This window comes from Dendropsophus ebraccatus, chromosome 1 (assembly GCF_027789765.1).
Source record: "Dendropsophus ebraccatus isolate aDenEbr1 chromosome 1, aDenEbr1.pat, whole genome shotgun sequence".
Classification (NCBI taxonomy): domain Eukaryota; kingdom Metazoa; phylum Chordata; class Amphibia; order Anura; family Hylidae; genus Dendropsophus; species Dendropsophus ebraccatus.
This window is the reverse complement of record NC_091454.1, coordinates 209,716,314-209,787,506: the sequence shown is the minus strand read 5'-3', so window position 1 is coordinate 209,787,506 and position 71,193 is coordinate 209,716,314. Positions and strand designations below refer to the sequence as shown.

Sequence of the window (71,193 nt, the reverse complement as noted above, 5' to 3'; positions counted from 1 at the left end):
ATGTCCTGCAAGAAGTGTTGTTGTTTTATTTACATTCAGACACAGAGCTCTCTGCTGCCACCTCTGTCCATGTCGGGAACTGTCCTGATCAGGAGAGGTTTTCTGGTTCAATGTTTTTATTAGGTTTTTTAAGAACAAATTACAAAAGAGAAAATCTATAAGCACTGACTTTAGTGCCAACAGTATAGTTAACGTTTAGAAACAACAGGAATAACATTCGGTATATTATATAGATATAAAATTGTGGTAACGGTTTTCTATGGGGATTTGCTACTGCTCTGGACAGTTCCTGACATGGACAGAGGTGCCAGCAGAGAGCACTGTTTGTGAATGTAAATAAAACAACATTTCTTGCAGGACATAAAGAAGCTGATAAGTATGGGAGATTTTTTAAATAGAAGTAAATTACAAATCTATATAACTTTCTGACACCAGTTGATTTGAAAGAAAAAAAAATCGCTGTACAACCCCTTTAAATGGTATTTATTCACCTGTCGGTGGTTTTAATGTTGTGGCTGATTGGTATGTGAGTACTCCGATCATTACATTATCTTACCTTTTACCCTAAAGTCGGTCATTTCTCTTAAAGTAAGCAGCTGTTTACTGGATGCACTGCCTGTTGAAAAAAGTGAAATTATTAAATGGAGGTAATGGTAAGTTATACATACATATACATACATAAAGATCTTATTACTAGTGGCTTAGCTACCATGCAGGCAGACCACGCAACTGCTACAGGGCCCCCCTTCTGGCGAAATGGGGTCTGCCTCCATGATAGCTACGGCTCACAGCTCCCACTGCCGGTTTCTCTTGTGGAAGCACTGCACCTCCAGCCCCATATAGGATTCATTGGGGCCCCCGTATAGTTTCTTGCTATAGAGCCCCATGAATGCTAGCTACGCCCCTGCTTATTACCATACTTTATTATTAGATTTATTACCATAGGGAATACCATAGTAATGACATTTAATAACAGCAAGAAAAACATTACCTTCAGAGAATACAATAATAAAGAGGGTGAGGATGAGAATGAACAATAAGGCCAGCAGCCCAAAGGGAATCCATTCAGTTCTGTGTGTGTAAGAATACATTGTCTTTTTGCCTGTAATGAGAAGACACTGTAATATAATGTATACCACTTTTTACCAATATACTGTGACTTAAAGGGGTATTCCCCTCAAGAGCTAAAAAAAAAAAAAAATGCCCCCTAGCTGGTCTTACTCGTCAAGTCCCCCTGAGTATTTTGAGCCATCTCCCGTCGTTCTAGCTGCTTTTGTTTCATAGTTACAAGTTTTTTAAAAAGCCGATCTATATCCAACATGGCGCTGGCCAGAAAACTACATCTCCCATCATGCAATGCTTATGCCTGATTGGTCCATGATGTAGCAGGCAGCGGCATAGCAGAGTTGAGGAAGCAACATAGCAGAGTTGAGGCAGTGACATAGCAGAGTTGAGGCAGCGACATTGCACAGTGTGGGGGGCCACAGGTGAGCTTAGGGGTGGGGGGGGCACACAGTGTTGGAGGGAGACATTGATCAGCAGCAGCTGTCACTGTCTCAGTGTCCTCCTTCACTGTGGCCTGTGGAGCAGTGTGACGCAAGACTCTTAAAGAGGCACTGATCGTGAGAACGAACCAGGAGAAGTCTGACCATAGTAGCGGTCCTCTCCCGACTCTGTGTCACGTGATAAGACTGCCTCATAATGAGAGTCCATGGGGCACAGAGCCATGTCCATGGGGCACTGATACAGAGTGAGGAGCGGACTGCGCGGCAACACGGCCCTCTCCCCACTCGTTCTACTTAGAGTATGTACTCAAATGTAGGGCAGTACTCTACTTGTAGTAAATGTAGATGGTGTTAAAGTATACGTAGCACATGTAGAACTCAGTACAGTACATGATACACTAAAATGGAGGGATAGAGATCATGTAGTACAGGTATAGAGCAGTAAAGTACATGTAGTACTAATATTACAGTACATAACTTACTGTACATGCAGAGAATAGTACAGTTCATGCAGTACCAGAAGATAGCAGTATAATAGTTGTAGTACAGATTCTTTCAATGCAGAAGAGGTAGATGGCAGAACAGTATACCTAGCACAGGTAGAGAACAGTTCATATAACACTTCTATTTTGCAGTGAGGCACTAAGGGGGAGATTTATCAAACATGGTGTAAAGTGAAACTGGCTCAGTTGCCCCTAGCAACCAATCAAATTCCACTTTTCATTCCTCACAGATCCTTTGGGAAATGAAAAGTGGAATCTGATTGGCTGCTAGGGGCAACTGAGCCAGCTCTACTTTACACCAGTTTGATAAATCTCCCCCTAAAAGTCAGTGAAATGTCCATGTGACTAGCTAAGGGCCCGTTCACACTGAGCTTGACCTCAGAAGACTACAGTACTATGTCAGCCCATTATCACCTACGATACCTATGCAAGTAAGCGGAAGAACATAAAAAGCTAATAAAATATAAACCAGCACATACCTAAAATGCTAAATATAGAGGTGGTAAAAGAACTTACCTGCTTGTCTTTCATCATAATCATCCAGTCTCTCATGCTCGATGCCGCTCTCTGAGTCCATGTTCGGGAATTGAATGATGACAATAATCAAATAGCTTTTTAAACAAATTTGCTGAATCAGGAAGGAAGTGCCTGGGCTGTAAACATGTTTTTCTTATAGCTGTAGCCAATGGTGACATGTCTAATAATCATACATCTTGTGACTCTTTCTCTTGAATTCTCTGGAATTGGTGCTGGTTGTAAATGATTCCTCCACTGTGTGTGGGTGGTTGGTCCCACGTGTGCACAATATAGGAAATGCATTTGCTCATAACCAGCATCCACCTACATTACCCCGATTATTAGGTTAAAAGGACACACTGGGGAGATGAAACTGCATACACCGAAAATTTGGTATTACTTGAGGTAACATTTTTTACATGATTCTACAACACATTTTCAGTATTGTCTAACCCCTTAAAATCCGGCGAAAATTTTTATTAAAGTGTTGTATTGCCCCCCAAAAGTTATACAAATCACCAATGTACACTTATTACGGGAAATGCTTATAACGTGCTTTTTTATCCAGGAAGTGACATCACCATGTTATCCAGGAAGTGACATCACCATGTTATCCAGGAAGTGAAGCCTTGATGCAGTAGTAAGTGCAGGGAAAAAAGCACTTTATAAGCATTTCCCGTAATATGTGTATATTGGTGATTTGTATAACTTTTGCGGGGCAATACAATAATTTAATAAAAATTTTCGCCGGACCTCTCCTTTAAGGACAAAGCCAATTTTTTGATTTTTTGCACTTTTTCTTTTTTCCACTTTGGGGTGGCTTGACACAATGGAATCCGCACGGATAAGTTGCGGTGGATTCCGTCACTTGTACCCACTTGCAAAGGTGCGCATCTCCGCCTGTGCCATAGACACCATTCTATGGCTGGGCCAATTCCGCCGAAAGAATTGACATGTCAGTTCTTTCGGCGGACGGCGTAATCGGCCCAGCCATAGAATGGTGTCTTTGGCACAGGCGGAGATGCACGCTGCCACGAGCAGGTACGAGCGACAGAATCCGCCAGAACTTCTCCACGTGGATTCCGTTGTGTCAACCCACCCTTATGTTTAAAAGGCCATAGCACTTGCATTTTTTCACCAACAGACCCACGAGTCCTTATTTTTGCGACGCCAATTGTACTTTGCAATGACAGACTTAATTGTCCCATGAAATATGCAGCAAAACCGGCAAAAAAAATAAGTTGCAGGGCTCCAGACTAAAAAATTTACCTAGGAGCCATTGGCTCCTAATCTGAAAAATTTAGGCGCCAAATAGAATATTTGGTCGCCAACATTTTAAAACATGTAAAATTAATGTTATGTTAAATGGGACTTACTGTGTGCAGAGGCCACGGCAGCATCCTCCTCCTTTAGATTCTTTCTTTTCTTAGTTTGAAAACGTTCAACATGGAAACTTGCAACTTGACAACCATATACCCCCCTGCTGCCGGTGTGTTCCCTCAGCCAGCTGCCATCTTACCGGCAATGATCTACTATATATATATATATATATATATATATATATATATATATATATAGCCCCCGGCAGCCGATGACATATAGCCCCTGTGGCAATGTATATGGGAAGTGGTACTGTGCAGTGTATACATACACACACACTGAGGGAAGTGGTACTGTGCAGTGTATATACATACAGACACTGAGGGAAGTGGTACTGTGCAGTGTATATACATACAGACACTGAGGGAAGTGGTACTGTGCAGTCTATACATACAGACACTGAGGGAAGTGGTACTGTGACTATACATACAGACACTGAGGGAAGTGGTACTGTGCAGTCTATATATACAGACACTGAGGGAAGAGGTACTGTGACTATACATATAGACACTGAGGGAAGTGGTACTGTGCAGTGTATATGCATACAGACACTGAGGGAAGTGGTACTGTGCAGTGTATATACATACAGACACTGAGGGAAGTGGTACTGTGCAGTCTATACATACAGACACTGAGGGAAGTGGTACTGTGCAGTCTATACATACACACTGAGGGAAGTGGTACTGTGCAGTCTATATATACACACACTGAGGGAAGTGGTACTGTGCAGTCTATACATACACACTGAGGGAAGTGGTACTGTGCAGTCTATATATACACACACTGAGGGAAGTGGTACTGTGCAGTCTATACATACCCCCCCCCCCCGCACCCCACACGCACTGACTACCGCACCTGGCCGCCATCACAACAGACACACTACCAATCCCCTGCCCAGGCCGCGGTCCCCCCACACACATTACTGGCCGGCCGCCACCCCTGCCGTCCCTCCGGTTGTACTCACCCACTATCTAAGCTTGGTGCCGCTGGGGTGAACTTGAAGAACCGCGGCGACGGCTGAGGAGAGGCGGGAGAGAAGCGCTGGAGGAGTGTGGCGCCTCTGCGGCCGTCCGTCCAATGAATGACTGACGTGCTGGATGACGTCACTGGAGAAGCGTGTCCCCGCACACGTCATCCAGCACGTCCGTCATTCATTGGACGGACGGCTGCAGAGGCGCCACGTGATTCGGCGCAGTGTGCGGAAGGCGGAAGTCCTTAAAGAGACAGCGCGCCGCCGGGGCCAGTCGCAAATGGCGCCCAGATTAATAAATCTGTGCGCCATTTGCAAGATGTCAGTCGTATTGGCGACCATTTTGGTCGCCATCTGGAGCCCTGAGTTGTGCTGTGAAATTGGAAAAAAAAACATTTAATTTGTTTTCATTTCAGGGATTTTCGTGTTTATGCTGTTCGCCCAATGGTAAAACTGACATGTTCTCTATGTTCCTCACATCAGTAGGATTACAACGATATGTAACTTGTAAAACTTTTATTTTATTTGATGGCTTTTAAAAATTTTAAACCTTAAATAAAAAAACTGTTTAAAATCGCTCTCCAGACTTGGACTGGAGAGTCTTATGATGCCTCAGACTTTCATACAGCGGGAATCACTGTTATAACTCTGGGACATTTGTAAACTATATAGTCTAATGCTGCGTTTACACGAAGCGATAATTCACCCAATCGACCGTTTAACGATTTTGGAGCAACAATTTGGTTTTTATAACGATCAGCGATTAGACGAATAAATACCTGTTCACACTCCCTCTGTGTCCTCCTCTGGTGTCGCTGGTGACCCCCACTGACTGCATAGTCTCTACTTCCGAGAACAACTCATCTCTAAAGTGACAACCCGCTTAACCAATCACTGACCGCGGGGCTGTCCCATCTCAGTCAATGTTTGGCTGAGTAGGCTGCCACTCCCAAGATGAGTTTGAAGTAGTGGTTCTGTCATGGGGGGGGGACCGGCAACACCCGAGGAGGACACGGAGGGAGCGCGGACAGGAAAGAATAACATGTTAGTTTTATGTGCACTAATATTTAAAAAAAGGCCAAATTCCGGACAACCAATTTAAGGAAAATGGCTGCCCTCCTTAATCATTCCTGCTCTGTACTTCCCCTCCAAATATATATAATACGTAGGAATTGTAGCATGATGACAGAATGACTGTGTGCTACTGTACACAGCAGACAAGCTGATCATCACCCTGCCAAGCCCATAGACTTATACTGGAGCCATTGGGCTGATATCACTGCAAGTCAGGAAGTGAAATGCACTTACATGCTCCTTCTCCTGATTATTGGTCTCTCAGCAGCGACATGTCAAAAGGTTTTCAAAATAACAGTGGTCATTTAAGAAAAGAAGGAAAGTTCCGGGAAAGAACACTTTATTCAACCATTTCTTTATTTTATAGAAATATAGAACATAGGGAAGGCCCCTTATGGTTTATGTATAATATAAACATGAAAGACATGCAGGGAAAGACCAGAGGTATAATTCTTCCTCATCTATAAAGTTAGATCTTTTTGATTCTAGATACAAGCTCAAAGATTCTTTTCACAAATCCCATAAGCATTGTCATAAGGACAGTGAACATCATTCCACTCTCCAAAGCTCCACAAGTGAACACAATCTTCACCTTCGTCATGATCATTTGGCTCCCCTTTTTTCCACTTTCTGTGAAAAAAAAATTTGAGCATTATACCATTAAATCCTGTAGGAATGCTACACATACCGCTGTAATATGATTTGCAATGGAACATGCCAGAATATTTACTTGCTATTTTACTTACTTGTAAGATGTTTCATAATCGGTTCCATCAACCCATGTCCAGCTTCCTTCTTCATCCATATCATGGAGTCCAATCCAATAACGTTTGGATGTGGAAGCATCAGAAAAAGTCCTAAGGAAGATCTGAAAAGGAAAGAACAGCCTAGAACAAAGTAAAGGCCCGGCCCAGACCATCAACTTGTAAGGCCAACCATAGAAGAAGAAAAAAATCTGAGTATTTAAAGCATTTTTTTTTAATTACAAATTTCTTCAGACTGTTGTTATGTAAAAGGCACCGAAAGCAAATAGACTGCAATGGTCACCTGCTGGTCTCCTGTATCACCCGTCAAAGTCCTGCTCGGAAATGTCTGCACAGCCAATCAGTGATTGAAGTGGGACACCTCTGCAGTCACTGATTGGCTGAGTGGGTAGTTCCTGTGAGACTGTAATTAAACAGGAACTGGGAGATATAGGAGACCAGCAGGCGACCATGAGCAGCTGTGGGGGGCACCAGCACAGGTAAGTATAAGTATAACTTTATTATCATGTTCTTACTACCCCCTACCCTCCATGGTTTTTAAGTTTGCCTGAACTACCCCTTCAATATGATTGCCAGTCGATAAGATGGTCCATTATCTCACCTGCTCCCTCTCACTGGTGATTACAGCTAGGTCTGCCCCTTTCTTGAGACAAGAACTCCTGGTTTTCATCCAAGAAGCTTTAAATACAGTAAGGGAGTAACAACTGTCATCAAACTGCTTCCATCCGGCCTCGCAAGTCTTCTCTGTAATCAAGATAAAACAAGATTTACTTGCTGGAGGATTTTGTGCTGCTCTGGTGATCTGTGCAAATAGAGGGGATCCTTGGTTTAGTATCCTAATGTCTTGAGCAAGGTAGAACTTGGCTAGAAAGAGCATCTGTCATTCAAAGCTGCCTGGACCTTAAAGGGAATCTGTCACTAGGTTTATGCTGTCTGAAATGAGAGCAGCATAAACTAGTGACAGAAATGCTGACCAGGTCAGTGTACTACTTACATCATTCTGTTTAGTGGTTCTCCTAATATGCAGCAGAATAGGATTCTTGCCACACCTCAACCCCGCCCTACAGCTGCTGATTGACAGTTGGCTGCCTATACACAGCATGGACAGATAACTGCCAATCAGCAGCTGGTGGGTGGAGTTTTCCGCTTCTCATGAATATCCCGGACTACTGGGCTCGCACACATAATGGAGAGGACTACTTATTGTCCATGTTATTCAGGGGGATATCCCTGGATCATCTGCACACAACAATGTAAGTGATTTATCATTCTGTTCAGCTTCTCCTGATCAGGAATATAGCAATCCAGTTGTTCACTTTAGTTTTTGTGGGGCAATCAGATTATTGTCATTGATTCTTCTCTAACAAGTAGGGATTCTGTTTTTTTGAGGGGACTTGGCACGTCTCTGTTCATTACACAGTCAGACCAATGATTTCCACGCAACAGGTAATTCCCTGCTGATATACATGTAGGGGGACCTTGCACATGATAAGGACCTTTGCACATTATGCAAAACACCTGGTAGTATTTGATAAATAGATCCTGTAGATATGGATCAATAATGGTACAGAAACATAAGTTCAGAATCGCGTTTAGGAGGTCAAAAAAGTTGAAATGTTCTGAATCTTTCTAATATATTTATAGTTCAAGATCTCTGCCTGTTGTGGTTTCATTGGACCCATGTGTAGACAATGGAGTTTTAAAACTTTTGTATCAATGGGAAGTAGGGTGTCTAAGGTTTGGCTTAAAGCCTGAGTTATGTAGGTTGGAGATTGTCTTACAGAGTAGCCATTTGTAGTAAGAGACTGCATTTTGGTTTAATTTCACTTACTCTTTAATGACACATGTAGCTGTTCCATGTCCAAGGAAAGGTTATGTACTGTAGGGGAAAATGCTGTGGTTAGGATTTCATTGATAAGATTTATTGATGAAAGTGCCTTGCAGTAATTGAAGATTAATGGGGAAACAGTTGTGGTGTAACTAGATGGCGATACATCCACTTGATGCTAGGACCCAAGGTTTCCCAGCAGAACATTGCCCAGAGCACCACACTGTGTATGTAGTCTTGTCTTCTTCCTATAATGCATCTTGGTGCCACATTCCCCATTAAGGTGAGGAATAGACAAGGAATTTCAAATGGAATACACACTTAATTTTACACATTCCGCTTTAAATTCCGCCCCTAAAATATGTAAAGTGCAATGTCGCATTGTATTCAATGTCAAAAACAAAAAAACTGAAAAAAGGGGAGCGAACTCATATCTTAGTCCAACCTTACTCATAAATCAGTGTGTGGACTCTCCCCTCCACTAAGTGAGTACAAACTATGATACATTGCCACACTGATTTATGAGTAAGGTTGGACTAAGATATGAGTTCACTCCTCATTTTTTCAGTTTTTTATCTTTGACGTACAATACCGGAGCAGTTGATTTTTCTATGATTACGGGCGTTGTGCTGATAGTGAGTGGTGAAGTATCGCCACTCACCAATTGTAAGTAGTTGTTTTTTAAAAAAAAGGTTTTTTAGTTTTTGTTCACCTTATCACAAGGACAATACCTCTCCCAGAGTACTTTTTTCTGGATTTTGTCACATTGTATTCAATGGGATTTCCGTTCTGTTGTTCACTCACATTACTTAACCTCTTAAGGACATAGGACGTACCGGTACGTCCTATGTCCTCACTTGCACTTCAAAGCGGGGCCGCGCGGCGGCCCCGCTTTGAAGTGCCGCGGTCCCGGGTGCCGCGTGTAGCCCGGGACCGCTGCTATTAGCGGGCACGGTCCGATCGCCGTGCCCGCTAATTAGCTAATCGGAGGCAGCTGTCAAACTTGACAGCTGCCTCCGATTACCGGAGGCAACGTTTCCCTGGTGTCTAGTGGGGGAGATCGCTCCTCCGGGACCTTGTCCCGGAGGAGCGATCTCCGTTACTGATGCCGGCCGGGGACGCGTCCAAGATGGCGCCGTCCTCGGCTCGGCACTCGTTTGTTTCCGGCTGCAGCAGCCGAAAGCAAACGAGTGCCGATCTCATGGATCTCTGCAGCATATCTATGCTGCAGAGATCTCAATGAGAGATCACAGTGTATATACTAGAAGTCCCCCAGGGGGGCTTCTAGTATATGTGTAAAAAAAAAAAAAAAAGTGTTGTTAATAGTAAAAAGCCCCCTCCCCTAATAAAAGTCTGAATCACCCCCCTTTTCCCAGGTTTTAAATAAAAGTAAACAAATAAATAAATAAATAAACATGTTTGCTATCGCCGCGTGCGTAATCGCCCGAACTATTAATTAATCACATTCCTGATCTCGTACGGTAAACGGCGTCAGCGCAAAAAAATCCCAAAGTGCAAAATTGCGCATTTTTGGTCGCATCAAATCCAGAAAAAATTTAATAAAAAGCGATCAAAAAGACGTATATGGGCAATCAAGGTACCGATAAAAAGATCACACCATGGCGCAAAAAATGACACCTCGCACAGCCCCATAGACCAAAGGATAAAAGCGCTATAAGCCTGGGAATGGAGCGATTTTAAGGAACGTATATTGGTTAACAACGGTTTGAATTTTTTACAGGCCATCAGATACAATATAAGTTATACATGTTATATATCGTTTTAATCGTAACGACTTGAGGAACATGCATAACAAGTCCGTTTTACCCCAGGGTGAATGGCGTAAAAACACATTTCCCCCAAATAAAAGAAATGCGTTTTTTTTTTCAATTTCACCACACTTTGAATTTTTTTCTGGTTTCGCAGTGTACTTTATGCAAAAATTCAGCCTGTAATTGCAAAGTACAATTAGTGACGCAAAAAATAAGGGCTCATGTGGGTTTCTAGGTGGAAAAATGCAAGTGCTATGGCCTTTTAAACACAAGGAGGAAAAACCGAAAACGTAAAAACGAAAATGGGCCATGTCCTTAAAGGGTTAAAGCGTAACTGTCATTTCAGGGTCATTTTTCTGAAAACATTAAATATCTATAGTACAAGCGATTTTAAGAAACTTTGTAATAGGTTTTATAAACCAAAAGAGTTTCCTTCTGTACTGAAAAAGCAATCTCCCGGCCTCCCCCCTCACTTCAAAAGAAGCAGGATTTCTGTCTCCATTATGTGGCTATGGAGAGGGGAGGGACTGTTAGGAGTGACTGAGCACGGATCAGTCCAGCACAGCACAACACCCTGCAATCTTCTCTTAGTTCATAGATAAGCACTGACCTTTCTGACACCTGAATTTAGCATTTTAGGTGCTCAGAGAGTCTACAAACAGCTGACCTTCATGTCACCTCTTCCTGCTCCCTCAGACCCTCCCCCCTTCATAGGCTTACAATGGAGAGAGCAGAACCCGTCTTCACTGGCTTCTCTGTAATGAAGACGTGTTTGCCTGATAATGCACAGATAAGAAGTCAGGGGGGGAGGCTGGGAGATTGCTTCTTGAGTGCAGAAGGAGGCTTTTTTGGCTGTTGAAACCTATTACAGAGTTTCTTAAAATCGCTTATACTACTGATTTCTGCAATAAAAAAAAACATGACAGTTACGCTTGGGTATGCTTTCCACCCAAAGAATCGACATGTCAATTCTCTGGGCGGATTCTGCTAGAGAAATCCCATAGAAGTCATTGGGGCTTTGAATTTCTACTTTCCGCTCGCATTGAGCTCAAATTCTGCCAGAGCTGAAGAAGAGGAAATTTCAAGCAGAAAATTTTCTTCTTCAATTTCTTGCCTATTCTTCGTCTATTCCTCAGTGTGAACATACTCTAAGTGACACATATAACAGGGATGTCTAAATGATATAAAATAAAAAGCGTTTCAGTGGTATACGCTGGCCTGCATAGGAATCTGACTTCACTATGGCCATGCAGCCCCATATACAGCAACTTACGATGCAGTCTGTGATCTTAAATCTTTCATAGCTAACCGGAGCTTTTCAGCATTTTGCTCTACAGTAGCTCTTTCGTGGGATCAGACCACATGGGCACTTTACTTGTGTCGTAGAGCCTTGGAGAGCTATGGCACTGTCACCAGTATCTTTGTTAACCTGTTATACTTCCTTGGACCACTTCTGTTAGGCACTAACCAGTGCACACTGGGAACACCCCCACAAGACCCGCCATTTTGGACATATTCTGGCCCATTTAGCTAGCCATTCCAATTTAGCTAGATCCTTATACATGCCTATTTTCCTGTTGCTAATACGTTAACCCCAAGAATGGACTGTTCCCCTGCTGTCTTATATATCCCACGCCTTGAACGTCACAAGATAATGAATGCTATACAGTCTTGTATTATTGTTATGGAGGTGTGTATATACTCTGTTCATCACATTATCTTACCTTTTGCCCTGAAGTCATTCATCTCTTTTAAAGTAACCAACTGTTTGTTGCGTTCACTGGCTGTTAAAAAAAAGTGTAATACTCAATTTAGTAGATTACGTACACACATATAAAAGACCGTATTACTTTATTACCTGTTTTATTATCATGTGGAAATTCTCTAAAACTATCCACTCTGTTGAACCCTTTATTCCTCATATCAAAGAAATTTTATGCAGTTTGGATAAAGCATTTGGTAATCTATAATATAGCACAATAAGGATAGCAAATCCTATTGTATGGATCAAAGTCTTCTGTAGGATGCTTGGGGGGGCAGCCATGGTGTTGGCACTATCCTATTTGTTATTTTGTGTGTGACTCTCAAAAAGTGGAACATAAATGTTAATCCTTTCCCGCAAATTCACATTCATGTACATCTGGGGTTGCCGCTGTTGAGTGCAACCCGATGTACATGAAGGTGAGATCATCAAGTGATGAGAGGTCCCGGCATCCAGCGAGGGACCTCTTCTTACTCTGCCTGCACAGCAATCGTTGCTGTTCAGGTGGACCAATCAGAATGAAGATGACAGGACAGGTCTCCTGGCCCTGATTCCCTCCTATGTTTTTGTGGGAGGAGACAGGAGTCAGGAGACAACAGCAGAGCTGTCACATTACAGTAAACACAACAAATATATTTAGTCTTTCTTGCCCTGATCGTTGATCTGTAGCTGTATCTAATTGTCGCCCCTGACTCCTGTTACTTTATCTAATAGTCTCCCTGTCCTCTGATGCTTTTTCTAACAGTCATTCCTGTCTCCTGTCCCTGTAACTTATAAAGTCTTCGGTCCCTTCTTGCTGTATCTATTGCTCTACTCTTAGTTTGTCTGTTTGTCAATGCTGTTAGTGTACGTGATCGTAGATCCTGTTACTGTACTTGATTGATGCCGCTATTGCTGTACGTCAAATTTGAAAAATTTGCTACAAAACTTTTAAACCCTAAAAAGTAAATGGATCTTTACCAAATAATACAGCGACCAAATAATAATGAAACACTGCTATCTATCTTTATGCAAGTTGAAATTTTTTGGTTGTTTGAATATTGGCATACTACCATAGTTGGGTGTATATATCACTATACAGCAACATAAATAATGTGTACACCAAGCTGTATGCTTGTCATGTAAAGCATTAGCATAATCTCACTCACAAAATAGGCAGAAGGAAATGGGAGCAGCAAGGGAATAAAATGGTGAAGATGGAAATGACCCATTAACAATGCCCTCAATAGTCACATTATGACTTTTAAAAGAAACAAGAAAAACCTTATTACCTCCAGAGAATACAGTAATGAAGAGGGCCAGGATGAGAACAAACAATAGGGCCAGTAGCCCAAAGGGAATCCATTCAGTTCTCTGTGTGTAAGGGTAAAACCCCCTGCTGCCTGTAATAAGAAGACACTGGTGTAATGCATACAGATATTTACCAGTATAATGTGGCTTGAATTAAAGGGGTAGTGCGGCGCTAAAAAATTATTCACAGAATAACACACATTACAAAGTTATACAACTTTATAATGTATGTTATGTCTGTGAATAGCCCCCTTCCCCGTGTCCCCCCACCCGTGTACATTACCTGATCCGTGTCGAGGGCCGTCTGCCATTTTGTGCCAAACGTCATCTTCAGACGGACGGCCGAGTCGCTGCCGCCCGTCCCCCCTCCGCCGCGTCACAACTGTGCTCAGCCACGATTGGCTGAGAACAGTTATGCTCAGCCAATCGCGGCTGAGCATCGGATTACGCTGCAGAGGGCGGCTGGCATTCGGAACAGACGGAGCTGTTCGCCGGCCGGCCGAAGAAGACGTCACTGAATGAAGATCGGAGACGACTGTCGGCACGTGACAGGTGAGTATAGCGCACCACACTCCACACTTCCGGGTACATGGGTGGGGGTGGTGGGACACGGGGAAGGGGGCCATTCACAGACATAACACACATTACAAAGTTGTATAACTTTAACTGTAATGTGTGTTATTCTGTGAATAATTCTTTACCGCCGCACTACCCCTTTAACCCCTTAAGGACAGAGCCAATTTCGATTTTTGCGTTTTAGTTTTTTCCTCCTTGTGCTTAAAAGGCCATAGCACTTGCATTTTTCCACCTAGAGACCCACATGAGCCCTTATTTTTTGCGTCACTAATTGTACTTTGCATAAAGTACACTGCGAAACCAGAAAAAAATTCAAAGTGTGGTGAAATTGAAAAAAAAAAAGCATTTTGTTTATTTGGGGGAAACGTGTTTTTACGCCATTTGCCCTGGGGTAAAACTGACTTGTTATATATGTTCCTCAAGTCGTTACGATTAAAACGATATGTAACATGTATAACTTATATTGTATCTGATGGCCTGTAAAAAATTTAAACCATTGTCAACAAATATACGTCACTTAAAATCGCTCCATTCCCAGGCTTATAGCGCTTTTATCCTTTGGTCTATGGGGCTGTGTGAGGTGCCATTTTTTGCGCAATGATGTGTTCTTTCTATCGGTACCTTGATTGCGCATATATGACTTTTTGATCGCTTTTTATTACAATGCGCAATTTTGCACTTTGGGATTTTTTTGCGCTGACGCCATTTACCTTGCGAGATCAGGAATGTGATTAATTAATAGTTCGAGCGATTACGCACGCGGCGATAGCAAACATGTTTGTTTATTTATTTATTTATTTACTTTCATTTATAACCTGGGAAAAGGGGGATGATTCAGACTTTTATTAGGGGAGGGGGATTTTTACTGTTAACAACATTTTTTTTTTTAACTTTTACACTTATACTAGAAGCCCCCCTGGGGGACTTCTAGTATAAGTGCTTTGATCTCTCATAGAGATCTCTGCAGCATAGATATGCTGCAGAGATCCATGAGATAGGCACTCGTTTACTTCCGGCTGCTGCAGCCGGAAGTAAACGAGTGCCGAGACGGGGACGGCGCCATCTTGGAGCGGTCCCCGACCGGCTTCAGAAACGGAGATCGCTCCTCCGGGATAACATCCCGGGGGAGCGATCGCCGCCACTAGACACCAGGGAACAGCTGAATCCGGTAATCGGATGCAGCTGTCATGTTTGACAGCTGCATCTGATTACTGTATTAGCGGGCACGGCGATCGGACCGTGCCCGCTAATACCTACGGTCCCGGGCTACAAGCGGCACCCGGGACCGCCGCCGTTCAGAGCGGGGTCGCCGCGCGGCCCCGCTCTGAACGTCCTTACCGGCATCAGGGCGTTAAGTATACTCCCGATGTCGTTAAGGGGTTAATAGTCATTGAATGCATAGCCATACATTTATTTATACTGCAGTTCTTCTCAATAGCCTTAAAGAGGTACCAAGGGCAAAGGTGAAAAATCCAGAAGGGTTGGTGGGAACACAATGAAGAAATTGTACTTACCCATCCCCATTGCCCTGCAGTGCAGCGCCACCAGTTCTCTGTCAGCATCCGGTCTCCTGAATCTCCCAAGTTCGTCCCAAGTTCTCCCCACAATAACTACCCGTTCATCCACTACAGCAGTGTCCCACCTCACTGATTTTCCTTAGCAGGAAATTCTGAGCAGGGCCACTGCAATAGCATGGGGGTGGGTAAGTATGACCTCTTTATTATATTCCCACCATCCCTTGACCCCCCCCCCTGAATTTTCCACCTTTGTTCAGAGTCCCTATTAAGGCCCTATTACATCAAGCGATTATCAGCCATATTTGTCCGATTATCGGCTGTTACGGCCGATAATCGCTTGTTGTAATAGCTCCTGTTAAAAGATAACGATCAGCCGACATGCACAATGTCAGCTGATCCTTGCCTTTCAACATGGTGAAAAAAACTAAAACAATAGCCGTCACTCTGCGCCGTCACCTGCTTGCAGTCGGAACATGTAATAGTGCTGGCAGCAAGCAGGGAACGAGGAACAAGCGATCACTGATCTGACAGGTTGGTGCTCGCTTGCTCCTCCAGATTGGCCAATGTAATAGGGGCTTTTGGGTCCTTTCAAACACAAAGATTTCTCGGCCGTGGGGGTGCAAACAAGCACTGATCAGTAAAATTGGTGGTTCATTTGCAGTGCCTCTGCATGGCTCGAGAAGTAAGCAGATGGGCTTCATGAATGATCCTTGTATTACTCATGCAACCCTGGAAACTAAAAGCACTGATATGTATATATTGGGTTCTGGAATATGTATATATCTGTGCTGTCCAGTACCTGGCTCCCCGGTCCACATGCCAGCTGTATCTTCAGGCCCTGCCTCCTCTGACTGTCAATCATTCCAGAGGACGCGGGGCCTAAAGTTATAGCGTTGGCCGGAGGACCAGAGAACCAGATGCCAGATCACAAGCAGCGTGGCTGGTAAGTACAGACTGCTGCTTGTGATCTTGAAACTGACAGAACAGATACATTTATTTTCCTCGGCCGCACAAACCCCTGTTTACACAGGGAGATGTGCAGCCGATAAACATACATCTTTGAGCAGGTACAAAAGATGCGATCAGCCAATAATCTGTTCCTAGCAATGCTCCTGGCCGATAATTGGCCTGTGTAAAAGGACCATTAAAGTAGTAGTACAGGAACTAAGTTTTGCAAGAAGAGGTGCCCCCTATATATCTTGGTGGTTATACATGTCTGTTGTGGTTATACTTGCAGATCTGTCATCTGCATTAGGCATTGGGTTCCTCCACATATAGTAATACGGTACACGTGGGACAGGGAGATGGTGCATGTAGTGTGGATATAGAGAAGTTCAGTTTATACAGTAGAGGTAGATGACAATACAGTACGCATCGGTATAGAGGGGTGCAGATCATACAACATTGTACTGTTTTTAGTGCACCATTTTAAGAATGTTGTGACCACAGATTAAGGGTCCTATTACATGGAGCGATTTTAAATGATTAACGACTAACGATAAACGATTGCAAACGAGATTGTTTATCGTTAACCTAAAATCGTTCACCATATTACACAGAACGATGGTCGTTACTTACGATCATTTCTATGATCGTTATTGCGATCGTTACTGTGATCGTTTAAGGCCTTATTACACCATAAGATGTCTGACAGATTATTTTACAGATTTTTTTCAGCCAAAGCCAGGAATGGATTTGAAAAGAGGAGAAATCTCAGTGTTATCTTCACGACCTGTTCTCTGTTTATAATCTGTTCCTGACTTATGATCGTTCTTGCGGTCGTCTTGTCGTCGCTATTGCGTTCGTCACTACTGCGAACGACTGAATGACGTCTTATTCAATGCGAATGATTTGCGAACGAGCAACGATAAAAATTGGTCCAGGTCTTATTAAACGATCAACGATTTCTCGTTTGGTCGTTAGTCGTTAACTGCTATTTAAATGAATGATTATTGTTTAGATTCCAACAATGTAACGATAATCTGAACGATAATTGTCCGGTGGAATAGGGCCCTTACTCCTTCTGATCCCAACAAAACAATGAACAAATTGCAATTACACTGAACGATTAGTGAACAGATGCGGAACTTGAGCGAACGAATGTAGAATTACAGCGAACAATTTGCGAACCATTAGCGAACGATTAACGATAATTTTAGGTTCAGATCTAAATCAAGGACATACAAACGATTTTTTGAACGTTGCCTGCAATTACACAGAACGATTATCAGTTAAATTCAAACGATATAACGATTTTTCGCACGATAATTGTCCCGTGTAATTGGGCCCTAACTTTCCTGTCCTATAATACCAGTTTCTGAATACTTTCTAAATTAATTCCCTACAATTTTACAAAAAGGCAATGAAATATCTAAAGCACTAAATACATAAAATCCGAAATATAAACGTACTGAAATGAATGTTACCTGTCTGCCTTTCCCCATCGTAAAATCTCTGATGATTGATGCTGCTCTCCATATTGAGGGATCGTATTAGGATCGGATCATACGGTTATAGCGTTGGATCTGCTGAATCAGGGAGGAAGTGCCTGGGATAAAAACATGTTTGTTCTATAACTGCAGCCAATGGGTGAAATATATTTGAGTGTCCGGTAACTGTATTATACTGCCTTCATAGTACTGGCGCTACAAGTGTGCACAACAGAAGAAATTAACTTGCATCCAGCACCTATCTACATATTATGGATTTTTAGACTACATTTTTTTGTAGGAGTAACTAGACAGAGGTCAGGTTCAAACATAAGAATGCCTGGAGGTGGTGTAGAATATGACACCATTAAAGGGGTTACCCAGAATTAGAGAAAAAATATCTGCTTTCTTTCAGAAACAGTGCCACTCTTATTTTCTAAACACACAAAAACACAGAAGAATGCAACAGCTCACCGCAACAGCAAGATACAGACCCACCATAGACATGAAAATAATTAAAAGCAGCCCCCCCAACTGCCCAAAAAATTCCCACAAAAATAATGAGTCTCTTGGTTACTATTTGCAAACAGCGTAAACTGCCTCACCACGATAAGGTGGACTCATATCGAGGCAGACCCTACACTGTATGTACACTATGGCCTCTCCATGGCGTATAATACGCCTATGCTCTGGGCATGCAAGATCTGTCTAATACCTGCAAAATAATTGCATCACCTGGGTGAGACAGGTGGAGTGCACGACCAAATAGAGGCAGCCTCTTATTTTCTGTTTGTGTGTGGTATTGCAGCTCAGTTCTATTATAGTGAATGGAGCTGAGCTGTCATACCACAAATAACCTAAGAACAGGTGTGGCATTGTTCTTGGAAGAACACACTATGTTTTCCTAACCAGGGGCAGACACAGACTGCATAGACCCCTGTGCAAAAAAATGTGCCTAGGCCCCCCATAACCACACCATGCCCCCCACACTCCTCTCATACCCAGCCGCATATAAAACTATGCAAATCTATCTTTAATACAATGGAACAAGGTGCTGCACTTTTACCTATGGAATTCTGTATTTATTTAGTCATAGATCAACATCAACAGTACTAACCAGTGGCGGATTAAATGTACTCTGGGCCCCGGGCTGTCCACCCAACCTGGCCCCCCCCCCAGTCAATTCGCCCACATTATAATCTGCTACTGCGTCCCCCCCCCACACACACACACTGTCCCCAATAAACACTGCCTGCCTCCCCTCCCTGCTGGCCCCAATAAACATAATGTTTGGTCCCTTGCTGCTACCCCCAGTAAGCATTGCCCACCCCACCTCCACTGCCCCCAATAAACATATCGCCACCTCACCTGGTCCCCTGATGTTGCCCCCCCCAAGGTCACAGCAGCACAGAGGATGTCAGGAGAGGAGGGTGCTGATCTGTAGGGGAGGTCCCAGCAGCACAGAGGATGTCAGGAGAGGAGGGTGCTAATCCTATAGGAGATAGTCCCCCTTTATAGATGGTCTCCCTCTTTCCCCCTCTATAGATGGTCCCCCCTCTTTCCCCCTCTTATAGATGGTCCCCCTCTTTCCCCCCTTATAGATGGTCACCCTCTTTCACCCCTTATAGATGGTCCCCCTCTATCCCCCCTTATAGATGGTCCCCCTCTTTCCCCCCTTATAGATGGTCCCCCTCTTCCCCCCTTATAGTTGTTCCCCCTCTTTCCCCCTCTATAGATGGTTCCCCTCTTTCCCCCTCTATAGATGGTCCCCCTCTTTCCCCCCTTATAGATGGTCCCCCTCTTTCCCTCTTTATAGCTGGTCCCCCTCTTTCCCCCTCTATAGATGGTCCCCCTCTTTCCCCCCTTATAGATGGTCCCCCTCTTCCCTCTCCCCCCTTATAGCTGGTCCTCTTTCCCCCCCTTATAGCTGTTCCCCCTCTTTCCCCCCTCATAGCTGGTCCTCCTTTCCCCCCTTATAGCTGGTCCCCCTCTTCCCTCTCCCCCCTTATAGCTGGTCCCCCTCTTCCCTCTCCCCCCTTATAGCTGGTCCTCCTTTCCTCCCTTATAGATGGTCCCCCTCTTTCCCCCCTTATAGATGGTCCTCCTCTTTCCCCCCTTATAGCTGGTCCTCCTTTCCCCCCTTATAGCTGGTCCCCCTCTTCCCTCTCCCCCCTTATAGCTGGTCCCCCTCTTCCCTCTCCCCCCTTATAGCTGGTCCTCCTTTCCCCCCTTATAGATGGTCCCCCTCTTTCCCCCCTTATAGCTGGTCCTCCTTCCCCCCCTTATAGCTGGTCCCCCTCTTCCCTCTCCCCCCTTATAGCTGGTCCCCCTCTTCCCTCTCCCCCCTTATAGATGGTCCCCCTCTTTCCCCCCTTATAGATGGTCCCCCTCTTTCCCCCCTTATAGATGGTCCCCCTCTTTCCCCCATTATAGATGGTCCCCCTCTTTCCCCCTTTATAGATGGTCCCCCTCTTTCCCCCCTTTATAGATGGTCCCCCTCTTTCCCCCCTTATAGATGGTCCCCCTCTTTCCCCCTTTATAGATGGTCCCCCTGGGGCGTGGCTTGATGGCCGACTGAGCAGCAGCGTGTTAGAGGAGCTCCGTACTTCCCTGGCAATTTTACCCTGATATCTCACCCTGAATGCCACTAATCGACCACTGAACTGTCTCTGTCTTCTCCTATGACCCCACGGAGCGGGTGGTTGGTGTCGGATCCGGTGTGGGCCCCCTGAAGCCCGACGTGGCGCCTCCCTGACGGCCTGTGAGCCCTGCTTCCCTGCCTGTGGTCTGTCCCGGGGAGAGGCTCCTCTCCGCCTGTGCCGCTGCGCGGCACCCGATCTGCCTGGTCTGTGGCCCTCCTGCTGACTGGGGCCCCCGCTCCTGTCCAGGGACTGTTCCCGGTCCCCGGTGAGTTCCCCCTTGGAGTGGGGCGTGTGGCGCGGCTGTCGGGAGGACGGTTGGAAGACGCCCTTCCCGCCCTGACTTACCGGAGCGGCTCTAGTCCTGGCCAGGGTGCGGGCGGACGTGCTGGGGTGAGCGGTCGGGGCCCGTCCGGACTGTTGCTCGGCCTCCGGGCTGCCTGGATCCCCCTCGGTGCTGTGTCGGTGCCTGGCTGGTGCGCGCGCTTTCTCCGGCGCCATCTTGGACACGTGATTCTTCTGTGCAGCGGCACCATCCGGAATCCTGTCACCCCTCCGGCCGGCACCTGAGAAGAGGTACTGTGTTGGGAGGGAGCCTGTCACCTGCCGATCTTCCCTCCTGCCCTGGCACCGGCTCTGTCCTGTACCCTGCAGTGGCGGTCTCCCCTGCCGTCCCGGCTGCCCATCCATTTATGCCACAGGAGTGTGGGGGTGGTGTTGAGGCCCGGTGTGTGCCCTGATCCGGTGGGCCCTATGGTCTGACATTGAGGGCCCCCCCCCCCATAAGCTAGTGCATCTGTGCCCCATGGACTGTGTCTCCCTCTGCGGATGCCTGTCTCTCTCTCTCCCCTCCATAAGGTCTTCCTACAGGACTGTGTGGAACTGTGCTGCTGAGACTCCAGGCTTTTACATATCTGTGTTGCCCTCTGTGTGCTGTCTGCCCTGATATCCGGAGTACCCCCCCCCCCCCTTTTTGTTCCTGTCGGTGGGCACCATGGCGGGCTCTAAGGGAGGCCCCAAAAAGAAATCTAAGGGGCCCGCTCCTGCACATGCCAAAGTTGTGTCTGATGAGGAATCTGGCTCTGAGGGGCAGGAGGGGGAGATGGCCCTGCACGCTCCTACCTTTGACAAGGTTCACACTCAGGCCGCCCAAAAGTTGGAAAAGTTTGCACGTTTACCTGGCGGAGATGACGTTCCTTCACCCTTGTCTGTCTTTGAGGGGTCCATGAGTCCTCCCCGCTTGCACTCTCCTGAGAGGTCACAATATTCAGCATCCACTATCGACCAGAAGCTGTCGGAAGTCCTGGCCGCCATCACTACCTGTCAAACTATGATGGTGTCTAAGGTGGATGAGTTGCGACAAGACTTCGTTATCCTACGGCATGAGACACAAAAGCTGAGGGAGCGTGCGACCGAGGTGGAGAGGAGAGTTTCTGATGTGGAGGACACTGTCCGCCCCATTCCGGACCAGCTCACAGAGATGCGCAGGCAAATAAAGGCCGTCAATGAACGGGCAGACGACTTTGAAAATCGCCTGAGACACAACAATGTCCGCATTATTGGGCTTCCTGAAAAAACTGAGGGCCAAGACCCTGTTCGTTTTGTTGAAACGTGGCTGAAAGATATACTGCCGGAGGACACGTTCTCTGACTATTTTACCGTTGAAAGGGCACACAGGGTCCCGGCTAGAGCTCCTCCTCCCGGGGCTCCTCCTCGCCCGTTTCTGGCCCGTTTTCTTCATTTCCGAGACAGGGATGCTGTGCTCCGGGCGGTTCGCATAAAAGGAGAAGTCAAGGTGGACAATTCCAGAGTGTCTTTCTATCCGGATTTCTCGGTGGACCTACGCAAAACGCGCACTCAGTTCACGGAGGTCAGGGTGAAATTGCGGGCGAAAGGATACAAATATGCCATGCTTTACCCGGCCAGACTGCGGGTCATTGATGGCGGTACCACAAGATTCTTCACGTCGCCGGCTGAGGCGTTGCTATGGGCTGAGGCTGCCCCGCCTGTTCCCCCGGGGGCTGCTGATCGGGCGGCTGACTGAGCACATCCAGTTCTGTGGCACTGCATCCAATAGTTGCCTGTCTCTTGACAGTCTTCAGAGACAACATCAATAATGTGTTGTTATCCGTTACAACTTTCATGTCCTGTGTGATGGTTTTGACATGGCACTCCTTGCCAGGGAATGTTATTGGAGTCTTATATTGTTCAAAAAAGTTACTAATTTTTCTTTTCTCCCTTTTACGGTGTGTTGTACTGTAAATGTGTAACTACTGTTAGCTTTAGGTTTAGTTAGGGCAGAGACTTCGCCCCCAGGGGGTTTAGTAGTTCAGGGTCTAGGTCTGCACAAGTTCTAGTGTTAGACAGGGTGTTATTTCTATTAGTTCTATAGATTTCTGTTAGTTTTATAGATTAGTACTTCGCTAGTCTATTTTAACGTGGTTGAAGATGTTTTCTGTTTTGTTTATGTGTTTGTTGTGTGATTGTGTGATTGTATGGTGGGCCTTTCTCCCTCCCTGTGGGCACTGTTTTCGTGGACTTTATGGTTTCTATACCCGTATAGTATCTCTTGCTTTCCTTTGTTATGGCCACACTAAAAATTTTTAGTTGGAATGTGAGGGGGCTCAACTCCAAACATAAACGTGCCTTATGCTTTGATTTTATTAAGAAACATGCTCCCCACATAGTGTGTCTTTCTGAGACTCATCTTACAGGCCAGAAGGTCCTAGCCCTCAAGAAAGCCTGGATAGCTAGTGGTTATCATGCTACCTACTCCACATATGCCAGGGGGGTCTCTGTCCTGCTAACTAAGGCCTTGCCTCTCAATGTCACCCAAGTGGCCTGTGATCATTTTGGCCGCTATGTCATTATTCACTGTAGATATAACTCTCTGTCCTTTACTCTTGTTAGTGTCTATCTTCCCCCTCCCTTCTCTGTTTCGTTACTTGAGCACATCTCAGGGAAGCTGGCCTCCTTTCCTCCAGATCCAGTCATATACATAGGCGACTTTAATGCTGTTCTTCATCCTCACTTGGATAGGTCCAGTGGGGTGGATGCGGCATCCTCGCATTTCTTGTCTTGGAGTTCGGCCCTCAACCTTACTGACGTTTGGCGCTGGAAACACCCGGTGGACACCAGGTATTCATTTTATTCCTCAGTGCATAAATCTTTTTCTAGAATAGATCTCGCTCTGGTATCCCCTGATCTGTTGCCGTTTATCCACTCTATTGAATATACTGCTCGGGGGATCTCAGACCACTCTGCTGTCGTTCTCTCTGTGCGCTTGAAATCTCACCCTTCCATGATAGTGTGGCGGATGCACCCTGGTTGGTTGGGCTCCCCTGATGTGCAGGACGCACTGCGTTCTGCGCACACCAGTTATTGGGAGCACAATTCTGATTACCCCGATCCTCTGATACGCTGGGATGCATATAAAGCTACCGTCCGGGGTGCCTTCGTCACCAGTGTTAAAAGCCTACGGGCGCGATGTCGGGAGAGAGAGGAGACGTTGAGCATGGAAATGTTGCAGGCAGAGGCGCGTCTTGCTTCTGACCCTTCGGATGATAATTATAGAGTGTGGGCTAAAAAGCAGAGAGCTCTGGTGGTGGTTCAAAAGGAGCGGGCAGACAGGAAACTGCTAGCCAGAGAAGCTTCTATATTTGAGTTCGGGGACAAAAATGGCAGGCTACTGGCCTACCTAGCCAGGAATGAGCGGCCTCTTACATCCATCCCGTTAGTGCTGGACCCCAGTGGGAATGAGGTCACTAATCCTATAGACGTTAATGCAGTTTTCTTCGACTTCTATAAGGATTTATACTCTTCTAATTACACGCTGACACCTCAGGACATTGAAGGGTTTCTCGCAGACCTCCCCCTAACACCTCTCACCGATTCCCAGGCAGGGCTCTTGGACTCTCCCATCATAGTGGAAGAGATAGTGGAAGCTATTAAAGCAATGCCACCGGGTAAGACCCCTGGGCTGGACGGGCTCGTAGGAGACTGGTACCAGCTCAACGGGGAGCTGTTGGCCCCTCGGCTACTCTCCCTATTTCAGGGTGCCCTTGACTCTGGTACACTCTCGGATTCCCTTAGGGAGGCCCTCATTGTCCTTTTATTAAAACCGGGTAAAGATGCCAGGATGCCTGACTCATACCGTCCCATTTCCTTACTAAACTTTGACGCAAAGATTCTGGCCAAAATTCTAGCAACCCGCTTGGTTACTGTTATCACATCTGTAGTCCATCCGGACCAGACTGGGTTCATGCCGGGCCGGGCCACAGACATTAACATCCAGCGCCTCCACCTAAACATAGCTGCTGCCAGTGCTGATGTATCTCCTGGCTTTGTCCTTAGCCTTGACATATACAAGGCATTTGACTCGGTGGAATGGCCATACCTGTGGGCTCTCCTGGCGGGTCTCCACTTTGGTCCTGGATTCATTGCCTGGGTTCGTTTGCTGTATACTGCTCCGCTGGCTCGTATCCGTACTAACTTGGATATCTCTGCACCCTTTCCCCTGGAGCGTGGGACGAGACAGGGATGCCCTCTCTCCCCCTTCCTATTTGCTCTAGCAATGGAGCCTTTGGCAGCGGCCATCCGTGTCTCCCCCTCGGTCTGTGGCATTACAAGGGGCGCTCTGGTGGAGAAGGTGTCTATGTATGCGGACGACACGCTGGTGTACCTGGCTGATGTGGATTCCTCCTTAAGGAACTTGCTCACTATCCTTGACTCCTTCGGTGCTGTATCAGGCCTAAGGGTTAATTGGTCTAAATCCTCCTTGCTCCCTCTCTCGGCTACCTATGCCAGCGTGTCCCCGCTTCCTGTCCCTCTGCAGGTGGTTCAGCGGTTTAGATATTTGGGGGTTGAGGTCACTGCGTCCCTTAAGAGTTACATCCCTCTGAACCTGGAGCCCCTGGTAGCCACCACCGAAGCTCGTCTCAAAGCCTGGTCTTCTCTGCCCCTGTCTCTGATGGGGAGAATTAACATTTTTAAAATGATATATCTGCCTAAATTTATTTACTTATTCCATGCGTCTCCCTCTTTCCCGAGTCGCGCCTTCTTTGGGCGCGTTGAGGGAATGCTGAGATCATTCTATTGGCTGGGGAAACCCCCGCGCATTAAACTAGCTGCACTGCAGGCGTCCAAGCGTCAGGGGGGGTTGGCTGCTCCTAATCTCCGAAATTACTTCCTAGCCTCCCAGCTTGTATATACAAATTGGTGGCTGGATCTGGATCTCAGGAATCCCGCGGTGAATGTGGCAGGGGCGCTGATGGGTTCCTACGAAGGGCTCACAAATGCCCTCTATCGCTACACTCCCTCCTCTTCGTATGTAACTCCAATTCTGACCGTGGCAAGGGTATGGTCTGTGGCCCACAAGATGAAGCCTAATAATAAATTCTCCCCTAGAATGCCCTTGTGGCTTAATCCACATCTGCCGCACCTGCTGTCGCTTCCCGGCTCGGTCCTGTGGGGCAAACACGGTGTGAAATTCCTGCTGCACCTGTTCTCTGAGTCACATGTGTTTTTATCATTTGACCAGATGAAGTCAGCATATGGTGTACCGCAGTCGGCCTTTTTCCACTATCTTCAACTGCGACATGCGGTTAAATCACAATTCAACTCCCTCAGGCTTCCATTGGCCTTCTCTGAGACGGAGCTCCTCCTGGGCGCTGCGGACCTGCCTAAGCCACTGACACAAGCCTATCAATTGTTGCAATTGGAGGGTTCCTCACCCTTTACCAGAGCCCTTGAGCTGTGGGTGCAGGACATACCGACCCTGACGGCTGCTCGCTGGAAGGAGGTGGAGGCCACTTTCTATCCCACAGTCGTAAGTTCTAGAGATGTACTCATACAGTTTAGGTTTCTGCTCAGATTATACTATACCCCCGAGCGGCTATATAAGATGGGTATTATGACTTCGGCTGTTTGCTTCCGATGCCAGGGGTCAATGGGAACGTTTTTGCATGCGCTCTGGGACTGCCCGAGAGTTATGCCCTTTTGGAGGGAGGTTATGGCCTTTATGGCTGACCATTTTGAATTTCCACATATCTGCTCTCCGGAGGTTTGTTTGCTGGGTCTCATTAATGAGGTGACGCACAGCAAATACTATAGACTATTTATTCGCTTCCTTCTATTTTGTGCCCGCAAAGTCATTATAATGGAATGGAAGAGCCCAGATGTTCCCTCCTTAACTAGATGGATAAGATTAGTCAACACGTATGTCCCACTATACAAAGCTTTATATGAAAGTAGGAAGTGCCCACAAAAGTTTAAAAAAATATGGATCCACTGGATATCTCTAGAAGAGACTAATGTAAGGCCCACTTGAGGCCCTGTTGGTATGTCGGGTTCTTTCATGGGGTCTCGCGGGGTGGGGGGGAAGTGCCGTGTATGAATGATTCTGTGTGTATGAATAGATGATATGTTTGTCCTCAGTTAGTTGTTCATCTTCTAAATGTTATTTGCCTTTTTATCCCAGATTTGTCGGTGTCAGCACCCTATTAATACTGTGTATATAATGCCTACATTCACCATCCTGGGACATGCGAAATGTGCACCGATGATGTCAAATATGGTCTGCACGGTTGTCTGTATTGCTGTTTTGAAAATTGATAAATAAAGGTTTTAAAAAAAAAAAATAGATGGTCCCCCTCTTCCCCCCTTATAGATGGTCCCCCTCTTCCCCCCTTATAGATGGTCCCCCTCTTCCCCCCTTATAGATGGTCCCCCTCTTCCCCCCTTATAGATGGTCCCCCTCTTCCCCCCTTATGGATAGTCCCCCCTCCCTTTATAGATGGTCCCCCTCTTTCCCCCCCTTTATAGCTGCCCCCCCTTTCCCCCCCTTTATAGATGCCCCCCAGTGAGTAAATAACACAAAAATAACAAAATATAACTCACCTACCCTGCGTTCCCCCGTCGATCCTCTCTTCGGCTGCCTCCGTCTGATGCGCGGCTGCCGGGGGTGTCCGGTCCTCTCCCCGGCAGCGCGCGCATCACACAGCTCCTAGTGCCGCCTGGGCCCTGACTTCCGGTACGTGCGCTCCCAGTACCGGAAGACAGGGCCCCAGGCGGCACTAGGAGCTGTGTGATGCGCGCGCTGCCGGGGAGAGGACCGGACACCCCCGGCAGCCGCGCATCAGACGGAGGCAGCCGGAGACTCTTGTGACCGCAAACGAAACAATGCTTGCGGTCACAAGAGTGCAGTGGCGAGGGGGCCTCCCGGGCGGCATTATAATGTGGGCGGCAAGGCATGGGCCCCCCCGGAGCCTCGGGCCCAAACCGCCTACATTATAATCCGCCATTGGTACTAACACTCACACACATACACATTCACTAACACACATGCACATTACATAGATATACACACATAGGCACATTACATAGATAAACACATGCACTTAAACACTCATAGGCACATTGCCAAGATACACAAATGCACATTTACATACACACATGTACACTTATGGTGTTATTACATGGGCCGATGGGGGCCTGATAATAACTGTAAAGGAGCTTGTTTACTGGGCCTATTCCGCGGCCCGATTATCGTTACTGATGTCCTTGCAGCCCTTGCTTACTTCATACATTACCTGTCCATGCTGCAGGGCTCCTCTTGCGGTCTTGTTCTCCCCGGGTCCCGCTCGCTCCAGCTTCAGAGCGGCCTGTCTCAGCTGACAGGCCGCTTACCCAATCAATGACCGCAGCGGTCCCGGCCTATGATTGGCTGAGCGGCCTGTCAGCTCAGACAGGCCACACTGAAGCTGGAGTGCGCGGGACCCGGGGAGAACAAGACCGCAAGAGGAGCCCTGGACCGTGGATAGGTAATGTAAATCGTTAGCCGTCGGTCGCACACCGATATTACACATAGCGATGCGCGGTCAGCGCCCGACAATTATAGGCTTAAACCTATATCAACGATCAGCCGATGATCGTTGTCATTGGCTGATCGTTGTATTAATTACACAGAGCAATAATCGGCCAATTATTGCTCCGTGGAATAGGCCCCTTACTTTTGAGGTAGTGAAGCACCAGTCACTTGTCACTTGCCATATCTTCTGGCTACTTTGTACGTTTTGGTTATACTTCATAGGCATAAAATTTTATTACAAAATATTTTTGTGAAAGTTATGTTAATGGGAAAAAAACATCCTGAAAACAGCCACAAGTCAAGAGTTAAAAGACACAACTTTAAAAATGGGAATATAATTATTGAAAAAGAAGAAAAGGTTACATTTTTACTACGTGATGAATATAAATGGTACACTAAAATTCCTTTGATTCTGCAGAATAGAGATAGGTGAATGTGTGATTGTTAACCCAGTCTGGGCCTTCCGTAGCCTCTGTCATTCTCCTAAAGCTCCCCCGGCAGCCGAGCGTCTCCGAGCTTCTCCAATGAGACGCTCGGCTGCCCGGGAGAGCTGCCTGTGCCTGGAACGGGACTGGAGACGTGTGGCTGCCAGAAACGGGGTATAGGTGAGTAGAATTGTTTAGTTTTTTTCTAGTGGTCACCCCATATACAGTGGAGGAGCTAAAAAATGGCTGCATCCCCAGTGTAAGACGACCCCCCAACCTCTGAAAAGATTTTTCGGGGTTAAAAAGCCGTCTTATATGCTGGAAAATATGGCCCAGAGAGGAAGAGGGGTCCAGTGTTGTGATGTTCAACCCACTCACTGTACTGCAGGGTGAATGCTGAATATTAGAAGACAGAGAAAGAGCAGGACCTGTGAGCAGAGAGAGAGGGATGAAGGACCAGATCACATGAATGGAAGGTCCTCAATATTACAATGTGGAGATCATCGGACTCATAGTTTTAGATTTATCTTTTTTTTTTTTTTAAAGATACGCCGAAAACCTACTCCAGTCCTCAGCTGGCGTAGGTTTTCGGCCGTGTGCACCGGCTTGCACGGGATTAATGTAGAGGCAGTCCGCCTCTACATAAATCCCCGGAGATGCGGGGGCATTTTTAAGTCCGGCGCAGAAAACGCCGGACTTAATAAATGTTCCCCTTAGAGTATATGTACATGTGCCAAAGAAGCTCCAAAATTGGTATATATACTAAAAAAAATTAGAGCATAAAACAGTAAAATAATTAAAGAAACAAAGCTATGACCGAAAGTGAGCAGCAAGTCAACACTATAAAAGTCAGTAAGTGACTGTGTCAGTCAGTAATGTGTGTATGTTTGTGTATGTTAGTGGTGACTCAAGTCATGGTGCATAGTGGTTGGATGGATGAGGGGACCGCTTAGGGCCCTATTACACCAACAGATATCTGACCAATTTATCTGACAGTTTTTTTTAAGCCAAAGCTAGGAAAAGACTATAAGCAGGGAGAGGGTCATAAAGGCAGGACTAGGATCTCTCCTCTTTTTAAATCCATTTCTGGCTTTGGCTTAAAAAATTGGTCACAAATATGTTGATGTAATAGGGTCCTGAGGGTTCTTTTCCACAAAGCGATTTTTTTCTACGATAAACAATCTCAAACGGACGCTATGGCGAACAACCTGAAATCGATCACCCAATTACAGAGAATGATGAGCGTTACTTATGATCGTTCTTGCGGTGGCCGTGTCATTGCTTCCGCATTTGCTGCTACTGCGAACGACTGAACAACGTCTTATTACACTGAACGATGGGTGAACTATTTGCAAACGATCAAAAATAAAAATAGGTCCAAATTATATCAAAATAAACGATTTCCCGTTGGTTGTTTAATTGATGTCTGCTAGTACACAAAACAATTATTGTTCAATTATGAAAGATTTTTCGAATGATAATCATCCCAGGGAATAGGGCCCTTTAGGCTCTGTTGCCCAAGGACCCACAAAAAACTAAAGCTGGCCCTGATGGTGGGGAAGGAGCCCTGGGGTGCAGAGGAGGGGTCTTTGGTTCTCTCTCTTTACTATCTTCACTCCTGCCTATAATAATGACTTTCTATATAGTAAGCTAGATGCTTATCCAGTTTACTGTATGGAGGCTGTGACCGGGATGACACGCAGGACTATAGTGAGTTGGAAGGCCTAAACAGGGAGGCAGACACCAGTGCTGGCCAGGCCCCTGTGTTTGGCTAAGGGCCCTACTACACAGACAGATTTATCCGACAGATTCTTGAAGCCAAAGCCTGGAATGGATTTGAAAGGAGGAGAAATCTCAGTCTTTCCTGTATGACCTGTTCTCTGTTTATAGTCTGTTCCTGGCTTTGGCTTCAATGATCTGTCAGATAAATCTGTCTGTTTAATAGGGCCTTTAGAGGCGCACAGGGTCTGGAGCTGGATCTGCTTTGACCTAGGCAGCAGCAGGTCCCTCTCCCTCCTCGGGCCCAATGTGGTATATCCCTCTTTATTCCTAACCCAGAATAATCCCTTTATCCCACCATAATGCCCTGAAAAGATGCCAAACCCCAAAACGTCCTGTGGTTATTATATTACATATTTTACTATTGACTCTTAGCTAACATCTGACTACAGTGTTTTGAGCCAAAAAAAAAAAAAAACATTCACTAATCATGATTTTTTTTTTTTTAAACACCTATTCCAAGGCTAGCCTAAGAAGTGCCAGACAGGGTAAAACGGGATCCTTGTAAGGAGTTTAAAGCGACTCTGTACCCACAATCTGATCCCCCCTTCCCAAACCACTTGTACCTTCAGATAGCTGCTTTTAATCCAAGATCTGTCCTGGGGTCCGTTCGGCAGGTGATGCAGTTATTGTCCTAAAAAACAACTTTTAAACTTGCAGCCCCGTGCCCAACGGAGTGTCTGTGCCCTAACTTTGCACCACCCCTCCGTCCCTCCTCCCCACCCTCTTCATCATTAGGAATGCCACTGAAAAATTTACTCCTGTCTGAACATTGCACAGATGCCTTAACGATCCAGCCCATGTTCAGTATTCACACAGGTGGGGAATAGGAGGCAATCTGCCTTGAGCATTCCTAATGATGAGAAGGGTAGGGAGGAGGGACGGAGAGCGTGTGACAGCCTAATGCATACACAATCTAGGCCACGGCCGTTGGGCACGGGGCTGCCAGTTTAAAGTTGTTTTTTAGGACAATAACTGCATCACCTGCCGAACAGAATCCCAGGACAGATCTTGGATTAAAAGCAGCTATCCGACAGTACAAGCGCTTTGGGGGGGTCAGATTGTGGGTACAGAGTCGCTTTAAAGTAAAGGCCCTATTATACGGGCCAATGGTCTGGGGGAAGCGATCACCAACCTGTCAGCTTAACGCTGCTTCCCCCTCGTTCCTCGCTCTCTGATCTGTGCTATTGCACACACTGACAGCGAGAGAGGAGCAGCGGGAAGGGCTTCCCAAATGATCCTTAGATTGTTTGGGTGGTCCATTGCTGCACACAATGTTATCTTTCAGCATGTTAAACGACCACGATGAGCAGACATTGTGCATGTTGGCTGATCGTTGCTTTTCAACATGCACTAATACACTAAACAATTATCGGCCTGAACAGTCGTAATCACCAAAGTAAGGCTGATAATCATCCAGTGTAATAGGACCCTAACTGTGAGGCTGTATTCAAACGTCCATTGTTCTGTCCGCAATTGCGGGCACGCAATTGTGGACAGAACATAAAACCAATGTTATTCAATGGCCCCGTTCACACATCCGTACGTGTATACGGTACCGCGATCCGTTTTTTGCGGCACAGATCCTTAGGGTAATGATGTGTGAATGTAGTGCTCCGTGAAGCACAGAGCACTACGGATGCACATTCGTCAGTGCACACTATGGAGTGAGCGGCTCCGGCCGCACGCACCATAGTGTGCAGTGGGGAGTTCCGTGGGCGCCCGCATCAGAACTCAACGGCGCTAAAGATCATCCAGATGGTACTTCAGTACCGGCCGGATGATCCTTAGTGCCGCTGAGTTCTGATGATGATCTTTTCTGAGATTCCCGGCCGGGACACGGAACGGCTGGTCTCATACAGCGCGTGAACATAGCCATGTCCAGGCATAGAAAACATGGCCACTTTCTTCCAGAAACAGCACCTCTCCTATCCACAGTTTGTGTGTTGGGTTTTGCAGCTAAGTTCCATTGAAGTGAATGGAGCTGAATTGTAATACCACACACCTCATCTATTTTATGAACAGGTTGGCTTAGATTTATCAAGCAGCCTGAAAATCACAGTGTGATTTTCCCCACAGCAACCAATCACAACTCAGGTTTCATTGGTTCAATGTTTATTTTTAAATTATTATTATTATTTTAAGTTACCGCCATACAGCAGATCTGACATGTCGTGTGCAAAGACTTCTGTGTCCATATGCCTGAATTGTTCTTTATTGCAGCTAATATAAGTGAATGGGTGTGTGTTGCCAAATTAACTATATGTCCACTTCAAAGCGATCACTACCATCTGTCACTTATCTCTGATCTTTTTGTGTTGTTGTCTTATCTTCTGGCTTCTTCGTAGTTGTGCTTGTACTTTGTAGGCATAAGCTTTCATGACTAAATATTTTTTCAGTGTACTTTCATGTGAAAAGTATTTGTTATTAGGAAAAAAAGGAAGTATATTTGCTGATGGAGACAATTTATTTGTGAGGCATTTTCACTGGAAATACACTCATTAATCCAATGTTATCGCTTTTTCCGGAAAACAGACACAAGTCAAGAGTTAAAAGACACGATTTATAAATTAGGAATTTAAAAAGAATTTCAATAATTTCCTGATAAATATGTCACGGGGAAAAAAAACGATTTATTTTTTTTTTTTTTACTACATTTTATGTATTTAAATGGTACCCTAAATTTCATTTGATTCTTTATAATACAGATAGGTGAATTTATATCTATTTATATTGATCTCTCTTTCTCTATTCTTCTTCTGCATTCCTCAGAGCTTCCTCCTCCCTCCTCTGTCGGGTCAGAGAGGAGGTGAAGGGACTCACTGCTTGGCAGTGACAGCCTCATGCTGTCTGTGCAGTGGCCCCCTCCTCCCCATAGTGCTGCCAGTGCTGTGCCCCCTCCTCCCCATAGTGCTGCCTGTGTTGTGCCCCCCTCCTCCCCATAGTGCTGCCAGTGCTGTGCCCCCCTCCTCCCCATAGTGCTGCCAGTGCTGTGCCCCCCTCCTCCCCATAGTGCTGCCAGTGCTGTGCCCCCCTCCTCCCCATAGTGCTGCCTGTGCAGTGCCCCCTCCTCCCCATAGTGCTGCCAGTGCTGTGCCCCTCTCCCCATAGTGCTGCCAGTGCTGTGCCCCCTCCTCCCCATAGTGCTGCCTGTGCTGTGCCCCCCTCCTCCCCATAGTGCTGCCTGTGCTGTGCCCCCCTCCTCCCCATAGTGTGGCCTGTGCAGTGCCCCCTCCTCCCCACAGTGCTGCCAGTGCTGTGCCCCCTCCTCCCCATAGTGCTGCTTGTGCTGTGCCCCCCTCCTCCCCATAGTGCTGCTTGTGCTGTGCCCCCCTCCTCCCCATAGTGCTGCTTGTGCTGTGCCCCCCTCCCCATAGTGCTGCCTGTGCTGTGCCCCCCTCCTCCCCATTGTGCTGCCTGTGCTGTGCCCCCCTCCTCCCCCATTGTGCTGCCAGTGCTGTTTGATTTCCATAAGGAACTCACAGTATGCAATAAATCCTCTGTGTTGCACATATTCCTATAGAAACCAATCACAGCTCAGCTTTCATTTTACCAGGGCTCACTAAGATATGAAAGCTGCGCTGTGATTGATTGCTATGGGCCAAACAAAGTCTTTGCCTGGGATGCATAAAAAACTAGTTACACCTCTGCATAAACAAACACCTCCTGACCTGCCACACCGCCACTCCTACCAATCAGCTATTGATCCGCTATTCATCATTGCTTCCATCACTTTAGTCTCCTCAACCAAACTGTCGCCCATGGCCTCCACCAAACGTAATCCGTCTCTGATCTATCTATCTATCCGTTCACAGAAGATGCGGCACTCGAAGTTTAGCAAATGTTAACAGGTGCCAGCAGCCACTATGATCCTAGTGATGTGTATAATATAGACTCCAAAGATGCTACAGTACTCCGACTTGTGAAGAAAAACTGTGTATTTATTGACCCATAGAAGACAAGCAATGTTTCAGTCTACACCACTTCTCGGCCTTTTGGCTAAGATCAAGTGTCTGTTCTTAAGTGAGCATAGAACCACACAGATGGGACATAGGTAGAACAGTTAGCTGTATGGCCGAGCAGCCTTCCTAGTAGACCATGACCGTCTGGATCTAGCCATGAGGTTTCGAGTCGGTTTAGAGTCGAGGTGCAGAAGTGCCCTGGGAGTGGTGACCTTAGGGTGCCTGAACTCACTGGGTGTGGGACCCCACTGAGGAATGGCACTGTGCACGCACTTCACATTCACACCCCTTTGAGCACTCACCTCTAATTTTTCGGAATTTTTATAGATCCGGGCAGATGTCCGGGCTGTTTTGCACAGCACACATCTGATTTATTTATTTATTTTTGTCACTGTGCGTTCACTTTTCCACGTGAGTTTGTCACTAGGATTCTTCGGGTTGAGGTCGCCTTTTGGGGACCCCTCTGAGGTCTAGGGGAGGTATGTGTGGCCATATGTGCTCCTTGTCTCCCTGCACCCCCAGTTCTCCTTCGGGAATGACCACCTTTTGATTGAATACGGCGAATGATGAGGGCCTGGTTTGACGCCTGGGTATGAGCTGTAGTTGTTTTCTGGTCTGCTCTTGGCCTCGCCTGAGAGTGGACATTTGTCCTGGACCTTTGCAGGTACCTTTTGGCCCGGAAGGGAAGGGAATTAGGTGTGTTGGGGGCTCATCTCTTTTCAGAGTGGGCTTGTGATAGACCGCATCCTAGTGCACTTTTTTGTGTGGCACGCTACACTTTTTCAGTAGCACTCGGGTAATGAGAGTACGCTCCTCGACTCTCAATTAAAAAAAAATAAAAATGTTTTAGTCTACACCATGTAGACTCTTCTCAAGCAAGTAAGTTGAGCAGGGAAATTTACAAATTTTGGCAGGGGTCATAAAACAAATAGATGTGCTATGTGTTTCCCATCTCAGAAATATCCAAATTCTTACTTTATCTTTAGCTGATAACAAAAGTCATTCAGATTTGTCTGTCTAGTAGTAGATAGAGAGTAGTTTGCAATAGTATGGAATGTACATATATTGCTTTTATTGCCAGCTGCCTCGTTAGCGCAGTAGGTAGCGCGTCAGTCTCATAATCTGAAGGTCGTGAGTTCGATCCTCACACGGGGCAAGCCTTTTTTTTTTCCCCCTACTACTCCAATGCAAATCAATGATAAATGACTTAAAGTGTCACTGTCGTTATAACTTTCAAAATCTAAATCAACAGTAGATGTGATATAAAGCAAGTTTGCAATATACATTCATTATTTTTGTTGTTGTTGTTATCCTGCTGTAAAACAAAGCTGAACTTACCAGAAATCCAGGTCCAGTCTCCTAAAGGCAGATTTTCTGGTGGAAAAAAACAGACTAAACACAGGAATTCCGGTCAGTACAGAGAGTGGAAGGAGGGGGAGAGGGAGGGGAGGAGGGGAGGGAGGAGAGAGAGGGAGGGGGGTGAGGGAGGGGGGTGAGAGTGGTCTCCCAGGGAAATTTTTTTTTTCTCTTCCCTCTTTTTTCCTCCCCTCTTCTTCTTCCATGTGTTCTCCTCCTTTCCTTTTTGGATATATGAAGGATGGTTAAAATACTAGTGTGGGGGCGTGACCAGCCATGGCCGTGTGAGGAAGCTTCTGCCTGAGCTCCTCCAGACCCAGACTCTAATCTGTCGGCATCGGCCACCTTAACCATGGGGAAAACGGCGAAAAAGAGCAGGGGACACTCCTCTACCCGCACTGCATCCCCCCAGGGGGATATTGGGACATATTTCACCCGTCCGGAGCCATTGGGGCCTGCTAAGGGGACGGAGCTGCCGGACACAGAACATGGCCGCCGCCATGCTGACGAGGCGCCAGATCCCCCCACAGCGGCCCGCACCCGGTCATCTGTGGCCGCCACCGAGAGCCAACACCTACCGGTGGTCCCCGCAGGCATCGGCACCTCCTCACAGGATCCGGAGAAGACTGCCGCGACCTCCTCCCGGCCGCACACCCGATCCGCCATGTGCTCCGGCGGCCATCTTGCTGCTATCCTGGATGACGCGCAGCTCCTCCAGAACACGCCGGGAGAGCTACAGCAGCGGGAGAACACCACCTCGAGTGCCCGGCAAGTACCCTCTTCCCCCACAACGAGCCCGCATTGTGCCCCCCCACTGGTGGCGCTGCCGCCGCGGCGCTCACAAGGCGATTCCCTCACCGGGCCTCCTGCGGCCTTGCCTCTAAGTGACGCCCCAGGCCTCAACCCTCAGGCACCACTATGGGACTGTGCAGCTGTGAGTGGCCCTTGGTTCGCACCCCCAATCTCTGCTGAGAATCAGCTAGGGGGCCCCCTGCCTCTACTCCCACCCGCACAAGGAGGACTTTCCCCTGCTTCTTCCTCACCCCAATGGTCCTCGGGTTCCTCTTGGGGCAGCTCACCCCCACATGCCTCGGCTGCTGTAACTCACACAGTTGCTCTTATACATGCCCCGGCTACCTCTGTTTCTCCTACTGCACGGGTATTATCCTCTAGAAGGCTACCAGATATACCTCCCTCCCTTGAGGGTACCCCCCCTATCTTTAGGGTCTGCTCCCAACCTCCACCCTCCGGAATTCCTGACTTGTCATTCCCACTGACTTCTGGTCGCCCCGCAGTAATGGATGAGGACAGGCCAGTGTCCCTATCGGATCTCAGAGCTCTCACCCAGTCTCTTCCTACTAAAACCGACATTTCCACTCTGGCCAAGCAGTTGCTAGATGAATGTAAACATGAATTTGCGCAATTTCGTGCTGAGCTCACATCGGTTTCATCTAAAGTAGATGTACTGGAAACTGCGCAAGAGACTACCTCCACTACCCTGTCTGCTCTTCAATCCACTGTACAATTGCATTCCGACCAGCTATTTGCCCTGCAACAGCACATGGACGATATTGAGAATCGCAACAGGCGTAATAATCTCAGGATCCGTGGACTCCCGGAATCTATACCTTCTTCCGACCTATTTACTGTGCTATCCACCATCTTTAATGACCTCCTGGAGCAGCCGCCCAATACGCACATCGAGATAGACAGAGCACATAGGGCACTGCGGCCCCCTAGCCGTGATGACCAGAGGCCCAGAGACGTTATATGCCGCATTCATTTTTACTCTACTAAAGAGGAAATCCTTCTGAGAGCCCGACGTCGACGTAACGTCACCTACAGAGGAGTGCATCTGCTTATTTTACAGGACCTTTCCCGGCACACTCTAGCCCAGAGAGCTGCTCTTCGCCCGGTATTGGACATCCTACGTGATCGCAATATCCCCTTTCGCTGGGGGTTCCCCTTTGCCCTCATTGTCCGCTGGAATAACCGAGTTCTTACCCTGCGGGCACCAGAGGACATCCCGGGCTTTCTACAAGACCTAAACATTACTGGCATCGCTGTACCTGAATGGCCCTCACTGCTGTCCTCCTCCAGGAATGCCAAGAGGCCACTGTCACCTCGATCTTCCACATCTCCAGCCGGGGGCCCCCGAGCCTCTAGACGGAACAGCCCACGCCAGACCTCGGCCTCCTCTCCGCACGCTCCTGTCCAGGATGGCCCCCGTACCCATCTCCCCTGAGTCATGGACAGCATTTAGTGTTTAGTGGTTTATTGCCATCCCCGTTACTGTTGGATCAGTTTACATGTTTAATAGCCGATATATGCCTTGGAATTATTTGCACTTCACCATCTGGGTCTGTGAGGGAGTCTTGGGTCTTTGCATCTACATGCTTAGCTGTCTCTTCCCCCCAATAGATGGGAAACCCAGCCTGGGTGGTTCCGGGTATGGTAGTACTCAGTTTAGAGTTATTGAAGTTTACGCTGCAGTTTTGCTCTTACTGCTGTTGTTGTATCTGTGTGTGTCCTTGTCTGTCTATGTCTCCCCCCCCCTAATTTTCTCTATTTCATTTCCTGTAACAGTTCCGGTCACTCCCTGGAAGTTCTCGGCTGCGCCTGCCGGCGTTTTTTGTGAATGGCAGACTTACACATAGCATCCTACAACGCGAGGGGATTGAACACACCCCAGAAAAGATCGCAGGTTCTTCACCATTTCCACCGCCGACAGGTACACATACTTTGTCTGCAGGAGACACATTTTAAATCAGGCCACGCACCCTCCATTCGGGATAGACATTATACACAATGGTTCTTCGCTAACAACCCCGATTCCAGAACTAAAGGGGTGGCCATAGCTGTTCATAAGTCGCTGCCGTGTCAGATCCTGTCTTGCACAGTTGACCCAGCAGCACGATACCTAATACTTTCCCTCTCCATTAGTGGCCACGTCTTTACCATAATCAATGCCTATGCCCCGAACCACGATCAAGTTGCTTTTCTTATGAACTTGATTGATCTTTCCCTCCCCTTGGTCAGAGGGACAGTGCTCCTTTGCGGGGATCTTAACCTCACCCTAGATCCCTCCTTGGATAATTCTACGGGCCGCGCGAGCCTTTCATACGCTGCCATTAAAAAAGCCAAAAGAGCCTTACTCCAATTACAGCTATACGATGTCTGGCGACTCTTGCACTCGGCTGACCGGGATTACACCTTCTTTTCTAATCCACATGGGACATACAGCCGCATTGACCACATTCTCCTCCAACATAGTGCATTGCCGTGGCTGGCTGCCGCCTCCATAGGCAATATACTATGGTCTGATCACGCCCCGGTATTTTGCTCCCTCACCCTACCTTTTCTATCTAAGACTACATGGTCGTGGCGTCTAAATGAGTCTTTGCTTCTAGATACGGTGTGTTTGGCTGATCTGAAGCAAACTATTACCCATTTTCGCTCGGACCATTCTGCTGACACAACCTCTCCTATCATTCAATGGGAGGCGCTTAAATGTGTGCTCAGGGGAGTACTTATAAAACACGGATCTAGGCTCAAAAAGGCGAAGGCTGCATCCCTGCAAAAAGCTCTTGCAAAGGTTTCCTCTTTGGAACTGGCCCACAAGCGAGCCCTGTCTCTACCTCTGCTACGAGACTTACAAATAGCCCGCTTGGAGGTTAAACGTCTCCTTGAGGCATCTTGGGGAAGACTTCTCCAAACATGCCGCAGTAGATTCTATGAATACGGCAATAAATGTGGGCGCATGTTGGCCAGAGCCTTGAGGAATCGGATGGCACAATTACACATTGGCTGTATCAGGAACCCCGCTCACCAACTTAAGCACATTAGCTCAGATATAGCATCCACTTTTCACACATATTATTCTGCCCTGTACCACCTTCCAAACTCCCGGCCCGCGACTCCTGGGCCCTTCTCCCCTCCACCCCTTGCAACGCGTCTCCCCACTGAGACCATAGAGGATTTGGAGGAGCCATTTGCTGCACACGAATTAGCTTATGTGATCTCACAATTGCCCGGGGGGAAGAGTCCAGGACCCGACGGCCTGACTGCCCAGTTCTACAAGGCTCTCTCAGAACCTCTTTCTCCTATCCTACTCTCTGCTTTTAATTCTATATCAGACTCTGTTCCCTTCCCACCTCATGCTACCAATGCACATGTCACCCTTATCCCTAAACCGGGTAAAGACCCCCAGCTTTGTAGTAGCTATCGCCCGATTTCCCTATTAAATGTAGACTTAAAAATGTATTCGAAATTATTGGCCAATAGGTTGAATCCCCACTTGCCCTCTCTTATTCACCCTGACCAAGTGGGCTTTGTGCCAGGGAGAGAAGCCCGTGATAATACCCTCAAAACTCTGGATATTATCCACTATGCGCAATCACACCATATCCCCCTGATGATCCTCTCATTAGATGCCGAGAAGGCGTTTGACAGGATCTCATGGCTCTCCCTGACGCAAACCCTGCAACATATTGGAATAGGTCCCTCCTTCCTCGCTAAAATAATGGCTTTATATAAGAACCCTTTGGCTCAACTGAAAGTGAATGGTACACTCTCAGCCCCCTTTCCCATTTTTAATGGAACCAGACAGGGGTGCCCGTTATCCCCTCTCCTATATGCATTAATCATGGAAAATTTGCTAGCCTCTATTCGTTCCGACCCAGACATCACAGGTATACGTATTGGGAACCAGGAATATAAATGCTCCGCCTTTGCGGACGACCTCCTCGTATACGTCACAAATCCGCATATTGCCCTCCCCGCCCTGATGGCTAGGTTGGAACAATTTGGAGTGTGGTCTAATTTCAAAATCAATTTCTCCAAGTCTGAAGCCCTGAACGTGTCCCTAGACCCCAAAGTGGCAAGCACCATCCAGTCCAATTTCCCTTTTGCTTGGCCCAAATCTGGTATCACCTATCTGGGCATTCGGATCCCCCCCGCCCTCTCCCACTTATTTGAGGTAAACTTCCTCCCCTTATTGACACGTTTTATTAAGGATCTTGATGCCTGGAACAAGAAGGAATTTTCTTGGTTTGGGAGAATTAACATCCTGAAAATGACATTACTGCCCCGGCTTTTGTATTTGCTGCAGACCATCCCCGTGTACATCCCTATTTCCTTTTGGAAACGAGTGCAACGTTGCTTCACCTCTTTTGTGTGGTCCGCAGGTCGTCCTAGGATTAGGCGGGAGACCCTATCTCGCTCTAAAGATGCGGGCGGGGTTGGTCTGCCAGATTGTCATTTATATTATCTGGCCTGTGTCCACGCTCGGGTTTTGGACATGGTCCATCATTCTCACTCTAAGCTGTGGGTTCAACTTGCGCAGGCGCAATGCCCTAGACCTCTATCCACCCTCCCTTGGACCTGGTCACCCTCTGTGCGGGATGTCACTGCTTTGTCCTACGTTACACGACATACACTGGCCTCTCTACACCGGGCGGGCAATTCCCATGCTCTGCTGCGTAGGCTTGGACCACTGACCCCCATAACACATAATCCACAGTTTCCACCGGGCCTTTCTCCCTCTTTCTTGGGGCTTCCGGCGGACCGGGTCCTCCGTTTCCACCAGGTACTCAAACAGGGCTCCCTTTTGCCCTTACCAGTGATCCTGGATACTACCTCACCTACTGTACGACACTCGTTTGAATATGTTCAACTACAACATTTCTACTCTTCCTCTAAACGCACGCACTCCCTACACCAGGAACTGACAGACTTTGAGCATCTGTATGTGTCTCCTTCCTGCCCGCCACACATCATCTCTGTGGTATACCAACAGCTGCTGTCCTCGGGCTCGCAACACTTACCATCGTTCTGTTCTGCATGGGAGTCGGAATTGGGGAAAAGCTTTACACCACAACAATGGTCTAAGGCTTTTTTTCTTTCGCACAAGGCAGTACTGGCTTGTAAATCGCAAGAAACCAGTTATAAGATTATCTCCCGGTGGTATCGTGTTCCTGCCCTTCTCCACAAGTGGTATCCCTCAGTTCCTGCTGTGTGCTGGCGTTGTGAGGAAGTTGAGGGAACTATGACACACATTTGGCATACATGTTCACGGCTGCGGGGGTACTGGTCATCTATCCTGCGCACTATACATGCTGTCACGGGCATCCTTATTCCCAACACCCCGGAAGCGGTGCTGCTGTATATGTTTCCCACTGCCCAATCCCGATTTAAGAAGTCCTTAGCCAGACATCTCCTGCAGGCGGCAAAGACAGTACTTCCCCGACGGTGGAGAACCACGGAACCCCCTACACTAGATGATTGGTATGCCGAAATTGCCCAAATTCATGACATGGAGAATCTTATTGCGGTTACCCCAACAGCTGTAAAGAAGTATACAGCCACCTGGAGCTCATGGTTGCTCTTCCGTTCCTCAGACTCATATAGGGACGCTGATATTTAAGGTCGCTTTGGGAAGTGCCTTCCCCCCTCGCTATCCAACCTCACCGCCTTAATTGTAGGCGCAGCCGAGTGATATTCCTTATCTTCCATGATATATGTTGCTGTGACCACATACTATTTAGATGACGTAGAGTATCCCCCTCCCTCCCTTCATTTTGTCTCTTTGTCCTTGTCTTGTTCTGTTACTCTCAATATATGTCTATTTGCTCATGACAGGCCTTTCTTTAAGTTGTTTTTCGCAAGAACATGTAATCTATGAATGGCTGCGGTCGTGAGATCCTGCTGCACACTTAGGGCGTCCATCATTTCTACTATTATTGCTTATGACAGGTCAGGGCCAATGTAAGTGACCATAGCGCTGGATATGTACTGCAGGAGTGGGTATATTTGGCGAGCAGCCTCGTCACCTAGCAGCTGGGTCCCTTGACCGTCTGTTGTACTGTATGGATAACGCCTTGTCATTGTTCTCTCTCTTTTTTATGTTGTTTTATGTTTTGATGAGGACTCAACGTCCTTTGTTTGTTATTCTCATATAAAAATAAATAAAACTTTAAATATGAAAAAAAATACTAGTGTGGAATATCAGGGGGCTGGCTGATAGACTTAAAAGATTAGCGGTAATGAATGTTCTTAAAAACTATCTCCCATGTATTGTAGGTTTGCTTGAAACCCATTAAGTAGGAGAATCCATTGGTAAAACCTGGTGGTCCAACCAATATCATTCGGTATTCTCCAATTATGCAAGAGGGGTGTCTGTTTTAATACATAAAAGTATAAGTTGGAAATTATATGATTGCAAGAGCGACAATGAAGGCAGATTTGTGTTTTTACATTGTAAGATAGACAATATGATATGTATCCTAGCCTTTGTTTATATCCCCCCGCCATTTAAGTGCAAAATTTTGGAAGAATTATTTGAGTATAGTAAAAACAAGGACCCCTGTCCCATTTTGGTTATAGGGGACCTGAATATTGTTGCAGAAGAACAGAAGGATAGGTTGCGTTTGGCTGGCCCCAGGGGAGACATCCGTAATTCTCCTTTGTGTAACATCTTAAAAGAGTTAGGGTTAAGGGACGTATGGAGAGAGAGAAACCCAGAACTAAGCACATTTTCCTGTTGGAATAAGTCAGCACGGACTATGTCCAGAATAGATTTAGGGTTGGTTAATGATATAATGGCACAGAAAGTTAGTAAAATAGAGTATTTGCACCGGTGTATTTCTGATCACGCTCCTTTGGTAGTGGAGATACAGAGTAGAGAAGTAAAAATGTCACAGAATATACGAATTAACCCACACTGGTTACATATAATAGAGGACACTAAAAAGTTAGAAAGGGAATTTAGGGATTTATGGGAAATAAATTAGAACACTGCTAAGGGGGGGGGTGGTGGTTTGGGACACGATTAAAGCTATAATGAGAGGAAAATACTATGGGGTAATATGCACGTTAAAAAAGAAATTTAGGGAAAAGGAGAAGGAGCTAGTGGGGGAAATTAAAAAAGTAGAAGAAGAAATAAAAAATTCACCATCACCTCAGCTGGAAAGTGTGCTTAGGGATAGGGAAGAAGATTTAGAAAAGTACCTGGCCGACAAAGCCAAAAATAAAGCAGAGTTTATGAGATCGAAAAACTTTTTGGGGTCGGGTAAACCTAACGAAGGTCTAATGGCGTTGGTCAAAAATCAGGGGGATAAGAGGAATATAGAGGCAATCAGGACCGAGTCAGGTAAGATTACCAATGATCCAATGGAGATTAATGGAGAGTTTAGAAAGTATTATGAAAAACTATACACAACTGAGAGTAGTTATAATAAACAAAAGCTGGTAGATTTCCTGGGAGGAATGGTTTTCCCTAAGATTAGTTCTCAGCAAAAGGAAGAATTGGACGCGCCTTTATCGTTAGATGAGCTGAAGTATGCATTGGCCTCCATAAAGGGCAACTCAGCGCCGGGGAGAGATGGATTGCCTTATGAGTTATTTAGGGTGCATAATGAATTTTTGTTGTCTAGTTTGCATCAGACATTAATAGAGGTGGTGGATGAGATGGAATTGCCATCTTCAATGGAGGAAGCTTCTATAATCCTGCTTCCTAAACCGGGAAAGGACCATTTGGATGTTGAAGCTTACAGGCCAATTTCGCTGTTAAACAGTGATGCAAAACTATTCTCTAAGATATTGGCCCTGAGACTAGGAAAAGTGATAGGTAGTATAATTCACGAGGACCAATGTGGGTTTATTCCGGGGAGGATGGCGAGACATAATATCAGACGCCTCTTTGAAAATATGCAATTGGCAGGGAATGGGGGACCCCACTCTATCCTGTTTCTGGATGCAACAAAAGCGTTTGACAGGATGGAGTGGGAGTACCTGTTGGAGGTGTTAAGACATTTTGGGATGGGAGAGAAATTCATAGGGATGGTTCAGTTGCTGTATAAAAACCCAAGGGCTGGTGTAATGACGGGGGAGACCCATTCGGAGATGTTCAGGCTCACTAGGGGAACTCGGCAGGGATGTCCTCTCTCCCCTCTACTCTTCGCCTTTGGAATTGAACCCCTTGCAATTATGGTTAGGTCGGATCATCTTATAGAAGGATTTGGGGCGAAGGGTGGAGGGGACAGGATATCCCTGTACGCGGATGATCTTTTGTTCATCTTAAAAAACCCTCTTGTAGCGGTCCCAAGAATTATAGAATTAGTGGAAGAAATGGGGACTTTCTCAGGATTATTAATAAACTAGTCCAAGTCCACTTTGATGACCTTGGGTAATAAACAGGAGATATTTTTTCCATCATTATCTAATTTAGAAGATGGAGCTAGTTTTAGGTACTTGGGGATCCAGGTTTCAAGGGACTTGGTCCAGTTTAACAAGCTAAATATAGAGCCCATCATTAATACAATGGAGAAAAAAGTGAGAATATGGGGAAGATTGATGATCTCTAAAGCAGATAAAATTATATTAATCAAGACAGTCCTGTTACCAAAACTCTTGTATGCATTTGGCGCCACCCCCACAGTGGTAGAGAGAAAATATTTTAAAAGAATAAAGGTGATGTTAAATGCATTAATATGAGGACGGAAAAGAGTAAGAACAAAGTTAGAGAATCTATTTATCCCAATGACAAGAGGTGGACTGGGGGTCCCAGATATGGAAAGATATTATTATGCTTCTCAAATATATTGGTTGGCTAGGTGGAAGCAGGATAGGTTTTTCTTGTATTTGAGTAAAAGCATTAGTAATGGAACCTGGGACATCTTTCAAATTCTGGAGACAGGAGTTTTGGGGAATAAAGTTTGGAACAAATTGGTAATGGTAAAGACCTTAGTCAGAACGTGGAACTGGTTGAAAAAAGCTCTAAATAATCAGGGAATAATGGAGTTTGCCCCACTGTGGTTAAATGATGAGTTAGGGGAAATTAGCAAATTGGGAGTAGTTAAAGTATTGGAGGAGGTGGGGGTGAAAACAGTTAGAGACATAATGGAGGGAAACAACATAAAGAGTTGGGATGCTTTAAAAGTAGAATACAAGATAGAGGAAAGACATTGGTTCTCTTATGTTAGATGTAGAAAAGCGTTAGTTGTAAGTCAGAATAATAGTAAGTTGCAAGTATGTAGCCCCAACCCATTAGTTGAAAAATTAAGGGGAGGGACAATCAAAAAGAAAGAGATTACAACAATATACTCGCACCTTATAAAGGAACAACAGATTGGGATAAAAAGCAAGGAAAAATGGGAGGGAGTAATTGGGGAAATAGATGAGAGTAGGTGGGAGAAAGTGCTGAGAAGTATTAAGGAAGTTTCAAGTGTGGGTAATCTTAGAATTATTTAATTTAATATTGTCAATTATCAATCAATTATATTACACCCCAATGCTCCTTTGTAGAATAGGGAAGCGAAAGGATGGAAAGTGTCCAAGATGTGGCTGTGGGGAGGCTGATTTTGCACATATGCTTTGGACATGCAGCTCTTTGCAAGAGTATTGGGGGAGAGTGCACAAAAAAATTGAAGGAAAGAGTAAGGTGAAATTCGAGCTGAACCCAGTCACAGCCTTGTTGGGAGACACCACTAACATTATTGCGAGAAAAAGGAGTAAGAAAATTGTACAAAAAATGCTTTTCTATGCTAGACTTATTATAATTAAACAATGGATGGCTCCCGTGACTCCAAGTTGTGAAATTTGGGAAAGATGTTATGAGAAGTATGGGGGAGTAGGGAATTAGAGGTGAGGGGTTGAGGCGGGTTGTTTTTTTTTTTCTCTTCTTTTCTCTTAGGGCAGACCGGGGGGGGGGGGGGGGGGGTTTGGAGGGGTAACTTGGTGAATTTTTTGTATGGTAGTTATTCTTGTAATACATGTTTGTATATGTAAAATTGCTTTGATGTAGTAATGATATTGTTTTGTATGGGAAAATGATAAAAAAACAAATAAAAAGAAATTAATTAAAAAAATAAACATAATATCTCCCACCCTTTCTCTCCAAGTCGTGACATACCAAGAAAAGAAGATGACATCTGGCAGAGTCTGGGAGTCTATTGATGCGGTTTAGCGAGGGCATGGGGACCGGTAAGTATAAGTTCTTTATTATGTTATCCTGACCCCCTGCCCGCACTGCAATTAATCATTTTGACAGTTCTCATTGATGCAAAATAAAACTACTTACCCCTTACTTAACTTAAAAATAAATGAGACAAAAAGTCCCCTACTAAAAAAAGAATTGGATCAAAAATTCCCTAAGAGAAAAAAAAACCTGCTGCAGAACAAAAGTGTTTCCCCATTATCATAAGTAATATTTACATGGTGTAAAAGAGAAGCAAAATAATTCATGTAAGGGTTAAAGGACCAGTATCAGAGCTAGTTGCAATGCTACTCACTGACCACGGCTGAAAGTTGCTGGGTGTAGAGAGAACTCCGCTCCCAAGTCCTCCCCATACAATCTTAAAGCGAATATACCATCAGATTTTAAAATCAATAGACGGGCGCTGGTACGGGGATGCTGGTGCCGCGGTCCTTTCTTTGAACCGTGGCCTGGTTCCCATGCACACCGTAGGTCACTGGCTTGGCCCAAAGCACTGGGGGCAGGCCAGCCTGCCTCCAGTGGGAGGAAACCCCCTCCCTTCTGTGACGCGACTCCATTGATTCTATTGGAGCTGGGTCATAGAAGCGAGGGGGTTTCCTTCTACTGGGGGCCTGCCAGTGTAAGTGCAGGCACATTATAGCAGTAGTGTGTATAGCTGAGTGTAAGTGCAGGCACATTATAGCGGGAATGGAGAGGATGGGAAACACAAAGGGTGACAGAGACTGCAGGGAGCATGAAAGAATGAGCAGGGCAGATGTGGGCACATAAATGCAGCACTCTCTGTCCGGGGAGAGAGGGGTTACCACTATGAAGAGATTACCTCCACAGTCCTGTCTCCTGATGCAAGCCCCAGCCTGAAGTGGATCTGCTATGATTTGTAAGGTAAGGGAGACTTTCTGGGTCTACATGCTCTAGAGTGCCGTAGAGCATGTTATGCAGACCATGCCACTCCCCGCTCCCCCTCCCACTTAGTACTGTGAGCTCTTAAACCAAGCAATGCTCTTAATCCAAGTTACAATTATGAAAAACTGTGAGCTCCTCTTTCAAAACGCTCTTAATCCAAGTTACTCTTAAACCAAGGTACCACTGTATTTAGAATTGCAAAACTATTCTAGAAAAAAAAAAATGAGGTTCTTGGTATACCATTTGATGAAGTAGTGTGTACCATGTGCAATGATTTAAAGGGGAACTATCAGTGAGTTATAAGAATCTAACCTGCAGATATGTCCCTATGGTACAGGAGATGCTGAGGAGGAAGGTATGTCTCTTACCTTCCCCCTTGGCAACGTTCCAGTGCAGCTAGTTGTGTTCCTCATGGTCTAGTGAGACCATTAAGAGCAAGAGATGTGGAGGGAGGACAATGTGGTATGTAATATAGTGGCAGATAGGTTAGAGAGGGGACAGAACATTGAGGTGGGAAGAGAAGGGTCCTGTGGGGGGAGGATAAGAGCAGTGGATAGGGAGATCCATTTGTTGCAGATGAGCAGTGAGGATGATTGTAGCCACAGCACAGTAATAAATCCCATTTCTTATAATAAAACGGTTAAAGTCGATGGTAATATAAAGTGTATGGTTACTAATGCCAGAAGTCTAGCCAGCAAGATGGGGGAGCTAGAGGCCTTGGTTCTGGAGGAGTCCATTGATGTGGTTGGTGTCACTGAGACATGGCTGGACTCCTCACATGACTGGGCTGTCAATATTCAGGGATTTGCGTTGTTCAGAAGGGACCGGGTGGGCAAAAGGGGAGGAGGAGTATGTCTGTATATCAGAAATTATATTAAACTGAGTGTAAAAGAAGCAATAGCGGGTGATGACTGTGATGATGATGAAATTATTCTTGGTGTAATCTATAGACCCCCCAACATTACTGAGGGGGGGATTGATGGTCAGTTGAATAGACAAATAGGGCGGGCTGCCCGGGAGGGGACAGTAGTGGTAATGGGGGACTTCAACTACCCAGATATAGATTGGGGTCACGGTTCAGCTAAAACCACAAAGGGTAGGGAATTTCTTAACCTCCTGCAGGATAATTTTCTGGGCCAGTTTGTGGAGGAGCCGACTAGAAGTGATGCCTTGTTGGATCTGGTTATTTCTAACAACGCTGAGCTGGTTGGGCATGTCACTGTCCATGAACACCTGGGTAATAGTGACCACAATATAGTGACTTTTAGCTTAAAGTGTAGAAAAGAAAAACATGTTGGGAGGGCTAAAACGTTTAATTTTAAAAGGTCCAATTTTCCTGGGTTAAGGGCTGAACTTCAGGGCATAGACTGGGAGCGGCTGCTGTCAGATACTAATGCAGCTAATAAATGGGAAATCTTCAAATCCACATTAAATAACTGTACTGCCAAGTATATTCCTATGGGTAACAAATATAAACAGTTAAAATCAAATCCCACATGGCTTAATGTCGACGGGGAATTAATAACTGGGGATCAGGAGAAAGCTGAGTTACTTAATGGCTTCTTCAGCTCTGTATATACAAAAGAAGAGGATGGAGCTGCGGTGGGCAGGGCCAGTGCTGAGGTGGGTGGGGACAGTGCTTCTATAACACATGTAATGTATTGAACTGGTTTACTAAATAAACTCAATGTAACCAAAGCTCCAGGGCCTGATGGATTGCACCCCAGAGTTCTTAGGGAACTCAGCTCTCTAATTTCTCTACCCTTGTGTGAAATATTCAGTAATTCTTTGCTGACTGGTATTGTGCCGAGGGACTGGCGTAAGGCAAATGTAGTGCCGATCTTCAAAAAGGGTTCTCGAACCTCCCCAGGTAACTATAGACCCGTAAGCTTAACGTCCATTGTGGGGAAACTATTTGAGGGGCTTATAAGGGACTACATCCAGGAAAATGTAGTGGGTAACAGTATTATAAGTGATAACCAGCATGGTTTTACTAAGGACAGAAGCTGTCAAACCAACCTGATATGTTTCTACGAAGAGGTAAGTAGAAGCCTGGATGGCGGCGCGGCTGTGGATATGGTGTACCTGGATTTCGCAAAAGTGTTTGACACAGTTCCTCATGGGTATCTGATGGGTAAGTTAAAGTCTATCGGCTTGGAAAGTTTAATGTGTAACTGGATTGAAAACTGGCTTAATAATCGTACCCAGAGAGTGGTGGTCAAAGATTCCTACTCCGAATGGCCCCCGGTAATAAGTGGTCAGTACTGGGCCCCCTTCTGTTTAACTTGTTTATTAATGATATTGAGAGTGGAATTAACAGCAATGTTTCTATCTTTGCAGATGACACCAAGCTTTGTAGTACAGTACAGTCTATGGAGGATGTGCAGATGTTACAGGATGACTTAGACACACTGAGTGTTTGGGCGTCCACTTGGCAAAGGAGGTTCAATGTGGATAAATGTAAAGTTATGCACCTGGGTACTAATAACCTGCATGCATCATATGTCCTGGGGGGAGTTACTCTGGGAGAGTCACTGATAGAGAAGGATCTGGGTGTACTTGTAGATAATAGACTACAGAACAGCACACAATGTCAGTCAGCTGCTTCTAAGGCCAGCAGGATATTTTCATGCATTAAAACAGGCATGGACTCTCTGGACAGGGATATATTATTACCGCTCTATAAAGCTTTGGTGCGGCCTCATCTGGAGTATGCCGTCCAGTTTTGGAACCCGATTCATAAAAAGGATCTTCTAGAGCTGGAGAGGGTACAAAGACGGGCAACTAAACTAATAAGGGGAATAGAGCATCTTAGTTACGAGGAGAGATTAAAAGAATTACATTTGTTTAGTCTGGAGAAGAGACGTTTAAGGGGAGATATGATCAATCTATTTAAATATATAAATGGCCCCTACAAGAAATATGGGGAAAAGATGTTCCAGGTAAAACCCCCTCAAAGGACAAGAGGGCACTGCCTTCGCCTGGAGAAAAAAAAGGTTCAGTCTCCGGAGGCGACAAGCCTTCTTTACCATGAGAACTGTGAATCTGTGGAACAGTCTACCCCAGGATCTAGTCACAACAAAAACAGTAGAGGGCTTCAAAACAGGGCTAGACAAGTTCTTAGACCAAAATAGCTTAAATGCATATGTATAGAACCTATTATCCCTCCCCCTTCCCTGTATCCATCCCCTCCTTGGTCGAACTCGATGGACATTTTTCAACCGTATTAACTATGTAACGGGGTGGGGCGTTAGGAGCACTACCTGCCCCCATAGCACCGATCTGGCCTGCCCCCAGCCAGACCACGCCATTCATTATATTTAAAAAGGGACGTCCTTTTCGTCTAACCTGCTGACAGTTCCCATTTAAGCAGTTTACCTGGATCCTGTATGCCCGGTGCATAGGCTTAATATTAGCCCAAGAAAGGACAGTGTACAGAGTAGGGTCCATCCCTCTGAGGTGACCTAAACATATGGAGATGGCCTACACTATTTTATCAAATGGTATGCCTAGAACCTCATTTTTTTTCTATAGTAGTTTTGCAATTCTATATATCTATTTTAACTACAAGACTTAGCATTTGAAGTGTGCTGTTGCACCTTTCTGTTTTTATTTCCAAAGATATTGATCACAGCGTGTCTGTGTGTGTGTTTCACACACAAATAACCTGCAAAAAAAAAAAAAATGCAAGTATTATGCTAAATGATGTTACCCACATAGTATCCAAAAACATTAGGCATCTTATAGATGTAGCTTTAGGGTGCATTCACACATACAGGATCCGCAGCAGATGCTGTGTTCAGTTATTTAAATCAAATCTGCTGCAGATCTGCAGCATAAAATCTGCTGCGATACGGTGTGTGTGAAGCTACTTTTAGCGATATTTTTCTTTAAGCTATAATTCCATGTGTAGTATAGTATTACTAAAGAACTCGCAATTGCTTCTTATGGATGCTAACACTATTTACTATATACAAGAGAAAACTTGTTTTATGTAATCAACATTTAGAATCAATCAAAATTAGCAGTATAAACACTAGTAATTTAAATTGCAATATATGAAGAAAAAAAAAAAAAAACTAGCAGAGGATGGTTTCGATCCATCGACCTCTGGGTTATGGGCCCAGCACGCTTCCGCTGCGCCACTCTGCTTCTTGCTATGCTCTGTGACATTGTAGCAGTACAGCATCACCACCCTTCAAATGTGATTGGTACAATCCTGTTATTTCTTACAGAGTCTTGCATTGTACTATTGCTACCAGATTGTGCATTCAAGACATGTACACCCCTAAAATTTACATTGCTATAATCCAGTTTTCAGAGAGTCTAACATTATACTATTGCTACCTGCTTCCAGATTGTGCATTCAAGATATGTACACCCCTGCAATTTTCAATGGTATAATCCAGAGCTGTGCCCCCTCCCCCTTCCCTCCTGTTCTCAGTAACCACATGTTTGTGTTGTGTCCTCCTCATGTTTACTGATAGGGGTCACAGGGTTGTACAGGAAAATCGTAATAAATTTGCTGAGTACCTGGGTTCTCGTGCAGAACGGCCCATCATGTGGGCAGACAGGGGAGCTGTATCATTACTAAGAACTGGTGTCGATGACTGTGAAATACATATGTACTGTGAATATAGACTGTACTGGGAATACAGACTGCGAGTCACCACAGCACATGCAGATCCAGCTCTTTCAGCTGTCTCTGTGGCGCAATCGGTTAGCGCGTTCGGCTGTTAACCGAAAGGTTGGTGGTTCGAGCCCACCCAGGGACGCTTCTTTTCTTGCACATTACAATATTTCAAATTTGTTAGTCTTTACTCTTTCCCTCCGCTAAAGTATCGAATGTTGTATGTGCTTATATACGCATGTATTTTCTTGCTTACTTTTATATAGCATTCTGGTGTTCAGCGATGCCCTCACCTTGTACTTATTTAATTTTTTAATCATGTGCAAAAATGCATTCAGAGTGCAAAATAATACTAAAATGCTAAAGAACAAATGTAAACATGATGAACAAGGATTTTAGAATACAAATAAGTCTATAGTAATATTAGGCATTAAAAGTTAGAATTGACAAAATGTGAACAGAACGGTGAATTAATTTGTATTTGTTGAGGGGAAAAAAAAAATGCGCCCAACGTGGGGCTCGAACCCACGACCCTGAGATTAAGAGTCTCATGCTCTACCGACTGAGCTAGCCGGGCTGCTACATTAAATGTTAGAGTTGGACCCCCCAGCAAGCGCAGCACTAAGGACACAGTTGTCTAGAGAATAATTGGTGCATGACCAGCACTCCATTCATTTCAAAACTACTTTTGCAAAAGTGGCTGATCATAGCAAACAACAAATAAACCATCCAAAAAAAGCAGTATACAATTGGTACTTGTAAGTGTTCTTTTTCGTTTTGGGTGCTGTAGGTTTGAGCATTTCTGGCAGCTGGATCTGCAAAAATGGCTGATAAAAAGAAAGAGTAAAGCTGAGCAGTAAAAGTACTAGAAACTGTTAAAAGTTCTGTTAGTTTTTTTTAAGTGGCTGTTAACAGCAAACAGTAAAGTGCTTCTTCAGTAGAAGTGAAAATCTAAAAATAGTCATAAAAGGATATCTTTCCCTGACCGGGAATCGAACCCGGGCCGCGGCGGTGAGAGCGCCGAATCCTAACCACTAGACCACCAGGGAAGGTATATAATGCAGTTGTACAGTAGGCATAAGTACAAATGCATATGTAGCAGTGAACTTGTTTTTTAATTTTTTTTCTGGTAGATAATGTGACAAAAATCTTCAATCCTTGTGTTTTTTCCCCCTCTTTTTCTTTATTACGTTCACTGTGTGAAAATAATAGTTATGTTTTTTCTTTAGTCCTAGGAGACTATTACATGCAGTCATTACATTACATACACTGTTCAATACCATGAGTTTGCTTCATAGAGCAAGAGCAAAGGAGAAAAAAAAAAAAAAAAATGTTTCTGCCCGGTTTCGAACCGGGGACCTTTCGCGTGTGAGGCGAACGTGATAACCACTACACTACAGAAACTTCCATGTGTTGCTTGTAGACGGTATACACAGACTAATGGAGAGGCTCACTGCTGGGACTGGGACTGGGACTTCCTTGCTTGTGGCTCTTTTGTTAAAACTTTACATTTCAGAAAATCCCTACATGCAATTTAGAATTACACAAACTTCTCTTTTAGGTAGAATGTATAATGTTCATTCAAGTAAACAAAACACACAAAAAAAGCGCAAAACATAATCGCCCAACGTGGGGCTCGAACCCACGACCCTGAGATTAAGAGTCTCATGCTCTACCGACTGAGCTAGCCGGGCTTGTTGAAGGTTTTGCCAAAAGGGCTTGCCTTCAGACAAAGTATTTGCAAAGTATTTTCCAAAACACCATTCATTGGCAAGGGCACTTCCACCTGCATACTATATGCTTTAATATATATGACCCACAGCTCAGGCTGAATTCTAAACTCTCTAATATATATATATATATATATATAAAAAAATATATATATATATATATATATATATATATATATATAGATCATGGACTCACTGGCTCTAACTACAGATTAGTGCAACTCAACTCTAGTATGATCGATCAGCATTTCAATACCATTGGATGAAGCCCTAGGGCTGCCTGGTAAGCACAGATACAGACATAGGCATCCCTAGAGCTGTATGCAACGTCTTAGAAACATAGAAGATTGATGGCACTGCTCTTTAGCCACTGGTATTCAAATATCAAATGATTGAATTCAAGCATGCTCGAGTTGCGCTCATCTCTAATACAGACCTTTCTCTAAGAGGTGTTGTGGCTCTAATACCTGACATTCATATAGAGGGACCCTTCTGAGATCAGTGCATCTAAATAAGTATTCAAGTGCAGGAGGTAAATACATTTCAAATTCTTAACCCCATGTGTTGGAGGACATGCACACTCACCTTCCTTGCTTGCTTTCCCTGCCACTGCTGTTCTCATGGAGCCACTTGCTCAGCCAGTCATTGCTGTGTGGCATGCAGCTTTTCGTGCACAAGCAGGAGGCAGTCAGAGATAACCAATCTCATGTGTTTCATGAAAGAATGGGTCATCCTTATGGTGCGTTTAGGCCTATAGGGTACAGGGTACACACAGGCCGGATCCACAGCGGATTTCTCGCTGTTGGTTTCTATGAGAGTACATCCCGATGCGAGTATGTAACCGACAGCCCTGTTAATCCCCCCGCTGGCTGGAGCATACTGTACCTGCTCCAGGCTCCAGCTTGCTTCGGGGGTTCTCAGCCGGACATCCCGGTCAGCCAATCAGTCCAGAAGCCAGGAGTCCCCGAAGCAAGCCAGAGCTTGGAGCAGGTAATGTATGCTCCAGCCAGTGGGGGGTTAACAGGGCTGTCGGTTACATACTCACAGCGAGATGTCCTCTCATAGAAACCAACAGGAAGGGATCTGCAGCGGATCCAGCTTGTGTGTTTGTACCCGGGTAAGGGTGCGTGCACTCTACAGAATTCCCGCATATGACCCGCAGAGAATTCCGTCGCTCGTACTCGCACGCAGCGGCCCGCATCTCCGCCCATGCCATAGACACTATTCTATGCACGGGCGCATTCCACATTCCGCCGAAAGAATTGACATGTCACTTCTTTCACGGAATGCGAAATCCACCTAGGCATAGAATAGTGTCTATGGCATGGGCGAAGATGCATAGAATAGTGTCTATGGCACGGGTGGAGATGCGCGCTGCTGCGTGCGGGTACAAGCGACAGAATCCGCCACAAGTCATACGCGGGAATTCCGTAGTGTGCACGCACCTTTACACAGATTTATCTGACAGATTTTTAAAGCCAAAGCCAGAAAAGGATTTGAAAAGAGGAGAAATCTGTCTTTCCTTTATGACCTGTTCTCTGTTTATAGTTCACATAGTAAAATGTAACAAAAATACATGCGTTTTTATACAAAAGCGAGTCATAAATAATTGATAATAATCAATTACAGCTGTTATTTTATACTGTGTGTACGCTGATGGGCAATTTTCCATTAACTTCAATGCAAAGCATTATTATATTGAAAATATGGCCCAAGATTTACCTCAAAATTATGGCCGTATTTTGGTATTATTTTACTGTGTGTGAACATAGCCTAAGGCTATGTTCACACTATGTAAAAACAACAGCCGTATTTCATAACAATGGCCGTGACTAAGATTTGAACTTAGCATAAATTATTTGTAAGTATGTTTAGTCTATCTCTTGGAAGTAAAAATTTATATATATATATATATATATATATATATATATATAAAGGTAAAATACTAATAAATAGTTAAACAGTCAATATTATTCTAAATAACTTTATTTAAACCAAAAACAAATCTGCAGTTGACCGATTCCTGTGGACTTCAGTTACACATCTTATCATTTGTTAGACTAGAGAACTGTTCCTTGGCTGTCACCAGATTCTACAACTATTCTGTATAGAAGCAGCGAGGCGGAATCTAAGTGTCTAAGTTTATACTCATATGACTCCTTTCTTCTGATTAGAGCAGATATTTACAATGACTGTTCATGAGGACGCTGGAAGTTCAGAGTTTCTTTTCACAGATGGCAAAACTGTTTTGCTCCGAGCAGGGCTTGTCACTCCATTTGCCTAGCTTCCAGACTTGGGCACAGTCGTTCTCCCCTGCACTATCACTGGGCGCATTTTCACTCCAGGCCCTGCAGTAAGAAAACAATATTAAGATAGTGGGGTCAAAGAGTTTCCCCGCTGCCAGCATGATATTGCTACATCATGTCGGGCGGGGAAACATTCCATGACAGGGCTTTCCTGTCTGTATGGCCCGTAATTTATGGGACATGTGAATGCAGCCTTAAAGTGACACTGTCATCCCCTATTTGCATTTTGACTGCTCTCCACAGATGTAAAGGGTAAATGTTACAGCTTTCATTACTTATTTTATATCACACCTCATGGTGCTTGTTCTGGTAAAAAGTCGTTTTTATCACCTGTGGATTGGTATATGTGGGCGGGGCCTTGCAGCCTATGTGATGTCATCGTATAGGCCCTAGAGCTTTAGGCTGGCCCTTCCAATGGCTGCTGAGGGGGCGGGCCTATGCGGTGATGATGTCGCGGATGGGGCGGGGCTAAGTGGTGCTAGCGGTGGAGCGATGTGGCACAAAAGCCGCGAGGCCCCGCCCACATATACCAATCCACAGGTGATAAAAACAACTTTTTACCAGAACAAGCACCATGAGGTGTGATGTAAAATAAGTAATGAAATCTGTAACATTTACCCTTTACACCTGTGGAGAGCAGTCAAAATGCAAAAAGGGGGTGACAGTGTCACTTTAAGGTTCAGACAAAGCCGAGTATGCTTGAAGTTTGCTCATCTCTATTCAGCATACTTTTGTTTTGTGGCATTTCAACATACTGTATAATGGCAACGTAGATCAGAAATCATATGTGAATGGGGTCTTAAAGGTGTATTTTGGCACTTAATATTTGATGGCCTATCCCAAATAAATGGATTTAGCTGCAGTTTCGGCCATATCAGTGCTGTGATTAGTACCAAAGGGCTGACTTTTTTTCATAGTTCTTGGGCAAAAGATTACCCATATTACCTTTCATTTTGCTGTCTTTGCTAAAAATAATGTTTTATGTTGCAGTGAAGTGCCAAAGAGGCATGGTCCAGACATTTCGGAGCTCGGGTCTGTATAGGCCACACCTCTTTGACACTTTACTCCAACATAAAACAGTATTTTTCAGCACATTGCATTCACTTTAAGTAATAATGGCCTTTCTCCAGGTAGTAGATAATCTGTGGATTTAGAAAGCTTACTTGTAAGATGTTATGTAGTCTGTTCCATCAACCCATGTCCAATTCCCTTCCGACTCAATGTCATTTAGACCGATCCAGTAGGCCAGGCTCCCTGTTATTGCGCTGATAAATCTCTATAGACGAATAAGAATAACAAATAAATATTAAAGGGGTTGGCCACTTTATAGTAAAATAGTTCAGTGTACTTACTGCATATACCTGCATGTGTACCTCATAGAGCTAATATCAGACTCCCCTTCTCCAGGCTTTGCTGTCCTGCTCTGTGGTGAGTCTGTCCATAAGATGGCCGACATTGAGGCGCATGTAACCATGTGTCCAACACTGATCCTGTATATGCCTATAGAGGACACTGGGGGGCAGGGCATGGTCATATGCTCCTCTATGGTCGGCCATCTTGTGGGCAGGCTCACCACAGAGAAGGGCAGCCCAGCCTGGAGGAAGGGGAGTCTGATTTTAGCTATATGGGGTACACAGGGAGCTGCAGTCAGAGTACACAGTGAGTATACTTACTAATACTGTACACTGAACTATTTTACTATTAAGTGGCCAATCCCTTTAAAGGTTGAACCTATGTTCATCTACAACAACATGTGTGACTACTTTAGTTAAAGGGATTATCTGGGGAGCAGAGAGGGTATTACTTTTCTTTCTCCCTAGCACTCCCCTTCTTCTTGAGATAAGAGGAGGCCGATACCATACTGCGATTATCCATATTGCCATTACCATACCAAACCATTTTGCAATTCTTCATATCCCACCTGTTCATTTTCATTGTTTATGACAACTAAGTCTGCACTCTTCTGTACGCACATGGACCTGGCTCTGGCCCAGTTGGTCCTGCTGTTTGAGAAGAAGTAGCATTTGCGGTCAAAGGAGTACCAACCACTATCACAGGTGCCTAGCTCTGAAAGAAAGTAATGTTAGGATAATGTAATGTACTGAAATATGAACGTTAAAGTATACAGGCCCAAAGCCTGAGGCTGCACTAGCAAAAGAGGCTGATGATAACAATCCCTCCTCTTAAAAGGGTTATCCAGCGCTACAAAAACATGGCCACTTTTCCCCCTACCGTTGTCTCCAGTTCAGGTGTGGTTTGCAATTAAGCTCCATTTACTTCAATGGAACTGAGTTTCAAAACCCTACCCAAACTGGAGACAACAGTAGGGGGAAAGTGGCCATGTTTTTGTAGCGCTGGATAACCCCTTTAATACTGTCAGGCCTTGTGTAGATCCTCTTTCAAAGAGCGCCTCACTTGTCCATGTGGTAGTATTGCTGCCTAAAGCCACTGTAGTGAGTAGGGCTATGTTACAAGACCACACACAATCTATGGACTGCAGTGGAGCTGTTTCTATAAGCGGCCATCTTTTTTTCTGACTAGCATTCTGATGTTTATTAGTATTGGAAAGCTCATCAAGAATGGGAGAAAAGCATACACCAATAATAAACAATATGGATGAAGTCACCTTCCAATGGTGGTCAGTAGCCTCTTACCCCAGTGTTTCACTGTTGCATTCACACTCCACGTGCATTCACACTGAGGAAAAGAAACAGAAATTCCGAAGGGAATCCCTGCCGTTGACTCCACTTAGAATTCCGCCTGCCTCAGTGTCTCAGTGTTAAGTATAGGGTGCCTCCACTCTCTGTGCCTCTCTGCTCGGAATTTTGCCTCTTTTCCTCAGTGTGAACGAACCCTTAAAGGAGAAGTCCGGGTAAAGCTATATCCTTCCCCTCCCTAGTATTTGTTAAACAAATAGCTTTGCCCGGACGCCTCCTTTAAGTTGGTCATACCCATTAGATAAATGTTGTCCGGACTCACTTATTTTGGCAGGACTATTTTGTGTATAGTGGTCTTTCCACCCTGACGACCGACCTTATTTGTATGTAAAGCTTTACACATGTGACACATTGATAGATCGCTCCTATGTATAATAGATTCCTTACTTTTTGCAGCATGCTCTATTTCTTTTATTTTTTCTGCCAATGTATTAACTGCAAGAGAGGAAAGCAAACAAGGTTAGACAGTCAAGTCCATAAGTGTAGGGTGTAGTTTAAAGAAACACCCACTTAAAGGGATATTATAGCAATTATGGGAAATAAATGTTTACCTAACCCCAGTACCCCTTAGCATTGACCTGTCTCCCAGTCTTTTCTCTCCTTTTTCGTCTGAGACAAGTGTGGAAGGGTAGGACCTGCCACCTCAGCCAACCACTAGACAAGACAGGACACAGCTGCAGAAGGTGAGTGGCTGTGATGGTAGGGCCTACCATCGGACAATTTGTCTCTAAGGCTACTATTACACGAAGCGATTTTTCAACGATTAACGATAAATGATCTTAAACGACTGCTATGGCGAATGACCTGAAATTGTTCACCCAATTACACGGAGCGATGATCGTTACTTATGATCGTTCTTGTGGTCGTCTTGTTGTCGTTATTGCGTTTGTCGCTACTGCGAACAACGTCTTATTCCATGCAAACGATTTGTGAATGATCAACTGAAAAATAGGTCCAAATTCTATCAAACGACCACCAATTTCTCGTTGGTCGTTTAATCTTTGTCTGCTATTACACTAAATGATTATCATTAAAATCCGAACGATCTAACAATTTTTTGAACGATAATCGTCCCGTGTAATAGGGCCCTAATGGTCCTTTCACTCCATGCAGACTTCACCCATCTGTGGCCACAAACGGGCGCCTATCAGCGAGACCTTTGCGACAATTGCTGTATGGTCCTTGTGGCCATGTACATTCATTCTTATCGGCCACATGTCTCCTGTTTACACAGAGAGATGTGTGGCCAATATTGATGGATTTTATCGCCGCATAAAAAATGCGATTAGTCAACTAGGATCGTTTGTTGCTGATAATTGGACCATGGAAAAGGGCCTTAAGACAGGAAAAAGAAAGGAGACTGCTGAGGAAGCTGCGGGGAACAAGTCGGGGAATGGGGCTAGGAAAGTATATATTTTTTTCTATATCCACACCCCACCCTGGCAGGAATATCCCTTTAGAGTGGACCATAGATATTATGTCTGTATGTTTGATTAATACAAACTCCCCAACCCTAAAGTGAACTTTTCAATAAGTTGGTCTAATGCACTGTGCTTTCTGACCTAGTCACTCTAGTGCCACAACACTCTCCTGTAAAAGTCAGTTGGGGGAATTTAATTTGACCGGTATCTTACACGTACCCCAACGCTAGTACATGGCATGCTGGATTTATGGAGAGGTGTACACGCCACATAAATTCGGGTGCGCCAGAACATTTTCCTACCACCTTGGAATCAGCAGCACAAACTACAAAGATCACAAACAAAATCCCGGTTTGCACAAAAACTTTGCAGTCTGCATCTGGTGCACAAAATGAATCTGCTCCACACATCAGTCTTCTATGTTCGTGCGGCTGCTGTAAAGAAGATCACTGAACTGCTGTTACAGAGCAGAGGAGCAGTGCAGTCAGGGTAGTCACCCCATAATCATGGACGGAAAACAGAATTTAAAAAAAATCTACAATAATGTTTTTGTGGGTGTTACATTCTCTATAAGCTATAACCCAGCACATTAGTGTATGAGGAAAGGGGCACCTTACCAGTAATGTTGACACCGACAATGTCATCCTTGCTGGCCAGCTGTTTCTTGTCTGGTGTGAAATCTTAGAATAAAGATTAATTCACAGTTATTTAAAAAAAAAAAGTAATTAAATGAAGAAAAAAAAGAAAAGACCTTAAAGGGGGATTATCCAACATTAAAGGGGATTCTGGCATAAAAAAAACATACACTCACCGGCCACTTTATTAGGTACACCTGTCCAACTGCACGTTACCACTTAATTTCTAATCAGCCAATCACATGGCGGCAACATAGTGCATTTAGGCATGTAGACATGGTCAAGACAATCTCCTGCAGTTCAAACCGAGCATCAGTATGGGGAAGAAAGGTGATTTGAGTGCCTTTGAACGTGGCATGGTTGTTGGTGCCAGAAGGGCTGGTCTGAGTATTTCAGAAACTGCTGATTTACTGGGATTTTCACGCAAAACCATCTCTAGGGTTTACAGAGAATGGTCCGAAAAAGAAAAAACATCCAGTGAGCGGCAGTTCTGTGGGCGGAAATGCCTTGTTGATGCCAGAGGTCAGAGGAGAATGGGCAGACTGGTTTGAGCTGATAGAAAGGCAACAGTGACTTAAATAGCCAACCGTTACAACCAAGGTAGGCAGAAGAGCATCTCTGAACGCACAGTACGTCGAACAGATGGGCTACAGCAGCAGAAGACCACCTGTTACTAGCATGGTGTACCTAATAAAGTGGCCGGTGAGTGTATATTGCTGGGGCCAAAGAAAATATAAACAAGAAGGTCCCAGGCCCCATGCAGATCCCACTGTAGCTCTGGTCTGGCTCCTTCCAGTCCTCTGCTTCTGAGATGAGAACCCGCCTGCTCAGCCAATCACTGGCCAAGACAGGGCACCACTGGTGTCAGTGATTGGCTGAGCAGGCGGGTATTCCTCTGAACATCTCAGAAGTAGGGAGAGGAGCAACAAAGGACAAAACGAGACAAATAGGAGCCAGATGAGAACCTGAAAGGGATTGGTGATAGGTAAGTATAATTTATTTATATATATTTCTAGCAATATATGATTTTATTTTAATGCCTAAACACTCCTTAAAAGTTATCACTTATCCTCAAAATGAGGGAGAAACAGAAAGACCCCCCACTGATCCCTATAACCGAGGTCACTTGTCCCCAAATTCAACCAGGAGAAAGGAGAGTCTGTAAAAAGGAAAAAAAAAAATAAAATTCCTGACTCCATGTGGCAATCACACATATAGATTATGTCATACAGCATCATCATTCATAAGTTTGTTCCTCCCATTCCTGGTAAATGTTAGGGTCCAGATGAACTTTTTGTGTCTTCCTCATTGAGGATGTCTGTTGTCAATGATTGCACATTGACAAAGGGTGAACAATGACTGAGCCAAACAACTTGTCCAGGGAAAGTTCTTCCTGTGTTTATAAGACAATGGTTCCTTTGTGAATGGGGGCAGAGCTGTGTGATAACACAGAGGAAACTTGCTGAGGCCTCTGTAAGGTTTGGGGGATGGGAGAGAAACTTTTTTCAGAACCCAGTGATCTGCCTACAGATGGGCGTCTTTGCTTTGGCTGATAACATGGGTCATGTTTCAAGTCTGTTCCTGAACCAGGCTATACTTTTAACACACTCAATACCTATACTGGAAAAGACTTGTGTGTGTGTGTGTGTGTGTGTGTATATATATATATATATAATATTATTTTTTTATTATTATTATTATTATTACAGTGTGGCCAGAACTGCCCTACACTGGTACAGTTATAAGCCCATACTACTACAGGTCTAACTTCACCTTTATGGACAACAAAGCTCCAGCTGCTTGAGGTCACATCTATAGGGAATGGCTGCTGGAGACTGAGGACCTCAAATGGAGTGGCCTGCCCCTTCTCCTGACCTGAATCCTATAGCATACCTATTGGATCAGCTCAGTCAACGTGTACTCTGTACACCAGAACCTCTGGTCTTCAACAGAAAGCAGCAGCTCAGAACTGGGAGAAGGAGACTGAATAAATAAGTGTGGAATGAATTGTTAGTCTCATCATGTGCAGCAACTTATAAAAAGTTATGTTTGAGTGGAATACCCCTTTAAGCAGTAGACAATGTTCACCAGCCCCTATAGACAATGAATGTCGAGCTACCAATTTTGTTCCCATTCTGATTCAATGATGGTCCCAGCAGATGGACCTCCACCATCAGCTTATTTTCCTCTATCCATAACTTCTTCAGATGGAAACTGCAGGCAGTGTCGGACTGGGGTATCCTTTCCTGGATTCATCTGTATCTGTGACAAATCTCAGAATACCCTACATTATACAGCTCAGGGTATGCTGGGAGTTGTAGTCTCTGAGTGGACAACCCTATAATAAATCACTGTGTGCAGAGTCTCCTGGTGGCTGCAATCTGTGGGTGACAGCCATCAGCCCTGAAAGTCCAGCAATACATTTGTCTACAGCGGCAGTTATCAGAGGATTGTACTACTGTACTACAACTCCCAGCATATCCTGAGGGCTGCAGACTGTCAGTACATGCTGGGAGTTGTACTGCCTGCAGCTGTTGTAGTTGGGTCCTAGGTGCATTATAAACTGGATGCTTTGTGGCATATAAGAATACATAGATCTGTGGGGGCTCAGTGTAGGGAAGTGACCCCAGAACAGCACTAATAGCGGATAGAACAAAAACATCTCCCCCTACCATATTATCACCATACTGTCACACTGTTCTGGGGACTGGACCTGGGAGCTCCCAGCATCTGGATTAATTATGATGGCACTAGTGTACTGTAGTGACCACGGGACTGCCATACACTGAACCATTTAGACACCAATGGTACACATGCTCTGCACACTATGTAAGTGATTACAGTGCAGTTACTAATGACCAAGCAATGCTATTGATATGGATCAAGGCCGATATTACCAATAAAACCAGTATATAGGAAGGAAATATCACAATACATATTACAGCCATACTGTTAGGGCCCTATTACATCAACAGATTAAAAGACTGAGATTTCTCTTTTCAAATCCATTCCTGGCTTTGGCTTAAAAAAATCTGTCAGATAATCCTGTATACTAAAACCAATAAAACACAGTACCAGATAACAAGTTACAAATAATACCCCCACATACTGACTAATGCTACTGAATAACATCCACTGTACAAAGATCACTATCACCTCATACAGTCATATAGAGGTGGATGCAGCTCTACACAGGGTCTGTACACCATATACATTACAGTGCAGCTTCTTCTCCATCTGCCCTGGGCCGTTATGAGAACTTCTCCGAGCCACAAATCCACAGAATCACAGAAACATATTAGGCTCCTCACTCTGTCACCATCCTCATCTCTATACACACTGCACATCTGTATTGGCTCCTTTACAACCTTATTTAGTGGGTAGGCTGACTCTATGTGATCCCCTTTATAAATGTCCCCCTGTATTATCCTCCTTATATATGGCCCCCCTGTTATCCCCTTATAGATGGCTCCCTGTTATCCCCCTTATAGATGTCCCCCCTGCTTTATCCCCCTTATACATGCCCCACCGTTATCCCCCTTATAGATGTCCCCCCTGCTTTATCCCCCTTATACATGCCCCCCCGTTATCCCCCTTATAGATATTCCCCGTTTTATCCCCCTTATACATGCCCCCCGTTAACCCCCTTAAAGATGGCTCCCTGATAGACCCCTTATAGATGCACTCCCTGATAGCCCCCTTATAGATGGCCCCCCTGATAGCCCCCTTATAGATGCCCCCGATATCCCCCTTATAGATGGCCGGCCTCCGTTAGCCCTCTTATAGATGCCCCCCGATATCCCCCTTATAGATGCCCCCCCGATAGCCCCCTTATAGATGCCCCCCGATATCCCCCTTATAGATGGCCGGCCCCCGTTAGTCTTCTTATAGATGCCCCCCGATATCCCCCTTATAGATGGCCGGCCTCCGTTAGCCCTCTCATAGATGCCCCCCAGTGCAGATAAAAAGTAATAAAAAAACAACTCACCTAACCACTCGCTCCCCCGCCGGCTGTCTTCTTCTCTTCATCCCCAGCTGACACTCCCTGTCCTGCACCCACCCGGCGCACGCATCAGGAAGCTCTGTGCGCGCCGGAGCCGGTACTTCAAGTACAACGAGCATCTCTAATACCTGCTCGCTTGTACCAGAAGTTCCGGCCTTTGGCATACACAGAGCTTCCTGATGCGTGCGCCGGGCGGGTGTGGGACACCCCCCAGGGAGCGCAGCATCAGCTGGGGGCCGGATTGCCTCTTGTGACCGCAAGCAAGACACTGCTTGCGGTCACAAGAGTGCAGCAAGGGGGGCCTGCGGCAGCACTGTATGACCCACAGTCTGTGCCGTATCAGCGTGGGGACCGGGGCCTACCGAAGGATCCTCCCGTGATCCAGTCCGACGCTGACTGCAGGGGTGCAAAAGGATCAGTTGCATCTGATGTCTAACAGAGACCAAGAGCTCCTCATCCACATGAGACACAAATAAAAATATTACATTGAGCCCAGTGGGCTTAAAGTTACCACTACTGAAGAGGAAGGGGGGGGGGAGTGCATTTACAACTAGTAAACATGGGGGGTTGAAATACAGATGAATACATTACACCAAGCAGTTCAATTGCTGATATGTAAAAATACAAGAGTAACTAACGGTGAGAATGAACAGTTGCGAAGAGTACAATAACCAGGATGAAGGAAAGGGCCAGCAGTCCATATGTGATGATCACAGATCTTTCCTTGAAGTAGGAGCACATTTCTCCTGTAAAGAGACCAAAAAATTATGATAGGACATGGTAGACGTGAAGTAGGGAACCTTGGATCTCCAGCTGTTCCAAAACTACAACATCCATCATGCCTGGACAGCCAAAGCTAAAGCTTTGGCTGTCCAGGCATGATGGGAGTTGTAGTTTTGCAACAGCTGGAGAGCCAAGGTTCCCTACCCCTGTAGTAGGCAAAGGTGTAAGGGTCCTATTAGAGTAAGCGATTTTTAACGATAAACCTTTGCAAACGGGATTTTTTATCCTTAACCTGAAATCGTTCACCATATCACACAGTACGATAGTCGTTAGTTACCATGGTTACTACGATAGTTTACTCCATCTGATTCCAGCAGAAGAACGTACGATGTGAAATTACACTAAACTATTTACGAACGATTAACAATGATTTTAGGGTCAGATCTAAATCAACTATCAACGACACACGAACAATTTTTCGATTGTTGCCGGCAATTACATGGAACGATTATTGTTAAATTTAAATGATATAACAATTTTTGCACGATAATCACCCCTGTGTAATAGAACCCTAACCCTGGTGTCAGTATAGTTCTAACACCAAAATGGTCAGTCGGTAGGAGAGAGAAAGAAATGTATGAGGAGTTTATCACGGTTGGGGGGTTCCACCAATAGGGGTCCCACAGATCAAATACCTATCACCTATCCCTTAAAATCTAATTTGCCAGGTAGAAAATTTTGGTTTTAGAATTAGCTGGCCCATAAAACTATCCCGTAACAAGTCCAGAAATGTTCTCCCCTTTGCCTGTGAAGCAGAAACACATCTGGGTAGAGTCTCCCACCATTACCACTATATCCACCTGTGCGGCCACCATTCCATCCCCTTAGTATAGATGGGTTCACCACTTTTGTAGACAGATAAGTAGAACTATATATATATGATATCAGTATGATATATATATATATATATATATATATATATATATATATATCAGTATAGAAGTGGATGTAGCAGTCCATCACTTTCTTCTGGGAAGAGCATTACCTGATCTCATCCTGTCCATTAGACTCTCCTGCTTCGTGCTGTCCATGCCTCTCGATAAAATGCTGACTTTTTGCTTTTACTGTTTTTATACTCCAGTTTGCTGAATCAGTAGGAAGTGATGAGATATAATGTATTTACAGGAACAAGGAAAAAAAAATAAAAAATCTCCTTTTCATTAGAAGTCACATACTTCCACAAAATGTGCATGACTGACCCATTTGTGGTCACCAGTAGTTTTATTGGAGTTTAGCAGAATTCCTCACCAACTACTATAAGTATTACTGGGTTAGGATAATTATGTTCATTTTTCAGAATTTTAGGTTTTAATAACCGTTGGATGAAGAGCTTGGAGCTAAACCACAACTGGAGCTACATGGAGGGATGAAATATTAGCATATAGCATAGCCACATCCTGTTAGGCAGAGTTGGCTGCCTAACACATAAATAATGTATAGGAGTATAAATATATTACATGTCTGTACTGTTTATATTCAGCATTGATCACTTCCTATTTTACTCTCTGAACTGTGGCCATGCTGTGTGTGCTGCACACGTTTCCCACAATTTCCTTGCTTGCACAGTGGAGACCAACTTCCGATATTTCCAGGACAGCCAGGAGATTGTAGTTGAACTGAGCATGTGTGACTATCTTAGTATATACCATAGATGGATGGAACCTAGGCCAATAGGCTATTAAAACAATAGAGAAACATGGGGAGTTAGTGAGGACCCTATAACACAGGGCAATGTACCCAATTGAGCCAATTTGGGCAGATATCTCCCTGTGTAATAAAAACACAGATGAGCCGAGGATCCAATCATCAGCTGATCGTTGTCTTTCAGCAGCTTCAAAAATCATTGGAAGTGTGTGGTTGGACCATCGCAACCGCACCATTCACCCCTAACATACCTATGATGTACTGGTAAATCATGGTAGCTTAATGTGTATCTGTAGACATGCCAACTCCCTCACCAAACCACCAGCACCATTGCTTTGCCGCAGTTATTCCTTGTATGGTCCCAGGGCCCAAATAGCTCTCGGTGCCGCCGCGGCCTTCAACACCTCTTTGTTCTTGCTGCCCATCCCTGCTTCTTATTAGCTATAAATATATACACAAAGGTTCACGGAAGAGGGACTAAGTCACCCAAATTTGTATTATAGCCTACTAATTAATTATGGCTATCGGTGTCACTCTTACTCAAATACCAGAAAAACCCACCACAAAGATGAATACAAAAAGGACCATGGGCATAAATTCTGAAGCACTATAAAATTTATTAATCACAGTTATGTTCATAACATGATAGAAATTTCACATAAAATATCATTAAAACGTATTTAAAAAATAACCAAATACCATATATGTAAAAAGGTAGACCACGACATAAGATAAATGGGTGATAGGAAAAATTAAAATGAACTACAAAGATGTGTCCTGTCTCAAAGTAACCCGCTACTCTAGCAATCGTATGGCATAAGACAGAACACAAAGGATCATAAACCGTATTGTCACTCACCCATCAATCCTATGTGGGTCACACACGTCCCAACGTGTGTGACCCACATAGGATTGATGGGTGAGTGACAATACGGTTTATGATCCTTTGTGTTCTGTCTTATGCCATACGATTGCTAGAGTAGCGGGTTACTTTGAGACAGGACACATCTTTGTAGTTCATTTTAATTTTTCCTATCACCCATTTATCTTATGTCGTGGTCTACCTTTTTACATATATGGTATTTGGTTATTTTTTAAATACGTTTTAATGATATTTTATGTGAAATTTCTATCATGTTATGAACATAACTGTGATTAATAAATTTTATAGTGCTTCAGAATTTATGCCCATGGTCCTTTTTGTATTCTTCTTATTAGCTATGTAGCAAGAAGAAAGAGGTGCTGCAAACCCAGGGCACAGATGCTCTAGGCCAGTGTTTCTCAACTCCAGTCCTCAAGACCGACCAACAGGTCATGTTTTGCGGATATCCCATACAACAAACAGCTGTGGCAGTTACTGGTGCACTGAATATAATTATATCACCTGTGAAATCCTCAAAACATGACCTGTTGGTGGATCTTGAGGACTGCAGTTGAGAAGCAGTGCTCTAGGCCCTACCTCATTGACACTGCCCCTCTGGACTAATAGATTGTTTTTTATGAAATGGATGGCACCACAAGCTATATGGACCCTGGGGCCACACATAGCAGTTTATGGGAGGGTCAGAGGTGCATACAGATTCACTTAAAGTGATTAACCAGGCTGCTCTGGTTACACACCTTTCGACAGTTTTTTCATGACCCCTAGGGAGGGGGGGGGGATATAGAGGCTGCCGGTCCCTTACCTATCCGGTTCTAGCGCTCGTGCATCCCTATTCTCCCGTCCGGCTGCTGCTTCCTGGTCTGAGCTGCGGCTTGAGATGTGACGTCTCAAGGCAGCTCAGCCATTCAGCGGTTGTAGCGGAGTCCCACCTCGGCTGCCACAGCTCAGACCATAAGGCGGCAGCAGGACGGGAGAACGGGGCTGCGCGATCCGGGACCCGGCACTGGAACTGGGGAGGTAAGTGACCAGCGGCATGTATATCCACCCCCTCCCTAGCCATACACTCAAAATAGCCCTAGACTGGAGTACCCCTTTTACTCAGCGGGAATGAACTTTAAGGGGTTATCCAGCGCTACAAAGACACGGCCACCTACTTCCCAGAGACAGCACCACTCTTCTCTCCAGGACAGGTGTGGTTTGCAATTAAGCCTTATTCACTTGAATAGAACTGAGTTACAAAACCTGCACCCAAACTGGAGACAAGAGCAATGCTTTCTCTGGAAGAAAGTGGCCATTTTTTTGTAGTGCTGGATAATCCCTTTAATTTCAATAATAGGAATAAACATCAGTTGATGGGTGGGATTATACAAACAGTGGGTGGGAATGTTTTACAATAAGGGGATTGTATACCTAACCCCCATTACCCGTTATTAAAATCGAGTTTACACACATCTGACTAATAACTAAATTATCAGGCAAACTATAAACCCACACATGTCATGAAGGGGAGGGTGTATCAAGAAAAAGTAAAAATGTGAGTAATCGGGACACCCTAAGCTATTTAATTACAATAAGATCTAATTTTTTGCTTCATGTCCATGTTAAAGTGTCCATATGCATTAAATAGCAGTTGGCTGAATGGATGATTTGTGTTTGGATTAGATGGATCCAGAGCAGCCTTGTTAAAAACCTGCATATTCTCTGAGCTGGATACGTGGGAAACATAGTTGTTGACCAACCAAAACATTTATTCAAAACCATCTTATTTTTTTTTATAGTCAATCGGATACCCTAATGTTTAAAGTTGTTTACTGGACTTTCTTCTCACTTCCGTTTTTCCCTTTTTAATACCGTAGGGGAAACTATGTTGTGGTTTAGGGCTGTGTTTCTCAACTTTAACAACCCCACCCCCACTCCCCGCCTAGCAGGTCATGGTTTGAGGATATTCCATAAAGGGAATGTTTGTGGTGATGCCTGATGCATTGACCATAATCTTATTAATTGTGAAAAACCATAGAGATCCTGAAAAAAATTACCTGTTGGGGGCTGTGAAATATGGAGTAGAGAAACTGTTGTGTATATAAAAAGAAAAAAATAATAATTCCCCACTCGCTCTCCTACTATGTACTCGGTCCCCTACCACACTGCACTTATATTGCACAAGGTCCTTCCCACTGAGTATGCAGTTTGTAAAACCAACCTTATGGTACCAAGAATATTGATATAATGGAAACATTAACATTTTCCGTATTTTTCTCTTTTCTGACAGTATGATTAACCGCTCAAGAAACAAGCCAGTGTTATTTAACACAGGAACGGTTTTATTTTTTTGCCATGGGTGAGGCCTTTTTATTTTACAGAGTGAGTTGTAGTTTTTTTTTTAACATAATTTTTGGGTTTGTATATATGTTTTTATATGTTCTTTTTATATTTTAAATTTACTTCTCGACATGGAGAGAAAGGAACGGCTGCACATCCCATCTATGGCTGATACTAATGCCGCTAGGCCTATTTTAAAATTCAACACCAGGGTGTCTGTATATAATTTAATCAAACCATAATAGCCCCGTGTACCACGTGCAGGTCCCCTGGTTCACACGGGTCCCTACACTAACTCCACATCGTGACGGT

At 45.1% G+C, this 71,193-nt stretch overlaps 3 protein-coding genes and 5 non-coding genes across 10 annotated transcripts in view; 2 read left to right on the top strand and 6 right to left on the bottom strand.

Moving 5' to 3' along the window:
* The window catches only part of LOC138768127 (hepatic lectin-like), a 9,889-nt gene extending 7,201 nt beyond the window's left edge, over nt 1-2,688 (bottom strand). The window contains exons 1-3 of one of the 2 annotated variants that reach the window (XM_069946214.1): nt 2,525-2,688; nt 992-1,102; nt 557-616 (exon numbers count right to left, since the gene is read on the bottom strand). In XM_069946214.1, coding sequence (XP_069802315.1) covers nt 557-616; nt 992-1,102; nt 2,525-2,585 — 232 coding nt within the window. In that variant the 5' untranslated portion in view covers nt 2,586-2,688. The remainder of the gene's footprint in view (nt 1-556; nt 617-991; nt 1,103-2,524) is intronic. The other variant, XM_069946204.1, reaches the window with a different exon arrangement.
* A 3,583-nt stretch (nt 2,689-6,271) lies between these two features.
* Nucleotides 6,272-18,000, bottom strand: LOC138768138 (hepatic lectin-like). 2 transcript variants are annotated; one of them, XM_069946226.1, is made up of 7 exons: nt 17,884-18,000; nt 13,346-13,456; nt 12,037-12,096; nt 8,544-8,591; nt 7,314-7,456; nt 6,695-6,816; nt 6,272-6,578 (listed from the first exon to the last, which is right to left on the bottom strand). In XM_069946226.1, the coding sequence occupies exons 1-7, from the start codon at nt 17,933-17,935 to the stop codon at nt 6,446-6,448; spliced, it is 669 nt and encodes a 222-aa protein (XP_069802327.1). In that variant the 5' UTR covers nt 17,936-18,000; the 3' UTR covers nt 6,272-6,445. The 2 variants fall into 2 exon arrangements, with proteins under 2 accessions (XP_069802327.1, XP_069802337.1); XM_069946236.1 differs by lacking the exon at nt 8,544-8,591.
* Nucleotides 18,001-35,641: 17,641 nt separating this feature from the next.
* TRNAM-CAU (transfer RNA methionine (anticodon CAU)) lies at nt 35,642-35,714 on the top strand. The gene has a single exon. It is a non-coding gene; the product is annotated as a tRNA-Met (tRNA).
* A 16,176-nt stretch (nt 35,715-51,890) lies between these two features.
* TRNAM-CAU (transfer RNA methionine (anticodon CAU)) lies at nt 51,891-51,962 on the bottom strand. Its single transcript has one exon. It is a non-coding gene; the product is annotated as a tRNA-Met (tRNA).
* Nucleotides 51,963-52,511: 549 nt separating this feature from the next.
* TRNAN-GUU (transfer RNA asparagine (anticodon GUU)) lies at nt 52,512-52,585 on the top strand. The gene has a single exon. It is a non-coding gene; the product is annotated as a tRNA-Asn (tRNA).
* An 832-nt stretch (nt 52,586-53,417) lies between these two features.
* TRNAE-CUC (transfer RNA glutamic acid (anticodon CUC)) lies at nt 53,418-53,489 on the bottom strand. The gene has a single exon. It is a non-coding gene; the product is annotated as a tRNA-Glu (tRNA).
* A 282-nt stretch (nt 53,490-53,771) lies between these two features.
* On the bottom strand, nt 53,772-53,844 carry TRNAV-CAC (transfer RNA valine (anticodon CAC)). The gene has a single exon. It is a non-coding gene; the product is annotated as a tRNA-Val (tRNA).
* A 2,294-nt stretch (nt 53,845-56,138) lies between these two features.
* Nucleotides 56,139-67,105, bottom strand: LOC138768146 (hepatic lectin-like). The gene is made up of 7 exons (XM_069946250.1): nt 67,021-67,105; nt 65,891-65,998; nt 61,232-61,294; nt 59,581-59,628; nt 58,398-58,543; nt 57,640-57,752; nt 56,139-56,518 (listed from the first exon to the last, which is right to left on the bottom strand). The coding sequence occupies exons 1-7, from the start codon at nt 67,064-67,066 to the stop codon at nt 56,386-56,388; spliced, it is 657 nt and encodes a 218-aa protein (XP_069802351.1). The 5' UTR covers nt 67,067-67,105; the 3' UTR covers nt 56,139-56,385.
* Between the last annotated feature and the right edge of the window lie 4,088 nt (nt 67,106-71,193).

Coding starts and splice junctions, on each gene's coding strand:
- LOC138768138 (XM_069946226.1), bottom strand. CDS start 17,935: ATGGAGAGCAGCATCAATCATCAGAGATTTTACGATGGGGAAAGGCAG. Junction 13,457..17,883: donor CGATGGGGAAAGGCAGACAG/GTAACATTCATT, acceptor TTCTTATTACAG/GCAGCAGGGGGTTTTACCCT. Junction 6,817..7,313: donor TCACCAGTGAGAGGGAGCAG/GTGAGATAATGG, acceptor TTTCCTTTTCAG/ATCTTCCTTAGGACTTTTTC.
- LOC138768146 (XM_069946250.1), bottom strand. CDS start 67,066: ATGGACAGCACGAAGCAGGAGAGTCTAATGGACAGGATGAGATCAG. Junction 58,544..59,580: donor AATAGAGCATGCTGCAAAAA/GTAAGGAATCTA, acceptor ACTTTCTTTCAG/AGCTAGGCACCTGTGATAGT. Junction 56,519..57,639: donor GACTACATAACATCTTACAA/GTAAGCTTTCTA, acceptor TTCTTACTGCAG/GGCCTGGAGTGAAAATGCGC.